At 36.7% G+C, this 72,089-nt stretch overlaps 2 protein-coding genes and 1 long non-coding RNA gene across 11 annotated transcripts; 2 read left to right on the top strand and 1 right to left on the bottom strand.

Annotated features, from left to right (window-relative positions):
* Positions 1 to 31,000: 31,000 nt before the first annotated feature.
* Positions 31,001 to 43,228, top strand: LOC148871413 (uncharacterized). Of its 9 annotated transcripts, none has more exons than XM_088974054.1 (12): positions 31,001 to 31,181; positions 31,333 to 31,449; positions 32,731 to 32,963; positions 33,125 to 33,222; positions 33,490 to 33,598; positions 33,727 to 33,766; positions 33,946 to 34,035; positions 34,143 to 34,242; positions 34,370 to 34,509; positions 40,164 to 40,266; positions 40,861 to 41,528; positions 42,520 to 42,921. In XM_088974054.1, exons 3-12 carry the CDS (start codon positions 32,807 to 32,809, stop codon positions 42,797 to 42,799), a joined length of 1,785 nt encoding a protein of 594 aa, XP_088830180.1. In that variant the 5' UTR covers positions 31,001 to 31,181; positions 31,333 to 31,449; positions 32,731 to 32,806; the 3' UTR covers positions 42,800 to 42,921. The 9 variants fall into 9 exon arrangements, with proteins under 9 accessions (XP_088830180.1, XP_088830179.1, XP_088830184.1 ...); XM_088974053.1 differs by lacking the exon at positions 31,001 to 31,181 and adding an exon at positions 31,187 to 31,205; XM_088974058.1 differs by lacking the exon at positions 31,001 to 31,181 and adding an exon at positions 42,961 to 43,228 and having other exon boundaries at positions 31,227 to 31,449; positions 42,520 to 42,559.
* A 4,205-nt stretch (positions 43,229 to 47,433) lies between these two features.
* On the bottom strand, positions 47,434 to 48,614 carry LOC148871412 (uncharacterized). The gene is made up of 2 exons (XR_016106797.1): positions 48,183 to 48,614; positions 47,434 to 47,938 (listed from the first exon to the last, which is right to left on the bottom strand). It is a non-coding gene; the product is annotated as an uncharacterized LOC148871412 (long non-coding RNA).
* A 5,701-nt stretch (positions 48,615 to 54,315) lies between these two features.
* On the top strand, positions 54,316 to 63,965 carry LOC148871411 (DNAJ heat shock N-terminal domain-containing protein). The gene is made up of 6 exons (XM_088973601.1): positions 54,316 to 54,796; positions 55,055 to 55,151; positions 55,246 to 55,335; positions 62,513 to 62,578; positions 63,048 to 63,116; positions 63,485 to 63,965. The coding sequence occupies exons 1-6, from the start codon at positions 54,447 to 54,449 to the stop codon at positions 63,620 to 63,622; spliced, it is 810 nt and encodes a 269-aa protein (XP_088829727.1). The 5' UTR covers positions 54,316 to 54,446; the 3' UTR covers positions 63,623 to 63,965.
* Positions 63,966 to 72,089: the final 8,124 nt, after the last annotated feature.

Genomic DNA, 72,089 nt, shown 5'->3' with positions numbered 1-72,089 from the left:
GGCACCAAGGACAAGTGTCGCAGCCTCTGTGGTTTGTGTTGACCTAGGAGGAGACGTTGGCTCTGAGCATGAATCATGAGATAGACATGGCAGCACACACATGCTCGGAGATGTTGATACTCATCGGGTTGATGCGCAGGGTGGCCAGTCTGTTCTTTTCGTTGCTTCACTTTACTTATTGAATTGTTTACATATTCTCTTTTCTTGCTTCTCTGATTTTGTGCTTATTGTTATGGTTCCGCGGTGCAGGTATGGAGATGGCGAGTGAAGAGGAGTTCATCTAGAGGATGAGGGAGAATCGACAGAGGAAAAAATGGGCTGCCACGCAGCCACAGGTCCGCCCAAAGGTAGTCCCTCCTCCAAGGTCTTCTGAGAGGGCGTCCCATCGCCAGAAAAGAGTTTGGCAATAGGTAAACGATGATGAGGATGTTGTCATGGTGGATCGTGAGGAAGTTCATCAGGCTACCTTTCCCTCACAAATTGAGGTGGGAAGCAGCAGCTCAGACATCCACCTGCCATGTTGGTTGGTCCATAGCTAGGATGGGCTAGAACCCCTGGGCTTCCCGAGCAACTGCTTCGTGGGATGATGATGGCATGCATCACTGAGGAGGCTGGGAATATTGGGTGTGGCACCTTAGAATGCTTGCTCATTCGAGCGGTGGCTCAGGTAAGCTCAAACTTATTCTCGTTGCTTTAAGTTTATTCATGCTAAGGGTGTCTCTTATGTTCACAGAACGCATGCTCGACAATTGCTTTGATCAACCAACTCCGACATTTGCGGGGGATTTACAAGGTGGAGAACTCCGAGTACCTACAGCAGAAGGCTTAGTTGGCCAAGCTTCGGGTTGCAGGGGAGTGGTTAACTGCGCTAGAGAGGGAGGTGGTCGAGCTGAAGGCACAATTGACTGAGCAAGTGAACGTGGTACATAGCCTAAGGCAAGAGATTACCAAGCTAAAGGTGGATAGGGAGCGTCTGAGGCAAGAGGCCGCCAAGGAAGCAGTGGATCTGTATAAGGCCTCAGTGGAGCTCCGGCGAGAGATGGACCAGTATGCCTCGGCTTCCTTTGAGACTGGACTCAACGTCTTTCGCAGGAGGGCTCTGCGTCACTGCCCAGAGCTAAGCGAGATTGCACAGACTTGGAAGGTGTACGACTTGGACATTGCACCTGGTTCGGACAATGTTGCTAATGAGGAGGTTGACGGGGATGAGGATGGTGAAGACTATGAGGATGCCATTGATCCCCCGCCGAGGATTGAGTAGCCATGGACTTCTCTACTTTTCTTGTTCTTGTAATGACTCGGTATGCCGAGCTCTAACCATTGTACTGAACGTTTAACTTAATGAATCCTTTTTTGTTCTAAACGTGTGTGCATACATGTATTTTTTTTGTTGGGTTTCTTGGCCTTGCCTTGGTCGAGGTTTAGGGTTGGTCGAGATCTTCAATCTCTGAGCTCTCATCTTTGGGATGCTCGGTTTCGGGTCTTAAGAGCTTTTGGGGCTCTTTGAGGGCTGGTCGTTCCTCGGCTAGCTCTGAGCGACAATCGGTGGGTGAGTGGAGTTTAATGACTGCCCTCAGGCCTTGATGGACAGGGGCATTCTTCTCCACCTTAGGTTCGGTCATCAACAACTGAGTCAAATTACTTGGTTGGTGATGCGCTGCCGAGCTATGCGTCATGGGCTCAGGCCATTCAAAGTTGAGTCAATGAGGTGTGCCGAGCTACAGATGCGTTGCGCGACCGTATAGTGCAGCTGTGTAGCGCGGCTCACGCGAAATGTGTGTAGTATCTTGTGCAATGTGTGTGTGTGTGTGGTGTGTAGAACAATCAGATGTGTGGTTTGGACAAATCATTTTGCATTAATCGTCAAATTGTTGATAACACATTCAAAGGTTCCCCATGTTCCAACTCATCAATATTGGTTGGCCATCAAGGTCTTCAAGTCTGTAGGTGTTTGGTCCAAGAAGCCTGGTGACTCTATGTGGCCCCTCTCAGTTTGGTCAGAGCTTGCCTTCCCCGGGTGCATGTACAATGACTTTGTGGAGGACGAGGTCACCTATTTTGAACCCATGTCTTTTGACTTTGGAGTTGTAGTACTTCGCCATCCACTGTTGTTGTGCCACCATTTTGACATGTGCTTGGTCCCAGGCTTCTTCCACCAAGTCTAACTCTATGGGGAGGTCCTCGTCATTCTGTTCTTCATCAAAAAGCTCAGTTCGGAGAGTTGGGGAGCTTAATTCCATGGGTACCATGGCCTCGAACTCATAGGTCAGGCTGAAGGGTGTCTCTTTAGTAGCCATCCGCGGAGTAGTCCTTTATGCCCAGAGTATGCTTGGCAGTTCCTTGACCTAGAGTAGCCGAGTTTTCAAGCCGTGCAATAAGGTTTGGTTAGTTACCTCGGTCTACCCATTGCTCTGGGTTGATGTACGGAGGTGGTTCGGTGGTCGATCCTTAGGTCAGTGTAGAGGGCTTCAAACTTTTGGTCAGTGAACTACGTCCCGTTGTCTGTGATGAGAACCCGCAAAATACTGAACCAACAGACAATGCCTTGCTAGAAAAAGTTTTGGGCATTATGCACGATAATGTGTGCTAGTGCCTTGGCTTTCACCCATTTGGTAGGGTTGTTCATAACAAGACCCAAACCGACCGATGGTTTGGTTTGGTTTCGGTTTTCATGTGTGAAAACTGAAACCGAACCGACTTAGATATTATATATATATATATGATATATTTTAGTTTTAATATATATTTCAGATATATATTTGAGGAAATATATATATATATATATATATATATATATATATATATCAACTTTATTTCATAAATATACATATTATATATAAAATTTTTGATATATAAAATATCAGTTTTAATCCATCAAATCATTTTTAATTTCCAAGCATCCAGCCTTTGCTTTCTTAGACTTGAATCCTTTATCGTTCACACCGAAAGAATCATTCACAAAACCGACCCAAACCGATTCAAACCGACCAGGTCGGTTTTACTTAGTACTAGGTCGGTTTCAGTTTCATTTCTAGGTAAACTGACCAGGTCGGGTCGATTGAAAAAATGCTAGTAAACCGACCCAACCTGACCCATGAACAGCCCTACAATTTGGTGAAGAAATATATTGCCACTAGGAGGAACTTCTTCTATGCAACCGCGGTGGGGAAAGGACTGAGGATGCCCATGCCCCACTATGCGAATGGCCATGGGCTAGTGATTGGCTTCAAGGGGACTACAGGCTGATGATGGAGGTTGGCATGTCACTAACAACTATCGCACTTCCAAACGAGCTAGGCTGCATCCTGCATCGTCGGCCAAAAATAACCTTGTTGAAGTGCCTTGTGAGCCAGGGTGCGCATGTCGGGGTGGTCTCTACAAATGCCTTCGTGGATCTCCTTGAGGATGTAGTTTGCTTCGGCTAGGGAGAGGCACTTCAATTATGGAAGAGTGTGTGAGCGGCAGTAGAGATGACCTTAGATAAGGCAGTACCAGACAACTCTATGTTGTAACCTCCTTGCTTCTGTCCGATCTTCTAGAAGTGTGCCCTCCTGAAGGATGAGGAGAGCCATTAGTGTGATGCTCGACTGAGCTAGTATGTCCAACCGTACTGTCATGTCGAGGTTGGGTTTTGGAGAGCCAACTAGCTTATACAGTGTGTCGGCTCGTATGTTTTCAGCTCGAGGAATCTGCTGGATGTTGAAGTGCTCAAGCTGGTGGATGAGCTCTTGCACCTTCTATAGATGGCTCGCTATGGTGGGAGTTCACATCGCAAAATGGTTGTGAATTTGGTTGACTACCAGTTGAGAGCTGTCAAAGGCTTCTATTCTCCAAGCTCCCAGGTCTAGGGCAAGGTGAAGTCTGGCGATCAAGGCCTCATACTCAACCTTGTCATTGGATGCTTTAAACTCAAATATAAGAGTGTGCTTTAACACAGTGTCATTTGGGCCGAGGAGGATGAGCCGGCCCCACTGCCTTGTCGATTCGATAAGCCGTCCACGTGCAGAGTCCATACTTGTGGTGGCAGGGTCGGATCCTCGGAAGTGAACGTACACTCAGCAATGAAGTCTGTCAGAGACTAGGCCTTGATCGCGGGGTGGGGTGCACACTCAATGTCGAACTCACTCAGCTCTATGCTTCAATTGATTAGGCGACCAGATGCTTCCGGCCTTTGGAGGAACTGCTTGATGGGCTGGTCAGTGAGCACTCGAATATTGTGGGCTTGGAAATATGGTCTTAGCTTCCTGGCCGAGGTGACCATGCCAAGGTCATTTTCTCTAAGTTGGAGTATCAGGTTTCTATGCCGCTGAGGACCTTACTATTGTAGTAGATCTGCCTCTATATCTGCTCTTCCTCCTTAGCCAGTAATGAGTTGACAACCTCATCTCTGGCTGAGAGGTAGAGTACTAGCTCATCCCTTGGGCTCGGTTTGGTGAGGAGAGGCGGAAAGCTCAAGTACTGCTTCAATTCTTAAAAGGACCACTCACATTCCTCAGTCCACTAGAAGTCCTTCAATCGCTTAAGGGCTTTGAAGAAGGGTAAGCACCGGTCTGCGGATTTGGACATAAACCTGTTGAGGGCGGCTACTCTACTGGTGAGTCGCTGCACTTCTTTGTGAGATCAGGGTGATTGCATGTCGAGGATGGCCTATATTTTTTCTGGGTTGGCTTCAATCCCCCTCATGTCACCATGAACCCAAGGAATTTACTAGAGTCGACCCCAAAAGCGCATTTGGTTGGGTTTAGCTTCATCTTATACTTCCTAAGGGTGCCGAAGACTTCTTTTAGGTCAGCAAGGTGGTGCTCGACTTTCTTGCTCTTTACAAGCATGTCATTGATGTACACTTCCACGTTTCGGCCAAGTTAATCCTTGAATACCTCATTCACCAGCCGTTGATAGGTAGCATTGGCATTCTTGAGGCCAAAGGGCATCACCTTGTAGCAGTATAGACCGCAGTTGGTGATGAAATTCGTTTTCTCCTAGTCATCAAGGTGCATTTGAATCTGGTTGTATCCCAAGAAGGCATCCATGAAGCTCAGGAGTTCGTGGCCTATTGTTGTGTTGACGAGCTGATCAATCCTCGGTAGAGGGAAGGTGTCTTTAGGGCAAGCTTTGTTCAGGTCAATGAAGTTGATGCAAATCCTCCACTTCCCATTGGCTTTCTTCATCATCACCATGTTGGATAGCCGGTTGGGATATTTGACTTCCCGAGTGAAGCTGACGTCGAGCAACTTCTACACTTTGTCTGCGATCACTTGTCACCATTCCATTGCGAAGCTCCTCTTCTTCTGCTTGATAGGTTGGTAGCGAGGGTCGGCGTTCAAGCGGTGCATGATGACTTTGGGGTCAATCCCCGGCATATCCATCGTCGACTAGGCGAATACATCGGCGTGATCCCTCAATAGTTGTACAAGCTCTTCTCAGGGGCAGTCATCTAGGAGAGAGCCAACCTGGACTATCTTCTCGGGGTCTTCTTCGTTGAGTGGCACCTGGATGAGGTCTTCAATAGGTTGGTTGTGCTATGTTCTTACCTCGTCCCGCAGATCATAGGCTTCGGCCATCAACATTTCGGTGGTTGGGCGTTATCCTTGATAAGAAAGAAAGTAATACTGCCGTGCAGTTCTTTGGTCCCCACGTGCCACACCTACGCCATATTCAGTGGGGAACTTCATGGCGAGGTGGAATGTGGAGACCGTAGCCTGCAGAGCATTAAGGATCGCCCTACCGAGGATAGCGTTGTAAGATAAGGGTCAGCGAACCACAATGAAGTCCACCATGCTTGTCGCAGTAATGTCACCATCTCCAATTAGGAGGGGAAAGGTTATCCTTCCAGTGGGCAAGAGGGACTCCCTAGAGAAGCCCAATAAGGGAATGTTGACAGGAGTGAGGCGCTCTTTGTCTATGCCGAGCTTCTCGAATGTGTCCTCAAAGAGCACATCAGCGAAGCTACCCATATCAACCATAATCCGCCGCATCTCAAAGTTGGCAATCTCGGCTGTGATTACCAAGGTGTCATCATACGGGATTTCAACTCCCTGGAGGTCATCATTGGTGAAGGTGATAGACTGACGACATTTCTTCTTGTGCCCCCATTGTCGATTTCACATAGCCTTGCATACTTCTTACACCCCGATCTATTCTCTCCTCCTACGGCGATTCCTCCTGATATGACGTGGATCACACCAGTAGGAGAGTCTCGGGGCGGTGGCCGAGCATTCTTCGTATGCTGTTCTTCTTTTGCTGGCTTCTTGATTTTTTTGACGAACTCACCGAGGTACCCGCGCCTGATCAAGTCTTCGATGTGATTGCATAGGTCAAAACAGTTCTCCGTGTCGTGGTCATGGTCTCTATGGAACTCACAATACTTGTTGTGGTTCCTCTTGTTGCCTTGTGTTTTCATCTTCTTAGGCCAACAAACGTAATTGCGGTCATGATTTGCATTAGGACTTCAAACCATAGTGCATTGAGTGGCATGAAGTTCCGATAGGTCGGTAGCAGTGTTTGTGGTCTATGATCGGGTAGGTGGTCCTACCTCTTGTGATCCCGATCTGATCTTTCTGATTTCTGCTCCTCGGTATCTCTCTTTTTCTTGTTGGGCCTTTCTTCTTCATCCCGCATTTGTGCCTATGCCTCTTTCACATTGATATATTTCTAGGCATGAGTCATTAGGTCAACCAATGTCTGCGGAGGTGCTTGGAGATGGAGAAGATGAATGGTGAGGCGCGGAGTCCATGCTGGATGGCTGTGACAGCCACGGATTATTTCAGGTTTTGAGCCTGCAGTGCTTTAGTGTTGAATGCCGCCAGGTAGTCTCTGAGAGATTTGTTCTTCCTTTGCCACACCTGCATGAGGCTAGCTAAGGTTTTCCATTGCTTCTGGCTTGCTGTAAATTATGCATGGAACTGGGCCTCTAGCTGGCTCCATGATGCAATGGAGCATGAGAGGAGTGAGGAGTATCAGGTTAGGGTTGGGCCCTTGAGTGTGGCTACGAGAGTCTTGCACATTAGGCCCTCAGAAGATTCGTGCAACATCAATTGAGCTTTCAAGGCCTCGACGTGGTTGGTAGGGTTAGTGTTCACATCATATTTGTCGAGCTAAAATGTCTGTCATCCTACAAGAGGCACCTCGTCCAAGATCTCTTGGATGAATAATGGTTCTCAGACAAGCAGAGCAGTGGGTTCCATGGGCTGATCTACGGCCGACGTCGTTCTCCTCTGAACTTGACTGCGCTCCAACTCTTCTAGGCGTTGTCGGAGTTCCCAAATTTTGGCATCCCTATGGTCCGGAGCCAAGGTGTGCTTTGCCCTTTATTTCTTAGGGCACGCAAGGCAGTCTTTCACGGAGCCGGATTCAGTGATGAAGACCACGTGAGGCAACGTCCGTCTATCGACCCTTTCTTTGGCGAGGATTTGCGTGGTTTGGTGCATCCTACTGTGGTTGTCCGACGCACTTTGGGGTCCTCGAGGTGAGATCATCCTTCGTACGTGCCAGGGCATGAGACAGGACGAATCTATTGGGTAGTGCCACAGATCCTAGGTTCTGCATAATCTCAAAGATCTTGTCGACCTTCTCTTGCATCACTTGAAATTGCACGGGATCGACTAGGGTTGGGTTTTGTTGAGTCTCTTGGTGTGGAGAATTGTGACAGCGAGATTCCCAAGATGGAGATCGGTCTGCTGATCGCTCAAAATGGTTTCTCAGCATCTTGATCATGTTCTTGATTGCATAGTGAGAGAGATTTCGGGAAGGCTTTTTGTGTGTTTCCCACAGATGGCGCCAATTTCATGCTGCTCAATCCGAGGTGGTGCACGAACTGAGGAGAGCAACTAGATAGTCCTTGCCAGTAGGGCGAAGCCAAGGTGGAAGGACAAAACCACACTTCAGGACCTATGATCAAGAGAGATGTCAGAGACCCGAGGAGATATCCCCGGGTAGGTACTCTGACGCTCAAGTCAGTAGGAGGTGGCAGGAGGTCGGGCCGAGCAATGAGTGTGCTGGGCCGAACAAGGGGAAAGTATGGGTGCTAGAAGTTTGATCCCTTTCCTCGAGCATGGAATACCATTTTGTAGCCAAAGATCTGTGTCCTGGTCGGATTGGGCTTCCGAGGTTGTCAGGTTGAGGTTAGCCACTGAGGTATTCAAGATAGAGTCCTATTTCCCAATGGAGTCGTCTTCCTCACTCATTTTTATCCGTAGTTATGCTCATCCGAGTGACGTGTAGCTGACGTGGCTGAAAGGATAAGATGGGGGCCGTAGTAATAGTGTAGCCTGGCCTAGGTCGCGCAATCAACACAAGGCACAAGGCTGGCTGAGCTATGCCGACGTGGCCAAGCTGACCAAGCGGTGGTTGGATGGCCACGTGTTTCTTATTACCAGTTCAGCCATGACCCGAACCAGAAGATTTCCTAGAAAGTCCAAACCTCAAATATGCTAAAATGACAAAGATGTAAAGTTACTATAAAAGGAAAGTTTTTAGGAAAAAAACCCAATTTTTTTAAAGGCCAAAATGATAGATTTTTGGGCTTGAAAACTACAAATGAATCCATTCGATTGATGTACATAGTGTTCGCTAAGAGATCACTTTAAATGTATTATATGTCGGAAATGGACGTCGTGATTTTAGTATTTCTTTTGGACTTTCTTTTCTTATTAAAACTTAGGCTCCGTTTGGATAGAGTACAAATACAAATATGTACACTATAAATACCATTGTTTTTAAAACCGGACCGGACTGGATGGTTGAACCAGAAAAACTGAGAATCTGTTAGGTGATCGGTTTCATTTTTCCCAAAACCGAATTTTTGCCAAAAAGACGTTGATTTGGTCAGCAAACCACTGACCTAGGCAGTTGAACCATTCGAACCATTCATCGGTTTTGACTGTTTTTTTTTTTTTTTTGTTAGAATGGGCCAACCATTCAGTTTGAATAGTCGGACCGTTCGACCGGGAAACCGAACCCTTGACCGGTTTGTTCTCTAAGTCAGTTTTAACAAAATGCAAGGTTTTGCACTCAACATATTTGTACTTGTACTCCTTCCAAGTTGAGCCTTAAGAAAAAGCGCGATTTGAGTATGTTTTGTTGTTGTTTCACTTGTTTAAATTTTATAATTACCAAAGTACCCTTCTATAGGTTTTATATTTCAAAATATAAAATGATATATTTTTACATTTAAAAATACTCAATTCGTTATTATCTACGCCTCATTATAATATGGGTGTAGGTTTCATCATTGCATTGAGAAGATTAAGCATTCAGAGAGATTCCATCCACCTCACGTCAACGTGGGTATTTTGGTAATTTAATGCATCACTTAACAACAACGGAGGTATTTATTGCAAATGAAAGTTCAGAGGATTTTTGTGGCAAATGAAAGTTCAGGGGTAATTATCACTGACCCCATAGTATGGGGGCCTTTGTAATTTACCATTTATTGCTGATTTGCCAATTTTAAAAACAATTAAAAATAAAAACATTCACATTCTTAAATCAAATAATTAAAAACTTAACCTACTTATCCAAAAATAAATAAATAACTCAACCTAAATGCTGCCTTATTGCTTGGGATAGCCAATCTTAAACAAAATAAAAGTTTCTCATACTGAATAGGATCATCAACTAATTTCAGTATTGAGATGAGAAATGATAATGTACAGTGAGAAGCTTCTGTGCAAAGCTCAAGTGAAAAAGAATTTGCCTGCATAGAGAGGTTTCACTAAGATTGATTTATAAACAAAGACATACAAGAAAAAAACATTTGTATGCCTATCCTTTTTCATCAAGGCTGCAATGCAAATGGAGTGTAAATCCTGATTCAAGGTAAATTTGCACTCTGGTTCACTTTTGCCTGTGTTTGGCAACATTACGTTTATGCTTTGACAAATGACAGATCAATGCATATTTACATTGATAATAAGATGTAAAAGTACATCAATGAAAAAGAAGTAAATTTACATTCAAGTGGGCTTTTAATAAAAAAAAAAAAAAAAAAAAAAAAAACATATGTTTTATTGGAATTCATGTTTGCATCCATTACAGATAAAAGTCTATTTGGTAAGAAGATAAATTTCAGTGCAAAACTAACCCAATTTTATAATTTATATGAACCATTTTACACTCTAATATTTGCATTGTTTCCAAACACAACCTAAAGGCTCAGTTTGTAAGGCATACAAATAAAAATATGTAGAGCTCAAAGCCTTGTGCTTTGTATTATTTTGTATGCATATTTGTACTCTTTATATATAAAAGGAGCCAAAAGGAATTCAGAACCATACAATCCACAAATTTCCCTCACTACCGACCATCCCCTTAAACAACCAATTTTTCTAGCAGGAGACTCACACTGATGTAAATTTGTATTGTTCTTTATTTTTTATGAATTAGAAATTTGAAATTAGATCTGATTCATTATTGAAGGATATGAGCTGACTTTCCAACTTGAACTAATAAATAATACCCACCCATATTTAAATCAGCTTACTTAGTGCAAGAAAAAAGTCAAATGTTAGGTTTGCATTTAATCCACCGATGAGGACCCAAATAGCTGGTACCAACATCGAAGTTGGGATCTTCTGCCAACAAAAGCACGTTCCAACCTTCTACCAATTTGATCTAACATCGCACATTTCTCCATGAGATTAGGATCCATCATAAAAGTGGAACCTTTCACATGTGAGATGTGCGGTGTGAGATTATGTTGGTAGGTTGTTGGAATGTATTTCGTTGATGATAGCATTTTTTATACAAGTGGAAATTAAAATGATTCTTTATGATTGTCCAACGTATGGACCTGCTACCCACACTCTAACCACAAGGCATTAAAGCTATAAATGGGAACATCTCCCATGAATGAGACATAAGTGAGTAGGAGTGTAGTTGGATACCCGATTTGAAGAATTTACACTGCATTGAACTTGGGGTTTCAGGTCAAGCCCAACCAATTAAGTTGCACCTCTATTCTTGAGTGTCTGGTTTTGATTTATTTGCTTTAGATTTCAGACGAGAGATGACCGCCGAAGGTTTCTTGAGTGTCTGCCTGTCTAGTTTCAATTTTAGTTGCTTCAGAGTTCAGACGAGAGACAACCGGCGAAGGTTTCTTGAGTGTCTGCCTGTCTGGCTTCAATGTTAGTTGCTTCAGAGTTCAGACAAGAGACGACCGTCGAAGGTTTCTTGAATGTCTGGTTCCGATCTTGGTTTTGATTCAAATCGGTAGGGTTTTTGGTATTGAATTATTGGGTTTTGGCTTTGGGACGATTGAAACCAATAATAATATGGACGATTTTATTTTGGATTGGCCCAACCCAATAACTATAATGTATTGTCCAAAACCGACTTGATAAGATTTGGATTGGTTTAAATCTAACCCAAAATCATCCAATTGACAGCCCTACATGTAGTAAAGCCATCAATTCAGCCTTTATGGAATTTGCCACACCAATTGCCAAAAAATAAAGAGCCAATAATCTTCCCTCTGAGTTTCTAATTGCCCCACCTATCTTGCCATACTCAGGTTACCCAAGGAGCTTCCATCAAAGTTCAACTTAACTTTATTTCCTTGTGGGGTTCATCTCTAGAGGACAGTGCTATCTCCTTCCAAGCCCTTGGAATGTCATTAACTATGAAGCTCTGAAAGCAATCCAAAGTTTTAATCCATATATTGCTACCTTTGTTTTTATAATCTCTATTATCTCCTCCACAGTTCTACTCTTGCCATTAAAATCTCTGTTATTCCTTTCCTCCCAAACCACCTAAATGGTCGCGGCCTTAGTAACTCTCCACATCAATCTCCCTCTTTCTTTGGTTGTCTTAGGAAATTTTGGTTGAAAATGTCTACAACCTCTTCGGGAGAGTCCCACCTACAGCCAAAGAGAGAACAAAAAATCTAATAAATACAAAGAACAAAGGAACAGGAGATTAATAATTATAGGGTTTCTCCACTTCTCCTATGAGGAGAGAGGCATGAAATAGGCCTCCTTTTATGCAACACACCACAAGTATTTACCTTTCAAATGAAAGATTGACAACAAAAAGCTTAACTTTTGGTGGGATAGGCATAGTCCACACTTCTTTCATTGGGAAGTCCACCCGTCATGAAGTCTATCAAGTGAGGAAACTCAGATTGTAGAGTCATCCAAGGTAGGATCCAAAAAAGTTTCCTCCAGGATGTTAAGAAGGTTAATCATAGAAAAGCACTCAGTCTCCCTTATACCTCTTCTATTCTAAAACCAAGGTCCTAGCTGATGACCGAGGGAGAAGAAGTTCCCACTCTGGACAAAAATTCACCTTTGAAGTTAGAGAGGGCAAAAAGATCAAGGAACTAGTCTTTTAAAGGAGTTTCCCCTAACCAAAGGGCTTCCTAGAACCAAATTTTGTCACTCCTTCCCAAATCATAGCAGATAGAACTAAAGAATGGAGGGTATGCCTCGTGAATTGCTTTCCAAAGGGAAGTTGAAGTTGAGTGAGGATAGAGTTTAGCATCCCAACCATTACCCTCCAAACCATGAATGCTTGCTATTACTTTGTGCCAGATGTCTCTTTCAAAGGGAAATCTCCATAACCATTTAGCTAATAAAGTAGTGTTTCTATTAGTAATGTTTCCTAACCCTAGGCCCCCTAGTTCCTTTAGTATGCAAACCAGTTGCCACTTAACCAAATGATCCTTATTTTTCTCACTTGATTCCCACAAAAAAAAAATCCTCTAATTGTCTCACAATCCTTGTCGGTACATGAAAAGTTGACAAGAAATAGATGGATAGATTTGCTCAAGTAGTTTTGATCAAGCTGGTTCTTCCTCCTAAATAGATAAAATTCCTTTTCCAAAGAGCTAGTTTCTTAGCAAACCTCTCTACTACTAGCTTCTAGAAACATTAGATGTCGGTTTCCCTCCAAAGGTAATCCTCGGTAGGTTACAAGCCAACTCCTCACCTCACACCCCAACACCTTTGCAAAACTTGAGACTTCCCCTTCTTCCAAGTTGATTCCAACAATTCCACTTTTATTCTTATTAATCTTTAACTTTGAAAAGCACACAAAGCTATCAATCAATAACTTCAAATTCCTCAACATTGTTAAATCAACATCCTCACAAAACAAAATTATATCATCAACAAATTGAAGGTGGGAAACAACAAATTGATTCCTACCAATCCTCCAAACCTAAGCAAACCTTGTGCATCTACAACCACAATCATACTACTCAACACCTTTGTTGTTAGGGTGAACAAAAAGGCAATAAGGGGTCTCCTTGTCTTATTTCTATCTTAGCCAGAAAGAAATATTTTGCTACCCCATTTATAATAATTGAATAGTGGACTAAGCTAACACAACCCTTTATCCAAGACCTCCACCTAACTCCAAAACCTAGTTTCTTTTTTATGTCTTGGGATTTGGGCTCGAGATGGGGCCTCAAGGATGGTGAAGTTTCATTTACCATAGACCTTACCCAGTCCAAGGGTTTGATTCATCCATACCAAACCAAAATGTGTGGAGTCCTAATTCCAATGGTTTTTCTTTTTCTCAACAGGTTCCTTTTTCCATGTGCTTTATAGATCCCCTTCTCCCCTTAATTTTCTGGCTAGTGTTATTTGGAAAGGGTCTGTCCAATCCAAATGTGAGTGGTTAAACTATTTCTAACATGCTAATATCCTATCCTTTTACATCCAATATTTGGGAGTTGGTGTTCTCTATGTTTGGTAGTAGGTGGGACCATTCAAACAATATGGATAGATTGTTTGAGAAGGCATTGTTTTCACCCTCAAAGAGAAGCAAAAACAATTTATAGAAATGTTCAAGGGTAGCAGTTTTTTGGATGATTTAGGAAGAGAGAAATTCTAGGTTATTAACTAACTAGGAGGTACCTCATTCAAAAGAGGCCTTAATGGAGATTTTTTTACGAGTAATAGTAAAATTTTATTAATTTAGAATTGTAATTTAATACAACATCCCATGGAGAGGCACGAGTTGCAAATCTTCCTAGAAGCTTACAAGTAAACTAGGAATAAATTACAAAAATCACAACTGAGATCAAAATAGTTCTTCCCTATTTACCCCTTGCTTGGCTAACACATCAGCCAAAGCATTTGCCTTAATGCAGATTGTTGCAATCTGAGTGGTTCAATGGGTTAAAATCTGTACTTCATAGTAGAATACAACTACCCTTGCTCATTTAAGCATGGTTTGTCTAGCACCTAACCTAGCTTCTTCCACATGGATTATTGATTCCAAAGCATCCAATCACATGGATTATTTAGGATCTCACGACGAGGATGAAAATTGGTGGAGAGTGTGAATCTATTGAATAATATTATCTCAATGGTGGTGGATCAAAAGTAGCACTCTAGTCCTCTCTTACCCCCAGCTATAATGGCATTGTCAGATTGGTCAACCTTTACTTCAAACGCTTAAGTTGCATGTTCCATTAGTGCAACATGTCTCTATGTTGGATTGCGAGTCACATCAAATTGCTAAACTTCATCATGTGTCATTTAGTCATAGAGTTGATTGTCAAGTATCAAATCCTTTTTCTTTAATTCATTCAAACATTTGGGATCCTAGTAGAGTTGAATGCATAGTTGTCAAGGCATCACCTAGGCGACTAGGCACTTTTGGCTGGGTGCCTCACCAAAACGCCTTGACTTATAGCAACTACGCACCCTTCTAAGCAACTAGGTGCTTGCCTAGGTGACAAAAATGACAAGCGGATGCCTTATATAATATCATTTATATTGATGTATCTTATTAATATATGTGTTAATCATGGTTTTCAAAATCGGACCGGAATGGATGGTCGGACTAGAAAAACTAGGAATTGGTCAGGTGACAGGTTTCGGTTTTTCCCAAAACCATTGATTTTGGTCAGCAAACCGCTGACCCAAGCGGTTAACCATTCTAATCGTTCAAACGGTTTTGACCATTTTTTGTTTTTTTATTTTTTTAATTCTTTTGTCATAATGGGCTGACCGTTCAGGTTGCTTGGTAACCGAACCCCTGACCGGTTCAGTCACCGAGTCATTTTTAAAAACCATGGTGTTAATACATGTTATTCTTTGTTATGTATGCCATTTATACTTTCTTTCAATGTTTCATTGTTGAAATTTAAAAGATCAAAGGGCTTTGAAGAGAGAAAAAAAAAAGGAAAAAAGGAAAAAAGAAAGAATAGAAGTATAAAGAGGCTTTTTTTTCTATTCTCTTTACCTCTCTCTCTCTAATTAAATAAAACAGAAATTCCATCCTTGTTTTTTCTATTTTACTTTCCATCTTGAATATTTATCATATGAAGTTAATAACCTTCTTTAGCTGCTAATTGATATGAAATTACTCTATTAAATAGTTATTATAGTAGTATTATTTTTTAAAATAGTAAAATTAATATATGTAAAAGATTTGTGTCTTTTAGATGTGATGATTTGCCACATTTTTAGAGGAAATTTAATGTTCTTAATAAGATAAATGCTATTTTTTCAATTAATAGACATGCTGAATAGTATGTAAAACTTGGGAACTAGCCAAAAGTTGGTTATTTATATTATAAAATTCTGATTGCCTAGGCGTCGCTTAGGCAATTAGGCGACTAGGTGCCCTAGTGTCACCCAAAATCGCCTAAACACTTTGAAAACTATGACTGAATCTTATAATGGTTTCAAGTACTTTCTAATTTTCATCGATGACTATTCTCGAATGATATGATTTTATCTTATGAAAGAAAGATCAGGATTGTTCTCTATTTTTCAAAATTTTCATGCTGAAATTCACACTCAATTTGGATTTCCACTAAAAATTCTTCATTTTGATAATGGCAAAGAATATTTCTAACTTTTTTATACAATATTTAAACCAACAAGGCATAATCCATCAAACTTCTTGCACTTATACCCCTCAACAAAATGGGGTAGCTAAATGGAAGAATCATCATTTACTCAATTACTTGATACAACTCATCTCTCTCCTTACCTATATGAATGTTCCAAAAAAGTAATGGAGTGATGCAATGTTAACAACCAGTTTTCTCATTAATCGGATGATGCCCATGTTTACTCTCAATGGTTTCTTTCATTTTTTCATTCTTTTTACTAACTTGTCTCCATTTCCTTTAACTCCTTATATTTTGGTTGTACTTATTTGATTCAAAATCTTGCTCCTCAACTTGACAAGTTAGATACACAGGCCGCTAAGTGTATCTTTCTTGCTTATTCTAGGACTTAGAAAGGGTATAAATGCTACACATACTCTCAACTGTTCATTTGTCTATTTGGGCGTTACTTTTTTGAGTATGTTCCATTCTTTTCTAGTATAAATCCTTCATCTCCTTCGTCTTCTTTATTCCCTCTCCCGGTACTTGTTGACATTGGAGTTGGAAAACCACCAATCAGGAAAATGTATATACAACAATATGTGCCAACTCTCCCACCATCTTTGCCATTGCTAAGATCCAATCAATGCTCTCACTTCACCTATTGCACCTACACCACCTACATCTTTCACCTCTCAACCTTCAAATCCAAATCTTCCAATAGCATTTTGGAAAGGTAAACGCCACTATACTACTCATCCTCTTTCAAATTTTTTCTCAAATTCTCTTTTATCTTCCTCTCATCAATAGTTTGTTTCATACTATCTTTTGTCCTATCTCTAAGATTATCCAAGAAGTCATTGCCTCTCCAGTGTAGCAAAAAGCAATGGAGGGGGAACCTTTTGCTCTTGAACATAATAAGACATAGGAACGTACCACTCTTCCACTTGGAAAGCATGTTATGGGTTGTTAGTAGGTTTATATTGTAAATTTTTTACAATATGGTAGTGTAAAATGAATCAAAGCACATTTGGTTGCAAAGGAGTATGCATAGATGTATGGGGTAGACTAGGAGATTTTCTCTCTTGTTGCTAAGATTGGTTTTAGTGTGTGCCAATTTCTCTTGTTGCTATGTATGACTAGCAACAATTTTATCTTGATATTAAGAATGTTTTTCTCCATGGTGTCCTACTTGTATAGAGCAACCACTAGGGTTTATTGCTCAAGGGGAGCATGGTAAGATGTTTATGTTGAGGTGTTAAAAGAATTTTGGGATGAAACAGTGTATTGTTCATCATTCAATCTTTAGTTATGATTTTTTTTTTTGATACCCCTGCTACCCCTTGTTCATCATTCTATCCTAAATTACAATTATAAGGTAGCCCAAAACAAGTCACCCCTTGCTACCCCTTGTTCAGCCACAAAATCAGCCATGGCATTTTCCATTCTACTGACCCAATAGATTGTTTTTGGGTTTGACAAACAGCCCACTACCACCTTGGAGTCCCCTTCAACTATCAAGTTCTCCACTCCAAGTTGACTAGAAACTTGTATTTGATGTGTGGCTCATTGTGACACTAGCAAGTGCATTAGCCGTTCAAGTAATAAAGTAGTGAGTGAAGTATCGTTCTCACGAGGATTTATGAAACAATTACCAATACTAAATTGGGCACTTCTTATCTGATTAACAAATAAATCAAAACTTTAGTGAAAGCTAAAAATCTTAAACTAAAATCTATTTAAATCATTGGCACAATTGCCTTCAAACCAGGTTAGAAGAGTAAGCAATAAATGACAATCTCAGAATTCAGCAATCTATCAATTTGGATTATTCGAATAAATCATGATTGAGCCTTTGTTTGGTGAAACCCCAAGGTCATGAACAGCCTCTCTCAAGCGCATGTTCATCCTATGCATGAGTGACGGTTCTTCTATCTCTAGCAAGAATCTAATCCTCATGCATGCATTTCTTCAAACACTTCTAAGGCATCAATTCAAATCTGAATTGATCACCAACTGAATTGTGCAAATTATCACTAACACTGCATTTAATTCAGCTCTTGAATAGTAGATCTGAATTCCTAGAGTGTCTCTCAAGCACTCTAGGAATTTCAAGCTTTAAATCCATTCGGCCAATCTGAAATTTGCTGATTTGAATTCTCTTTTAAGCAATTCAAATCTTGCAATCTCAGATCTGAGAATTTATATCAGAGTTTTGAAGGTTAATTGGCCGAATTAATCTACAATTTAACCCCTATTCAAGAAACTTCAAGTACAATTCATAACCATTCGAATGAATCAAAAAGAATTTGATTGCTGAACGGAAATTTTACAAGTTGAAATACATCAAGAAAGAATGGAAGAAGGAGAAAGATGAAAGAAAATATAATAAAGAAACTGAATTCAAATTAAATGAGAATGAAACTATAATTGAGTTATTACAAAATATCTTTGAATCACAAACCCCCATTTTCGAACTCACCTTCTTCTCCTTGCTTGCTTGACTTGAACTTCCTTCAGCCCTTCTTCTTCTTCTTCCTTGCACCTAACCTTCTTCTCTTCTCATCTCTCAAGGTAGCTGAACCTCTAAGAGTGGGAGAGCCTTCCTCTCAAGCAATTGAACACCTCCCCCCCCCCCCCTCCTAGAGGCCTCCTTATATAGTTTTTCAAGGGGGATCTTGCCCCTTCTTGAAGCCTCTAGAATGGGGTGTATTACACCCCTTTCTTGAACTTTCTAGAACTCTCTTGAAAGCCTCCTAAGAACTACTATTTGGGCTGCACTTAGGCTCTCTCTTAGCATATGATAACTATACTTTGATCTACTCTTTTGGGCTGAGAATGAGTCTTCTTTGCTGGGCTGAATTCTACTCTTAGCTAGTCTTTCTTTTCTTGGATTTTCTCAAAGAATCCACTTGCTCTTCTTGGGCCGAAGTGCTCTCTCTTGCTTCCACAACTGGGCTGGAGTGAAATTGATCTTTTTGAACATTCTTTTCTTGCTTTTTTCCTTCCTATTCTTGGACTAATTATCCTTGAAACTTATTCTTAGCATTAAGCTAAATTAAGGCAAAAATTAATAAAACCGGCATAAAAATCCATGCTAAAGACCTAAAAAATTATAGATAAATTGTAGGTTCATCAGTATTCCTTGTACCACAACTAGTTCTCAGCCCTTGTAGAGTCACCAATTCCCATTGGTCATGAGAATAAAGAGATGATATTGTTGTATATCCTTATTTCTCAAAATTCCTCTTACACCAGAGGGTCCTGGATTGCCTTGACTGCTTCTTTCCAAATTTAGTTTTACCACTCCTTCCGGGGGAGGTTTTTCATTCTGCTTGTATATATGATGATGTCATCGACATATACCAAGAGAAAGATGACATTAGATCCCAAGTGTTTGATGAACAAAGATGAATCTGAGGTAGAGCTAGAAAAACCAAGAGAATGAAGAGGAGTGCTAAGTTTCTGAAACTAGGCATGTGGCACATGTTTTAGACCACAAAGCACCTTCTTCAAATGGCATACATGCGAAGGATGTTGATCATCAACAAAACCAGGGGGATGCACCATGTATACAGTCTCAGAGAGATCACTGTGCAAGAAAGTGTTTTGTACATTCAATTGGCGAAAAGCCCATCCCTTTGAGATAGCAATGCTAAGAACCACACGAATGGTAATGGGATTCACAACTAGATTGAAGGTCTCAATGAAGTCAATGCCCTCCTATTACAAAAAGCCCTTGGCAACTAAGCGTGCTTTGTAGCGCTCAATGGTACCATTGGCACAATGCTTTACATGAAACACCCATTTGCATCCCAAAACATTGGGGTTCACAGGACGAGGAACCAGTTCCCAAGTGTTGTTGTGAAGAAGAGGATGGAACTCCTCAGACATGGCAGCCCGCCACTTAGGATCAAAGTTGGCTTGGGTGAAGGTTGTAGGATCAATAGCAGTGGACAAGAAGGGATGTTTAACAGCAGTGTAAGCAGTAGAGGACACCATTTCAAGACATTTGATACTTGGTTTGGAGATACCATCTTTCAACCGAGTGTGCATGGGATGGGTGTTAAGTGGTAGAGGAGGAGATAATGGGGCAACAAGGGGTGGTGGGGAAGGAGAGGCTTCAGAGGTGGTTGCCAGGTTGGTGGAGAGCCAAGTTGTATAGGGTTGGTGGAGGTAGATGAGACATAGGTGGTAGCTAGGAGTGAGGAAAATGGGAAATTGGTTTCATCAAAGCGAATGTCCCGTAATATATACCATCGTTGTGTGGGAATGTGAAGACAAAGATAACCCTTGTGTGCATTGTTGTAGCCCATGAAGATGCATGCATGGCAGAGAATGAAATTGAAGTTTGTGAGTTGAGTAAGGGCGAGTGTGAAGAAACCAAGAGCATCCAAATACCCGAAGCTATAAATAGTCGGACACTTTATGGAACAACAATTCAAGAGGAGTTTTATTAGAGATAACTAGCAGGGACCCGTACGATGCACAGGAAAATCTGAAAGATTTAATAATTTTATTTTGCATTTAATGTTGATTTATAAAAAATATTTGTTTTTAATTGAATATGAACAAATATTTTAATAAATCTAGTTTTATTAATAATTTGTAGTAATTTTAATAATTTTTATTCTTTTTATTATTTTTAAATGAAATTTTGATTAACTTTAAATAAATAAAATAATTACAAAAGCTAACATTTTTATTAATTCTACTAATAATTAACAATTATATAGGAATGACAACAGGGTGGGTTCGGGGCAGGGCACCCCATCCCTTTTCCTGCCCCATAGTCAAGGCACTCTACCCCATCCCCGCCTCGTCCCTAGTGTCACACAGGTTTAGGGCAAGGTAACCACTCCTCAATGTTGGGCAAGTTCAGGGGCAAGGCACCCCACTCTTCATCAAGGATGGAGAACCTCAAATTTCCCTGCCCCGTCCCCAGTATTGGGCAGGTTCAAGTAGAGGTGTAAATTGGGTCATGTTGGATCGACCTGACACAACTCACATATAGCCCGCACAAAGTGCGAGTTGTGTCGTGCTGGCCCACGAGGCATCCCGGGTCGTGCCTCCCTCCTCTAGGATAATTTGGGGGGTCAGTTCGGCACGACCAATGGCCCAAGCCCGCACAGGCCCATGTCGTGCCTTGGGTCGGGCCTTGGGCCAGGCCGTGCCGCACACCAAGCCAAGCTCAAGGTAAGGCACCCACTCCCCATTCAAGGTTTTTAAAATTGGACCAAATAGGGAACCATTCTTGGGTCGAATGGTCCAACTGTTCGGTCCGAATGGATGACTCGCTTTGACAACAAAACAGGCCAAAGACTGTTGTCCAGGTTGACAGTTCAACTGCCCAAGTCAACGATTCACTAACCAAATAAACGGTTTTTGGACAAAAAGTGATTTTGAGGTGAAACGGTGTCTGGTTCCCAATTTTTTTTATCTAACCATCTGGTTTGATCCAGTTTTGAAAACAGTGTCCCCATCAACCCAATATTTAATTTGATGATAGAAATGATTAAAATGATATATTGAGTATCAACCACATGATAAATTTCTACAAGTACACTAATTGTCTTTAATATTCAAAAATGTAATTTTATGAAAATTTTGGAAAATTTATTGTACTTGTGTAATTTTGAAAATTTATGTAAATTTTTATTAAATAATTTATTTTCTTTTTAAATGGTTTACTTACAAAATTATACTAATTTATCTTATAATTTATAATATGAACTAACTAATAATTTCTTTTTTTCCAATATAATACTAATTTATCGTAATAATTTGTGTAATTATTTGTTCAAATTATAGTTTTCCATTTCCCATAGGCATTTATCTTTAATAATTTTCAATAATTTAAAATGAAAATTACATAATTTTTAATGGTATTTTAAAATCTATCAAATGTAATAAAATTTCCTAAAATTTCCAAAATATTCTAATAATTTTCAATAATTATTTAATGCATTTTAAATAAACTTTCAAATACTTTATATATTTTAATTTCAAAAATGTTATTTTATGAAAAAGTAGTTTTATGAAAATTAAAAAAAAAAAACTTATTACATTTGTGTAACTATGGAGATTTATTAATTTTTTTTTAAATTGTTATTAAATATTTTTTTTTATTAGGTAGTTTACTAACAAAATTACACTAATTTGTATTTTATTTTTCAATATAATTTAATTAATAATTTCATTTTCTAACATTATAATATTTTGTTCCCCCATTTGTATTTGGTTATTAATTATAATAATATCAATAACTAAAATTTTATACTTTTTGATAATTGTTAAATATAATTCTCAATTTTATAGAAATTTGTTAAAGAGTTTTCAATTTATATAAAATGTTGTTAATGAGTTAATTAATAACAATATTTATTATTTTTTGATAATTTCTTAATCATATTTATTAACTTTTGGTAATAACACTATTTAATACCCATTGAATATGGATAACTGTATTTAACTATTTATTATTTAATATGAATATTTTAAATGAGGGAGAGTGGATATAGATTAGGGGGATGCATTTTAGAAATTAATTAGGGAGTGGAGCAACATGATACTTTCTTATTGGTTTAAATGAGATACCTTAGGAGAGAGATTATAGGAATATTTTTATGTAGGTGGGTGGCATGGCTTAATGGGAGTGGTGGGAAGGGGAGAGGAGAGAAAGTGAAAGAGAATGCAAGGGTAGGGATAATGGAGCAAGGAGAGGCATGGTGGCGGGGCCCGTGCTTTGTTAAGCGAAAGTTAAATAATAGAAATACATAAGAGTATATAATTGTTTTATATTTTAACTTTTTAATAAACAATCCGATCAAACTCAACCCGAGTTGGTCAGTTTTCTAGTATTTCATATCGCCTTTGGTTTAATAAATATATTAGTATTTTATATTTTAAATTTAATTTTATAATATGGGAAAGTAGGAAAATTCCCATATTTGTTAGTCTAAAATATTTTATATCATAGATTTAATTTTTGTAATTTATTTTTTAATGATATCATTGTAATTTATGAAATTTAAAGTTAATTTCTAAGTTTAAATATTTTGAACAAGCAAACTAAACTGAAAATAGACCCAAACCGATACAACCCGAGTTGGTGGGTTTTGCTAATGGTCAATCGGTTTCGAATGGCAAACAGTGGACTTGACCAGATCGATTTGGTTGGCGAAATAGCCTACAACTGAACTGAACCAATCATTAAACACTCCTAATTTTAACTAAATTTATAGTCTAATCTCTAATAAATAACAATAGTTTAATCTCCAATAATTATTGAAAATTTATAGCAAATGTACACAATCATTGAAAATAAGTTTATAATAAAAATATAATAGATATATAGAAAAAATACAATAATTACAAAAAATACTAAAAATATACTAAATTAGTTAATAAGTAGTGTAATCTTAAATAATAGTTTAATCTCTAATAAGTATTAATATATAAATTATAAAAAATATACAATTACTAAAAATAAATTTATAACAAAAATACAATAAATATGATAAATTAAATTTCAAAAGTTAAATAATAGTTGTTTAATCTCAAATAAGTATTGATAATTTTCTAATAAATAACAAAAATAAAAATACATTTATAAATCATTATCAAAAGCATATTTATAAAAAAGTAAATAATTATTGAAAATAAAATAAATATTAATTATAGTATCTATAAATGTATAATGAATATACAGTATTATTGTAAAATTATTACTAATAAATATAATTTTGTTGATAGTTATTTTCTATAATTATTAATTGATATAAGTGAAAATTGTTATTTACAATATTAATTAGTTATTGAAATAATATTTGTATTTAAAATTTTAAAATATTAATTAATTATTTATTTAATAATCCATAAAATTATAATTATACTATTATTACATAATTCGTTATTAATTTTGTAAAATATTAAATTATTATTAATATGAATATTATGAATTCTATTATAATGAGTTTTCTACTTTAAGAATTTATTTTAAATTTATTACATAATTTCGTTATTTTAACTATTTAAAATTTTGTCATGTTAAATGTTTTGTTATTTAAATATTTAAATAATATATAAAATATTTAAAATTTTTCATTATTTTAATTTTATTATGTAGTATTAAATATTTTGTTATATTATTTAGCTATTTTTAATGTTTTTATCTATTGAAAGATTTAAATAATATTTTATATTTTAATGTTTAATTTTTATTATTTGAATAACATTTAAATTGAATTATTCGTAAACTTCTAATTTATATTGTTACTACATAATTTCATGATGAATTTTGTAAAAAATATTAAATTATTAAAATGGGGGAGAAGATAAATAGGAATTAGAGATAGTTTAGAGAGAATCTCTCTACTAAATTAGAGATAATTTAAGAGATAAATAGGAATTAGAGACAATTTAGGAGGAAGTGGGGGAAGTGATACCACTTGGCTAAACATTAGACAAGCAAATTCCTCTTTCTTTATGATTGTTAGAAATAATTAATCATATGTGATTTCTTTATTGGTTTAATAGGTAATTACGTGAAATTAAAAAATTAAAAAATCAGAAAACTAGGAAATAGAGTTTGAAAGAAGGAGAGGTATGGTGAGATGAACGGACCAATTTTAATATATATTGGGCAAATACGATTCCAGAGATGGAGTGAAACATGTTCTCCAACTTGAGCAAATCTTGAAGTAGACAATAGCTGAACTGGGAGGCGTTATAGGCCACGATCACTCTCTCCTCGAAGAAGAACCTGCCTTGTATACTGATGAATTCGGCTTCAGTCTAAGCACATTTTGTTTACGCACTGTTCGCGCATTCGGAGGACGCGCCGCGTGTCCTTCAAATCGTGTGAGGTCTGAAGCGTGCGAATGGGCTTAAACCCCGTTAATGGTGTCTGGCTGTCTGTCGTCAGTGGTGTCGCGCATTCGGGCTCCTCTGCTCTCCTCTCCTCTCGCAGATTCACGCTCTCTCCTCTCCTCCCGGCGGTGACTGCAAAATCATCACCGCCGGCAACAAACAATCATCACCGGCGGCGAATGACATTAATTGGAACAATAAAACAAGACAAAACTCAAATTGTGCTGGAAACACTTTAAATCAATCTTCAAACAACCAAACATGTTCTTATTCACAGGAGAATCTCAAGGTACATTCTTCGTTTTCTCTTTCAGACATTGGAGCTTCTTGCAGAAGTAGCTGTTTTAGAAGACGAGGTTGTTCGGCTTGAAGAACAGGTTGTGAATTTCAGACAAGGTCTCTATCAGGAAGCTGTCTACATCTCGTCCTCGAAGAGGAACACAGAGAGTCCGAAAGATTTATGCGAGCCATACCCATGTAGAAACCCGAAAACAGAACAAGTCAAGGCTTCATCACAAGCTGATACCAATTTGGCGACATCCACCGCAAGGATTCTACCTTCTATTCCTGGCCTCTGAGCCTATTTCCGATCGAACAGCGCATTGTTCTATTCGGCCCTCAAATGGGAAACAGCCCTCGAAGAAAGCTCATCCCTCATCGACCTTTTCAGAAGATGCGCGGGGTGAAGAGAATCAGTCCTGCATTAATTTGACAAAGAACAACAAGCAATCCCCAAAAGATAGAGACACAAAAATCAGAACCCCAGTGAAGAAGCCCCCCATTGAGAATAGATCAGTAGAGAAGCGTTTGGATCCTCTGAAGCTATAGGTATGTATTTGCCATTTCCAGTGCAGAAACACTTTCCAGATGTCTTCTAGTGCCACAGTAAATTTGAGCATGAGTTTCTAAATGTCTAGCTAGAATGTGGAGCCATAGAACAAGACACAGAATAACAGAGCGCATCAGTTGTTCTTGAAGAAACAGCACCAGAAGGAGAAAGCGTGATGATTGTTTGTCGCCGGCGGTGATGATTTTGCAGTCGCCGCCGGGCGGAGAGGAGAGAGAGTGAGTCTGCGACAGGAGAGGAGAGGAGAGAAATGGAGAGGAGCCGAATGCGCGACACCACTAACGAGGTTTAAGCCCATTCGCATGCTTCAGCACCTCACACGATTCGGAGGACACGCGCGCGCGAACGGTGCGCGGACAAAACGTGCATGGACTGAAGCCGATCTCTGTACTGATCCTTCACAAGAAATCATGTCGGATGAAATTCAAAAATCACATTATTATGTTTGGTAAAACAAGAGACAGACAGCAAATTCTTAGTAATCGCAGGTACATGAAGAATATCTTTGAGCAATATTAGTGGTAGAGAAGAAGAGGAAGATTTAATAAAAGTATGATCAGTGTTTGTAATGTTTAGACTTGTACCATCTCTAATGTGAACGTTATACTCACTGTGAACTTGAAGTTTGCTGAGGTCGTGACTTTCAGCAATGGCGGCAAGTTTGTTTGGCAATCCCTTTATTTCCTGCAGAAAGGCTGACATGGCTCTGTCACCTTTCTTGAGTACAGCAAGATCATCCCTTATGCTAACAGCCCGAGCAGTAGATTTGGGAGAGTAGATTCGTTCAAGAGTAGTCCAGACCAGTTTGCTAGTGGTAGAACCGACAACCTGTGCCAAAATAGGCTCTGTGAGTGATGCCAATAACCAGCTTAGCAACAAATGATCCTGTAGGTGCTAGGAACAAGCTACAATCGGCAGTCTTGGCAGTTATCCGCAGGCAGTTTTGACAGCTATTGGCAGTGCAGGGCTGTTGGGAGTTTAACAAGATGCCAGGTCAATCTGGCTGAGTCACCAGTCCAGCTAGCTAATATGTTTCCATTTTTAGTAAGTTGTTACCATACAGTTGTACTTATAACTACCTTCTGTTACTTCTGTTACTGCTTTTTGTTACTCATGTAAAGAACAGTATACAAGCCTCGCTAGGGGCAGAATAAAGACAGCAGATTTGTTACTTTCTCTCCACTCTTCCTCAAATTCTTCTCCATCTTCTTCTCTATTTCTTCCCATCCTCTACTCTTCTTCTCATTTTCATTCTCAATTCTTCTGTTATTTAAAGATTTTGGAATTGATACACAAGTGTGTATCAAGTGGTATTAGAGCTTGATTAGAGGTGTAAATCGGGCCAGGCAGCCTGCGGCCCGACACGATGGTCTGTGTCATGCTAGGCTAGGGGTTCGAGGTCCATGGGCCAGCATGGCACGGCTTAGTGCCATGTGGCCCGCGGGGCCTATAGCAAGCCGAGTGTGGCTCGTCCAAAAACTAGTCGTCCCCCCCCCCATGGCTAGTTTAAGCTTTTTTGGGGGGGTTTTACATAAATACCCCCTAACAACTATAAACAGCCATATTAGAGGGTATTTATGTATTTTACTTGTGTGAGGAGAAAAAATGACATAAATGCCCCCCGACAACTATATAACAACTAGTTTAGGGGGCTTTTGGGTAAAGTTATAAGTAACTTTACAATGACCAAAATACCCCTCCCAGCAACTAAATAACAACTAGTTTTTAGGGTATTTTGGGCAATTGAATTATAATCAATTCCTATAAATAGCCCTATCATCCACCATTCTCATCACACCAATTCAACAATTGTCTTAATCTCTTTTCTCTCTCTCTCTCGTACTCGTACACTCTCAATTCTCTGCAATTTGTGTAATAATGATTGGCTGATTGTCTGACTCTCCATTATCCAATTCTTAAGTCTCAACTTTATTGAAGTTTCAACTTTCAAGAAAAAGGCTTTCTCAACTAGCTCAAGTATCTCGATTTGGGAGGTTTAGAAGTTGAAAGGCTTCAACCATTGAAATCAAGTTGGGATTTTGAACTGACAACCCAGGTAAGTCCAATTAAATTAATTTTTATCTTTTTATAATTAAAAAAAAATAGTCGGCTCTTCTAAAAACCGATTCCCTAACATGTACACCACTAATGATATTCAATCGCCTCATGATAATGTTAGCACTAATGCGATTGATATTGATGGAAGTGGAACTTTCACCCCTAGTACTGATACTAGGGGAAAAAGGAGGGCCTCTAAATTGAGTAGCCCGGTTTGGAAAGTTTTCAAAGTAGAGGATATTGAGAGGAAGGAAAAAATGGTAGTTTGCAAAAAATGTAGAAAAGACTTTAGTTATTGTAGCAAAGGTAGTACGAGCCATTTGAGCAAACATTTGCTCACACATGAGAAGGAAGAAGATGAAGGGAGAGAAACAACACAAACACAAATTGGGAGGGGGAGTAGTTTTAGTACATTTAAATATTCACATGAAAAAAATGAGACAAGAATTAGCTAAGTATATCGTACGTGCAGTACAACCATTTATATTAGTTGAAGATCCAAAACTTGAAAAATGGTTGCACAATTCGGTAAGCCCACAATATAAAAAAGTTTATAAGAATACTATTAGATCGGATGCTTTAAAAATTTATTATTCATATAAACAAATTTTAATTTCTGTGTTATCAAATCTTAATTCTAAAGTTACAATTACTTCTGATGTTTGGACATTTAAATTTAATATAAGTTATATTTGTGTTACCTACCATTTCATTGATGAAAATTGGCTTTTAAATAAAAGAATTTTACGTTTTACTAGGCTTGAATGGCCACATATTGGGCCAAATATTGCTATAAGTATTTTAAATATTTTGCATGCTTATGGAATATAAAATAAATTATTTTCTATTAGTTTTGATAATGCCAGCAATAATGATTTTGCAATAAATATTTTAAAATCTCAATTAAGACCATGTTTAAATGGTAAATTATTTCATATCAAATGTGCATGTCACATCTTAAACTTATGTATTCAGGATGCCTTGAATATTATTTCTACTCATATTTCTAAAATTAGAATTTGTATTATACATATTAAAAGTTCAGGGGCAAGAAAACAAGAATTTAAATATTTATGTCAAAATAATGGTTTAAAATATAAACATTTTATATTAGATGCAAAACATAGGTGGAATTCTACTTATGCTATGTTAGAAAGTTGTATTTCTCATAATCAAATTCTTACTGATTTTATAATTCAAAAATGCCTAATGATATGATATTTAAGGAAGACAGATTTTTTAAAACATTTTTATGATGCAACTAATGAATTATCATGAACTTATTATCCAACTAGTTGTAATTTACCTTATCAATTAACGGTAATTAGTGATTATTTTGCAAAATATAGAAATAATCCATAATTTCAATGTATTGTTGAAATAATGGAAAATAAATTTAAAAAATATTGGGAGAACATTTCTCCCCTTTATTGTTTAGCTACAATATTAGACCCTAGGATTAGGAAAGATGGTTTAGATATTTTACTTGAATCATATTGTGAAAATATGAATATTGAAATAGGAAATAAAAAAGAAGAAATTAATAATCTGTTATTTGAAATGTACAGTTTATATGAATCTAAAATTGTAGGAAATATTCCTACGACTTGTACATCATCTTCTACTTCTGATCTTGAGCTCAGTATTAGAAGAGAAAAACTTTTTTATTTAATAAGTAGAAGGCAGAAATCTGCTACTTGTACAATAAGTTCATTTGCTGAACTTAATTTTTATTTACAATGAATTTTTTCTAATTTAGGTGAGGGTACAAATAATTTTGATATTTTAGCCTGGTGGAGTGAACATTCAAAAAACTATCCAATTCTCGTTGCCATGGCATGTGATCTACTAACCCCTCCGGTGTCTACAGTTCCATCGAAGTCTTGTTTTAGTACAAGTACCAGGGTATCGGATAACAAGAGAAGCTGCATGAACGATGAAAGCATAGAAATGTGCATTTACTTCAAGGATTGGCTAGATGCAAAAGATAGATTACAAACAAAGGAGGGCACGATACTACACCTGATATTTCACCTAAAGCATATGATGAAAGTCATGATTCATGAAGTTGACTAGTTGTATGGAATTTTTTATTTATTCAAATTATTGTAAAATTTTTTAATTTTATTTAATTTACTTGATATATTTTTTAATTTTTTAACAATGCAATTTTGTATTTTCAATTTGTAACTATATTGTATTTTTTTTATTTTATTAATTTATTCCATTTTCATATTTCATTTATCCAAGTATCCAATGATCCAACCATTGTATTTGTAATTTGTATCATTCAAATTTAAATGAAATAAAATTCTTATTTTTCTTCCAATTTGTTATTCCATCATTCTTATTTCAAATTGGTTAAGTATTTTTTTTTCATTTATGTGTTAAATAACTTAGACTTCTCATTTCTTAATTTTTCAAATAGTTCTCAAAGTTCAAAGGAAAGTTAAATATTTTAGTTTTACACTTTTACTTAGAAAATAAATAAAAATTAAAAAAAAAAGAAAAAAAAAAACAGTCTAGCTCAGTTCGGCCTGTAGCCTGGCCCGACCAAGGCCCGCAGCACAGCACGGCATGGTACGGGCCCACATGGGCCTAGGCCGTGGGCTATGTCAAGCCGACCCCCAAAATTTTCACCGGGTAGGGCGGCATGGCCCATGGACAATGCCACAACCCCGTGTTTTGGTCTTTTCCCATTTGGTTGGAAAAAGATCTAGCCACTGAAAGCCACAACCTCAGAAGACGTGAAAACCAATTTCAAGCTATTTTTGAAAAGCTCTAAATTTTTACCTTTTGTCTTAACTCCTCTTCGTGCAGAAATACACATGAATAAACGCACCTTAACCAAATGGTCTTCAAACTGTTAATGCAAAAATTCACATCGTCTTTTAAGTATAGATCTTTCAAAAAAGACTTACCAAACAGCCCCGATAATTTAATACCAGTTGCGATCTGAATTCAATTTGTATCTTATATAAATGATCCAATTCAATTCCACTATAAACAAATCAAATTTGGATCTACCTACATTCAATTCAATTGGATCCATTTACAGCCGTAGAAGAAAGTGAGGGAAGGATTTAGGTAATTTCCCTCCCTAATTAATATATCAGTTTCGGTTTTGGTAATTTTGACAATAAAATAATTATTTAAAAACACAATAAAGCAGTTATCTGCCCGTTTGTGAGTGAAAGCCCAGAAGCTCAACATGCTTTCATTTAGCCTAGAAATCGACTTTTCTATAAAGTTAGTTTTGGTAGTTTCTTAAAGGCCGCTCAGTGAAAGCCTCTCAATCCTCCCAAACGTGCTCGGACTTCGGAAAACACTGGGAGGAGAAAACTCTGGGCAGATCAACGTTCAACAGCTTCGGCTGTGCTGTCTACAGAGTTGTCACCACGTGAAACGTTAGTCAGTACTCTGTACATTCGTGCCTTTAACGTGTCGTATCAGGTAGCTAGAGACCAGAGAAAGTCCTATGAACAGCAGAGGCTGTCGAACGTATAGACAGCCAATTATTTACCGGGCGAGTTCATTTGTTCTGCGACCGTGAGTCACAGCCTCACAGAGCTGCTTTGACCCAAGAGTCAAAAGTTTTAAGCTCCCTCGAGCTAGACTGTAAGTTGTAAAGTAGTTTTCTAGGTGAGCCACCGGATTAGACTTGAGTCTGCAATTATTCCAATTGCAATAAAGTTATAAAGGATCTCTTCTCTCGTAGTTTCCAGTTATACATATTCTTTTTTCCGATCCGTATACAACTGTTTTGCAGCTGGGTTTTGGGAATTTTTTATGCTGGGTCCCAACTTTCATTGTAATCGTGCCTGAAATTCGTTACAGCCGAGACTATTGCATGTTCCGTCTCCGTCTCGGCGTGCCTCTGTACCAGGTGAATTATAATCTCTTCTTTTGATGAATTCTGTGAGATCTGTATCTGGGTTGTGAAGAACTGGATCGCTACGATATTGCTTTCATATGTGGAGAGTTGAAACGGGAGATTTTGAGAGAGCTTTTTTTGAGTTGCGTGTTGGAGATTTTTGCATCTAGGTGGCGGTGGATTTTAACTTTCTATATTGTCTTTTGTTTAAAATGCTAAAAGATTAAATGGGTAATCTCGAGGGAACTCAACCGTGGTATGTTTCTGGACTCAGAAACGAGTCTTGTTTGGTGCTTCCTGATACATGATCAGATTATCAAAAGGGTCTCCTAAGGACTTCCCTAGGAGGAGAAATCATCATCTGTTCGATGTGCTTTAGTATTTTCTGTGATAGCTGCATCTTATAGAAAAGAATTTTGAGATTTTACCCTCCTTTCTTTATATTGTAGTTTTATATTTTAAAAGCACTCAAGATGGGGCTTTCTGATTTTGAATTTCGGTGCTTTATGTGAAATCTTCCGCTGGGTGTTGATGAATTTTGAGACATTATGGGTATATATATACTAAGAGGTAAGTTATGGTCAATTGTACAGGGGATGGCAATTTGTGACACTTTAAGTTTAAAGAATTTTCTTGTTATATATTTTGAGAATGCCAACTACCAAGGAATTAGTTCTTAATGGATTTTTTATGGGGTGTTTACACTAGTTTCTGTGAAATGTTCAGGGATCAGTGGAGAGAAAGCTTTGCTTAGAAAGCTTGTTTTGGAGTGTTGATGTATTTTGAATTTTGACTGCACAAAAGACACTTCTGGAGCGTGCAGCTTTTGTAGCTAATCTATGATGGGCATTATGTGGGTTTATACTTCAATTATGGCTCACTATCACTACATATATAAACATGCATGGGATATGTCATGAGGTTGTTTCTGTCAGAGTCACTCCTCCCATTTGATGAAATGGGTGGCATTCTTCCTTTGACTTTTGGAGACAACTTTGAATATATCTTTATGATGTTTGGAAGCCTGTTTTCTGGTCTTATAGTTCTAGTACTAAATTTTCTAGCCTCACATATCTATGATGGTGTATCAGTTAAATTGTTCATCGGGTTTGTAGTTAGCATTTGTTAAAAATGAATATTTTTAGTTTCAACCTCTGTTCTGTTCCTGTTGTATGTGCAAATGTGTGTCTTGAAGTCTCTGGTTTTTCTATGTCTATTTCATTGTTTTCTGTTTATCGTTTACATTCATGAAAATCTTTTTTGTTAACATAATGGTTTTCACCTCAAATTCAGGAGATATTCACACTGGCTCTAAGAAGGTGCATATTTGCTGTCTGACTTTTTAAGAAGACAAGGAACTCCTTTTGGCATGTCTAGAGATGAAAAAATGAAGACAAAAAGAAAGATCTCAGCGTACCGAGAACAACTGGATAATGCTCTGTCATCATCCAATCTTGCAAATCGGGAATATGTTAAGAATGTCATTAGGAATAAACTCCTATGCTCATCATATTCTGAGAACCAGGGTTGGTTATTGTCGTCCTGTTGAACTTTGTTTTTCCTTATTTTGACAAAGGATATACATTGAGGGGTTCTAGTTTAAATATGAGATACTACTTGCAATTCATAATATAGTCCAAATCCAAATGTGTAAGCGCATGGTAATTGTCTGTAACTGTGTTTTCAGGAAACACTGAAAATGTTGTGGAAAGGAGAACCATTGAAGTGTCAAATTTTCTTGACATGGTCAAGAGTGCCAGTGAACCACCACATGCTGATTGGAAGGTATATATGCTATTGAGTCTGAAATGTTCTTTATATTTCAGTTTACTATCATATCCATTTGTATTCTTTTATAGTTGATTGGTGGACCCATAAAAAAGTGATAGGTCCAATGGTTAAACCCATGTACCATTGACCATGTTGATTGACTATTGATATATTAAGTCCTTACATATGTTTATGATGAAATGTTAACACCCCCTCCCCCCAAAATAAACAAAAAAATAATAATTAAATAATAAAATAATAAACAGTGGTTTGGGTTGACAGATGAAGGAGGATAGTGAACAGTTCCGTGTTATGTATCGAGAAGGTCCTCAAGGCACTCCATTCCATACACTTCTTGTTGAAGGCTACATGGATGCACCTGTTGATGTCTGTAAGTTGATATTGATTAAGAAGAGCTTGAGTTATATTCTGCATTTAGTTAATTAATTACATAGGTCTATTTGCTTTCTTATTTGGTTACCTGAGAAAATTTTTAAGATTGGTATTAGTGTCTTGCAGGTTTATGTGTTGGATGGGAGTCAGATCTATATGATAGATGGTGAGGATTCTTTCCATCCCTCTCAATGCTTTCTTTTCACTGTGTTCTCTTTTTCCTTCCATTGACCAATAGCTATTTCACTACTTTCACTAATTAATTAATATTCCTGTTTCTGCTCAAGTATTAAAAGGCACTCTCAGATATGTTGGTGTTTGATCTTCTTTTTGTATTTGCTTTAGGTGGCCTCAGTACACCATTCCAACTTTCAAAATTATAACAACTAAATGTTTGCAAAAGGTCCGAATTGGTGAGCAAATATCTTTAGTGAGGTTCGTCCTACAGTTGTTTATTATTTACTTGGTGATATATTCCTCTTTAGTGTTTGACATTTCATTAGTTTGGGATGTTGAACTTTTGTTAACTGTTTGGAAGAAAGGGTGAAGGTTTCTTGGCCACTATCAGATAGAGAGGCAATTGTGCACTTCTTCGAGTTGGAGTTCTTTGAAGATGATCTCATCATTGTGCTTCTAAACTCGGTAGTGACAAAAGAATTTTATTGGATATTTTTTATTCACTATAGATTCTGTTTATTCTTTACCGGAGTTCAGTATTTCCAAATAAAAACTTAGGCAGGAGCATTCTGTTTTGAAAATTTTCTTTCAGATCTCTGATTTGGAAAGTATAAATAGAAGCACTCATGGCTTCACCAATGAAGGAATACCCAAACCAGAGGATATAGTAAGGATAGATTTGGTGGGGGGCTTTGCATTGAAAAAGCTTACCTCAGAAACAAGCTATTTTCGGTGAGTTAATTTACCTGTTTGTGAAATCATAAAACCACATCTAATGGATGGTATTGCATCTGGTATCATTTTATTTTAATTTCAAAAGATTGCAAAGGAAGTTTTATTGTGTAGAGGATAGATTTAATTTATTCATTCAAGTTACAGAAGCCTTATCCTTAAATGTCTTTTGTTAAGTTTATCATTGTATGGATTTGATGGGGTTCCAATTGGGTTCCCTTGTAATTTTTTTGAAACTTAATCATATATACTTCACCTTTTTCTCTCAAAAAAATATGAGGAGTAAAAATGACTCTAGAAACTCCAAGACAGCTCTGATCAACCTGAGTCACTTCTAGCATCTTCACAAATATGATATGATCAACCTATGTGCAGAAACATCTCTTTAACACTATCTACAATGAACTACATCCATAAACTTCAGACTAATTTTTTTCCTATTTTTCTTAAAAATTATTAAAATATGGTGTACTTTCATAAAATTCATGTATCATCACCATAAGTCTTCTTCTATGAGGCGGTTAGATCCTCTTCCCTTCTCAGGAGTGGTAACTGTTATGGCATCTTACTCACCTGTAAGGCATGGTAATATCAGATCTATAACTCAATGAAGCTAAAAGGTAATATGATTGGAAATGTTCAATAGTTTATGCCCAATAACTTTCATTGGTACGAAGTAGTAAACCTACTAGGGCTTTCCAAGGGAGAATGAAGAGAAGAGATGGTGTGAGAAAGAATGAAGAAGAGAAAGATTGGGGAGAAAAAGTGAGACCCATGTCTTGCAAACACATTTTATTGAGGAATATCTAATAGAATAGTGAAATTATAAGGCTGTCTGTGCTAGAATTACGTGTCAGAAGGACTACAATAATAATATAAAAGACATGGTTGTTAACAGCCACCTATTGTGGATGTGACAGAGTTGTGTCAATATTGGTGTTCACACATGTCTAGCATGTTTGAGGCACTCATTTTGAAGTATCCATGTAACATAGTTGCACAAGTGATGCATGCTTCTTTGAGGTATTTTGGCATTGAGCCCTTCATTTATGGTTGCATAATTATTGTACACCCTTAGGTTGATAAAAAATTAGAGAGAAAAATAAAGTTGAGGGAAAGTTCTCAAGAACTTTCTGTTTCTCTTATTTTCTATGAAACCAAACACAGACATAGCTTATCTCGTTTTATTTTAATATATCTTACTCTTTGTCAATATAAAAAAATCATAGGTCTTCTATAGATCAAGAAAGTGGTAATAATTGAAGACAATGGGTATATGCATATTAGGACTTACCTGCACAAAAGGTCCATACCATATTGACATGTTGGTAATATTATGTCTTTCATGGTCAAGTTTCAAAAAATGCATAGTCCCTTGACAGAATAAAAACGAGAACTTATGATAAATTAAAATTTCCTCTTGCTGGTAATTTAGGAGGAGATGTGAAAATGTTAGTTGTAAATCTCTGGTGCACCACAGTTCAAAATGTGCATTGTCCATCAAGTTAACATGGAGTTCCATTCGGTTTTACATTAGTTTTATTTGGGTGCTTAAATGTTCAAAATTTGCATGTTAATCAAGTTAATGTTGAGTTCCATTCAGTTTTACGTTATTCTAGTTTTATTTTGGGTGCTATTTTAGGCACATCCCTTTTTTGATAAATTGCATGAATTCTTAGTGAAAAGGCAAAGATTACCCTATTTATAACTTATATAAATGATGCATAGAATTACTTTTGTCTTCTGAAACAAGTATTCTTTTATCACTAATTGGGGGTGTTCCTAGTTGATTACAATTACAGTTTTCCCAGTTTTTTTATAGTAAAGAAAAATTATATCATAAAAAGGGAGAACAATGCGAAGAAAGCAAAATAACAGAAAGATAGAGAATTATGCATCTCAACTCTCAAGCAAAATGGCCCCATAGATATGTACAAAATCTGCCCAAGCATGTTTTTAAAGGATAGTAAGGTATGGTATTGTATTAAAGAAATAACAAAGTCATGTACAAAAGTTACTATACTCGGGGATTTACAAAAGCTGCCCTTGCTTCACTATATCCCCAACTCCTTTTCAATTGAGAGATATAAGGCTTGTTTGATAGCCAATGACTATATTCAAACCTATGGCATAGACTATTAAGAGACATTTGCTCCAATGGCTAAAATGAATTCTATCCAAGTAATTATGTCTCTAGTCGCCCACTACTCTGGGCCTCTATATCAGATGGATATGAAGAATGCCTTTCTTAATGGAAACCTACAAGAAGAAGTTTATATGGAATTGCCTCCAAGGGTGAACCTCCGTAATAGTGAAGGGAAAGTTTGTTGTCTAAAGAAGGCTTTGTATGTACTCAAATAATCTCTTAGAACATGGTTTGACAGATTTAAAAGGGTTATTTTGAAGATTGGTTTTTTGCAATCACAAGTTGATCATACTCTATTCATAAGAAGAGTAAATGGACGTGTGACTATGTTGATTGTGTATCTTGATGAAATTGTTGTTACTAGGGATGATATTTCTGGAATCACTCAATTGAAATCCTTCCTTGCTTCTAAATTTGAAATTAAGGATCTTGGTGATCTCAAATATTTTCATGGGATTGAACTTGTAAGATCAAAGAAATGGATTTTCATTTCTCAAAGAAAATATAATTCGGACTTACTCCACGAGGTTGGAAAATTGGGGTGCAACGTGCAAGCTTGCTAAGACCCCAATTGATCCTAATCAGAAGTCGTGTGCTATTGATGGAAATGTTCTCCCAAACAAAGGGGTTTATCAAAGATTGGTCGGTCAGCTCTTGTACCTCTGTTTGACTAGACCTAGCATTTCATATTCAATTGGTGTGGTAAGCCAATATATATCACATTCAGGTTGTCAATAGAATTCTTGCATATTTGAACGGATGCCCTAACAAATGGATGTTGTACTCTGACCATGGACATTTGAAGGTTGAGGCTTATACAAATGCAGACTAGGTAAGATCTATTGATGACAAGGAGATCTACCTCTGGATACTGTACTTTAGTAGGAGGTAATGTGGTTTAATGGAGAAGAAAGAAACAATCTGTTGTTTATCGTTCTAGTGCAGAGGCAAAATACAAGGCAATGGCTCATGGAGTGTCTGAGTTGATTTGGTTAAAGTTCTTATTGATAGAGATGGAAATTTAGACAAATACTCTAACGAAACTCTACTGTAAAACCAAGCAACTATAAACATTGCTTATAACATTGTGCAACATGACTATACAAAGCATATTGAAGTAGACCAGCATTTCATAAGATAGAAGGTAGCCAGTGGAGAGACTTGTCTACCCTTTGTGAGATGAGAACACCAACTTGTTGATTGTCTCACCAAGGCAGTTCACAGGACAAAGTTTGACAGTAATTTAGGCAAGCTGGTCATGATAGATATCTATGCTTAGTTTGAGGGGGAGTATTGAGAGTATATTGTATTATTAGGAGCATTTTAGTCTTCGCCTTATTTTGTATTTGGGCACCCAAATAAGGGCACTATTTTAATTTATTCTCGTATAACAAATATTATGTTTTGTAGGTGTGAACAGTAACTAACACACCATATTAAACTTCTAATCTAACAGCTTTTTGGATAGTAGATGTTTTACAACTAATGGTTTTTAGAACAATTCACATGGATTAGATCAACCCTGAACCATGTTTTTTCAAGTTTTTAACTACTATTTTCGACCTTATCTAGCATGTTATGTTACAAGTCTTCCTAATCAAATGAAGTAAGGAAGACCACTAATTCACATATACTTCTTCCACTTGAGTAGGGGTGAATTTGAGCCGAGCCGAGCCGAGCCGAATAGTACGAGGCTCGAGCTCGGCTCGAGTCAAAAATTCATAAGCTCGAGCTTGATTTTGAGAAAAAAATATTTTATAAAAATAAAAAGTATATACAAAATATTTTTTAATTGATATTTAAATAATTAAGAATTATAATAATTAATAATTATAATATTTTATTATATATATTATTATATATTAAATATCAAATATATATATATATATATTCGACCCAGCTCGCAAGCCTCACGAGCCGAGCTCTAGTAGGCTCGAGCTCGGCTCGTTTCATAATTGAGCCAGTGAATTGGGCTTGAGCTCGAGCTCGACCGAGCTCGAGCAGCTCGTGAAAAGCTCAGCTCGTTGCTACCCCTACACTTCGGGAATCCTATGGGTATCTGAACCATCATCTAGATTATTGGTTATATCTTCACTTCCCCATCATATATCCACATGCCCTATACCCATCTTATACTGAGTTTTCCCCCAATCATAGGACTCATCTACAGTTTTATGGTTTAATTGAAAATTTCCTTCCAAATAAAGGCTTATTTTGGTAACATCGCTACAAGTTCCAAACTGAAAATTGCCCCATGAATAGAGAAGGTACTGAGGCAATTTGTGGTGCTCCTGATCCTCAAAATTCCATTTCCATATGGATGATTCCTAGGTTGGGGCAACATGGGTTGTTTCGAGTTTGAGAGTAGCCACTTTGTGCAAAATTTCCAAATGTTAGGTCTTATCTAGTTTATTTCTCCAAAGACCCCAGATAGCTTGGACCAACATTGGGTAACCTTTAAAAATGATTCCTGGGTTGTCTCTTAGAATTTAGACTCCTCTAAGCAACTCTGCAAGCAGTCCATGTCTACATATACACAGGCAAATACAGACAAAGAAAGAGGTACAAAGACATAAATATCTATATTTCAATACAGCATACTTAGGCATCTTTTATAGAGATAACAAATGGACAAAGCAATATCTATGAAATAGGTTGTTAAATATCTGTCACCCCATTTCTGTTTCATAAACCATGTTCCAGAGAATTTTAAGTTATAACAGATGACACCCTTTAAAGCTATCAAAATCACCCAATGTGTCGTAAACCACTCTGCATTGTCAAAACAAACTAATGTATCATTTTGGACATGTTTTAGGGATAATTTTAAGTTGTTACAGAAAACACCCTTTAAGGTTATCAGAAGAACTCAGGATGTCATAAACCATTCCACCTTGTCAAGCTGATATATCATTTTGAACATGTGCTCCTTTGAATCACCAAAACCAACATTGTAGGTCTCTGTCTAAGTAAAATGTACAATTCTTTTTTCTTTTTGAGGTAAATCTTGAAGATACAAAGAATAATGGTTCTCAGCTAATCTGTATTATGTTCATTAATTAAGCTATCTTGGTAAAAACTTGGGAAATTGAAACTTAGATGATTAGTTAGTTGAACACAAGTGAATGGTTAGTTGACCTCTCTTTCCACCATCTATATCAAACTTACTATAATGTAAGTGATAATATTTTCCATGGTTATGTAAATTTCTGGACAAAAATAGTGCTAACTAAAAAGGCAGACAATTAAACATAAACCTGGAAAACAATTTAGGTACAGCAGACATGGCCTACAGATTGGAAGAGAGTCATAATTGAAGGACTATTGTTGTGTTTGATTCAAGAACCGTGATGATATTGAGATAATCATGGACAAATAATGTCAAGAGACAACTTATTTACCATATATACATATCAATATGTATCACCATAGTATACATATATTTTTTAGTTGTTGTATTGGTTCTTATTGAACATGCCTTTCATCTGGATGTTTTCTAATTTTGCAGGACATTAGCAACCATGGATATCAAGTTGGACTTTGCTCCGCCATCATTTATTAATTTTGTATCAAGGCAGCTAATAGGAAGTGCTTGCAAACTCTACAAGAAGGTTGCATTTTCATTTATGTGATAAAATTTCTTTGAATGGTCAATCCACAAGACCTTGGCATATTCTTTTCATTTATGAAATACACAAAGAAGAACCATGTTCCATGATTATTGTTTCATGTTGTTCATACTGTTGAATAGAGAACATTCCTATGCCAACCTCCATAAGAATACCATCTTCGATCCGTGTCAAACTAGGGGTGCAATTTAGGCGGGCTTAGGTTGAGTTTTTGTCAAAATTTGAATGGGTTGGCCTGAAGCCCGAGCCCAAAACAGTGCAAAATGCTAACTCGAGCCAACCTGAGTTGCACCTTCAACAATCTTATCTGATTGATTATCACACTACAAAACAAGGAAACAAAACAAAGGATGCAGGGTCCATTTTGGGCTAGAAAAGCTTATAACCACTTACTGATTGAGTCATTAAGACTGCTTTCAGACATTCCAATCAAACAGGTGGGGCCAATGGATTGGATATTCCAGGTGGAACCATTGTACTCTGGTTTCTGGTTAATAATTTAGTTAAGTTAGATCATTATGTGGTCATTTGACTGCCATTTTTGTAATAATACTTTCCAAATTGTTGATGTTCCAGGTAGCTTCTTATGCAAAAGTTGATGAGAAATTTTCCAAAGCCTTGGAGGATCCACTCTATATTTGGGTGCGTCAAGGTCTATATTCTGAGAATAAATTGCAGAAGGCTCCGGAAATAGAAGCCATGAAGAATGAGAAACCTCTATGTCTCATCCCTGAAGAACATAGCAACAGTACTTCCCAGGCTCATGAACAAGTTTTAGACCGGATGTCTCTTAATGATGATCATACAATGGAAACTCCACAAAATGATAAATTAGTTATAGACGAGACATCTATGGATGAGATCACTGAAGAGATTGAGCAAGACAGACAAGTAGTGGATAATAGCAGAGGCAAAGATTCTTCTCCAACAAATCTGATTCCAGAAAAATGCCTTGTCAACAAGAAAAATAAGGGTTTTATAAGTGCAGAGGTGGAACAAGCTCTTGGTATATTAGATCAAGCAATTTCTATGGTTCAGAGTGGTGGATTTAGCAACCAAAATCGCTCCAGTTCTGGCTCCCCAACCCAAGAATTTCTAGATTTGGAAGAGGATCAAGTGGCAGATGTAATTTCTTCACAACATGGAGTCAACTCAAGTGTAGTTTCTGTTGAGGCACCAAAAATGGATAACACGAATAAGTGCATAGAGGAAATGACTGCCAGTTCTGATGTCCAGAATTTCAGGTAGTAGTTCTGTACCAAGTGTTTATAAGAGTTACTCCATTGCTAATTGACAATTAGACATTGTTGCAAAAACTAATCAAGTGAGAAAATAAGCTCTTATTAATCCATATTTTGTGGAAAAACATCAGTTGCTCCAATTGTATCCAAATACAAATTCTAGGAAAAAGAATATCACATATAGATTTTTGGTATCTGTAATTCTATATTTCTATCTATGATGCTATATATGGGTACCTAGTTACCTACATGGACAAGGACATGAAAAACAGAGATATGACTTTCCATTTCCTAAAATCATGAAACTCTCCATGTGCTAAGCGTCATTTTTCAACATTTGTGTCTTGCCAAATTTAATGCTCTAGAGTACATCTAGATGCATCCATCCACTGTAATATTGGGTGCATATCATGTCCAATGCTGGTAGGCAGGCATGTGCAGGTATCAAGGGAATGACTACCAAGTTTTTGTCTTGTAATTGGCAGTTTGCATAATGATGCTGTCGCATTTTTTTAATCACTTTTTTTATGTTCAATTTCTTCATCCTTGTTTTTTGTGGATTGGGTGCAGCAAATGTCCTCTGCCTGACCAATGGCATGGAAGTGCACTTGTTATAAATTAAGAGGGATTTTACACCAATCAAAAAAAAAAGAGGGGTGCCATGTTATTTCATCTTTATCAATGGGGATCATTAGGCCATATGCAACTTTAATTAGATGGCATAGCTACCTGATTTTAATTGCATTAGTTTTGCTTAATATTTTCTGGTGAACACCCAGAGTTCAATAGACTTCAATGGTTGGCATCATTTAACTGGGTTGTTTCTTTCTTCTTCCTCTGCATTACCTTCCATGTGCCTTGCTGAACTTGTGGAATTTTACTGCTGATTTGTTGTTTGAATTTCTTCAAGCATATACTAAATTTCATTTAATATGATAAGTACACAAAATATTGATTATATGTTCTCTTGTTTGTCTACTCTTCCAATTTGCAGGCCTGCAGGACCAGATTCTCCCAAAGTAAATCATAATCGGGTAGCTCCATTATCTCCAGAGAAAAGTTTCTCAGTTTTAGTAAATAATCAACAAGTTGCTTTGAATTCCTCTCATGATGGGAAAACAGAGCCACCATTGTTCGATCATATAAATAAAGATTTTAAAGAAGGTAGTGCCAAGGTAAATGGCATCCACAAAAGTAATTTTAATGGTGAAACAGAGAAAATAAAGCATCAAAAGGTCTGTTGTTTACCCTTCATTTTAAGGCATAGTGGGTAGTTTGGCAGTACACTTGTAACAATTTATAATCACCCTTAATATTAAATTTCAGTTTCTCTTCTACCCAGTGTTGTAAATACAATTTCTCCTGAATAAAGGAAGGTTATAATTCTATCCTTTCATACGATTACAATTTTCTCATAAGATTAAATGGTTTTCAGGTAAAGATGCAACAAATTGATGGTTGGGCTGCTTTGCCACTACAAAATATTTTTTTTTCATTTATTTTCTCAGAATTTTTTTGGTGAACATTCTCGGACTGTTTAGTGTAATTGATTTAACATGTATTTCTTTTATGTTCTTACTGTACTTAATGTAAATATACATATTGACAAACAAATACTTCAGGTACAGAGTCAGGTATTATTCTTCTGCTGTAATGTAGAACCATGTGGTTTTTTTGTATGTTTGATTCACAGGCAGTGATCATTTTGGACTACCACTTTTATATCTAGCATTTATCAGGTATTATTTTCTATTGCAATCTTTCTATACATAGAAACCGGGATTTGTTTCTCAGGCATTAAGGTTGAGAATTCCAGACCCGCATATGTGAATATGCATGTGCACATTCAATCAGCAGTTCAACAGGAACTTGCGTGAGATTTATACTCTTGGGGACAGACATCCTTTGATCTGAGATGCTTGCTGTCCTTGGGGGATTCTAATCACCAATTTGATTTTTATACAGTGGTTAAAGTTGAGTTCATACTGTGGGCATTGTCGGTTGTTGATGTAAATACTTGTAGATTTACTATATGTAGAGGACCTGTGTCTAGTGCAGGTTGAACCTGAATTGTGGGCATTCCCGAACCAAAATCCATGCAATACTGTTTGATAGTTCTTACAGAAGTCTTTCAAATCTGCTATTTCATGATGGATTATATGCTAACATGTTGTCTCCAAGCATTTACTTAACCAATGCTTTACTAAATGCTCATTTTTCCACCAAAGCATTCTCTGCCGCTGAGCTGCCAATTGCATTTCCCTCTGCTACCCAGATGGATCAAGGCTTTCCAGAAGATATTAACTCCAATGGTATCTCTCAATTTACCAACTTTTAGGAGGTCAGGTTCCAGATTCCCATAATTTAGAAACCCCAGCTCGGCAGCTCCTTTCTGCATCTGCCTTGATTTTGTGCACTGGCATGCTTCACTTTTATCCCGAATTAAGTTGAACTGACCTCCTCGACAACAAAGTTCTTGGGCCTGATGTGTTTTCTGTGGAGTTTTTCAGACATTAATGGCTGATTGTAGGACCTTCAGTTATTGCGCTTGTTCCAGATACTTATGCCATTGGCCGTGTGCATTTTCACCTGAAGTTTGGAAGAGAACTTGTATTGCTTTATTTGGTGGCACCGTTGTACTGAATGTTTTCATGGCAAGTGATATTCAATAACAAAACAGTCCTAATTTTCCTGGTGTCTTATGTTAGAAAGAAAATCTTGATTGCTGAGAAATATATGTGTTGGAGATTTGTACCTAGGGCTCAGTTAAGCTCAGTTTGAAAAAGTACAAATACATACAAAACAATACAAAATATAAGGTTTTGCATTGTATTTGTACTCCTTCAAACTGAGCCTAGTGGACCAAATCTCTGGAAATGACTTGCAAAAAATCAAAGGAAAACAAATGATTTCATTATGAAACGATATTCAATAGGGCAATGCTTAATTCTTCTGGAATTTGGTTTAACATGGAAAATAAAAACTTATTAAGAAATACATGGGTATCACCAGGTCTGAATTCAGATTCCAGAGGACCAACACTCTTGAGGAAAATGACTTGTGGAAAATCAGAAAGAAATGCCATTTCCCTACTACTACTAAATTGTAAAATGTTTGTTTTCCATGTCATTTTACACGTTGCTGGAAATTTGTTTTTCTAGAAATATCCTTTTCACCTCATTCTTAAAACACCGGTATGAGGTCTCACCGGTGTCTTCTGCATCTCTTAAGCATTCTCTACTCTTAGATTCAAACTTGGAAGTATCGATGTGGCCACTTTTGAGTTTTGAACCACACTGGGAGTGATGACGTGGGCACTTTTAAAGGGAATATCCTTCCTAGAAGTTCACATTGGCGCCTCACATGCACATCTCGGCATGCATTGGGAATATCTTCCATAGTTATCAATAGATGTTTTCAATACACAGTTGGGATATTCTGTGGGGCGTGAATGCTCTCTCCCGACCTAGAGAGAATCAGGATTTTCTCTTTAAAGAAGGCACCCCACAATACATTCCACCATATATTGGGAACATCTTTCCACGAATTACAACACACAAGTATGGGAAATGTTTCAGATGTGCAGCTGGAACGTCTTGTGAGGTTGGTGTGAGGCATGGACTCCGCAGGAGATAACTTTGTCTGGGCTCAATTCTTTAATCTTAAAAAAAAAATAAGAAAAAAGAAAAAAAATCCAAGTGTATTGCCCCTTTGAATTGCACAATACACAATTTTCTATCATGAATATCAATACTTCGTACCTTGCATTTACATTTAAGATATAACAAAATTTTATTTTGTATTGATTTAAAAATTAATGTATCAATTTCCTGAAACAATAGTGGACTTCCCAGTATCCAATTGTTATTAATGGAGCCGAGCATATTGGCCTTTAAAAAGCATACTAATTAGGATTTGTGCGATGCACAAGTTTTATTAAGAAAAATTGATGGAGGAGATTTATGACATTTTCAATCAAACGATGTTCATCTAAGTCAAATTCAAGCTCTTTTTTTTTGCGGGGGGAGGAATGTCTAGTTTATTCAATGATTAAATCACAATTCAAGATGCACTTTAATGAGTAGCTAATTTCCTATACTCTAGATAAATCTGTATTATTTATTTGTATCTCAATGCTAAATTTTTTTTATTAATTTTTTAAATTTTATGATTAGTAACTATTTTTGTATTATTTTAAGTAAAAATATTTTTGATTTGCAACTATTTCTTAATAAAGTTGGTTAGAGGCCTTGGTATTTAAAAAAAATTAATGCATAACATCAACAATGCTAACAGAAGTAAAGCATTTGCACCTTTCCTCAAAACAATATGAGAGGTTTTTGTTAACTTTAAAACATATATAAGGGAGGTTTTGAACACCTTTCGAACATTATGAGAGGATGACATGCGTCCAAAAGCGCATGTGCATTCCTCATTCGTGCAGGGATGATAAACGGGCGTTTAACATGAATGCCATTAACCATCTCTCGTTCAAAGTAATTTTGTGAAAAATCTTTTGCTCTCTTCTTTCTCGCGTCTCTCTATTCTCCACCCAAACCTTTTGTTCTGCTATTCTCTCCAACTGGCGAAGGCAAAAGGCATCATCGCTGAAGGCAAGCCTCTTCCTGCGACCGGCGACAGAGGTTTAGTGCTTTTCTCCCTGCGGTGGTTCATCTACAACTAAAACCCCAAAAGGCAAAAGGCATCAACGGCTTCATCTGCAACTTTGTGCTTCTACGGCTTCATCTGCGGTGGTTTTAAGGCATCAATGGCATGTGAAATACATAGACTCCAAAAACTACCAAGTTCCACAAGGCAAAGCTGCAGTTGAGCTTGTTTCGGGAGCTTCAGCTGGGATACAAACAGCAACAGTGCTCAATAAGGGTACGACCTATAACTTGGAATTTGTACTTGGAGATGCAAACGACTCTTGTGTGGGAGATTTCATTGTGAGGGCGCAAGCAGGATCTACGTCAATGAACTTCACGATGCAGACCAACGGAACTGGCTTGGCCCAAAGCTTCCTCATCAAGGCAGATTCAGCTCTAACAAACATCAGCTTCGTTAGCCTAACCACGAGTCAGACGAGAGATTTTGTGTTTTGTGGTCATGTGATCGACAACGTGATACTCCGTGCTTCATTTGGGCTCAAACCACAAATGCAGAGTTGGGTGTTGTTTTTATGTTTGGTTTTCCTCGTAGATGTTGTATAGATTACTGAGAAGTAGAGCCAAATCTGAATCTGTTTTTCCACTTATTATTATATATTATTGTTATTTTGATATTGAGAACTTGGGTAAAGCATAGCTGGTCTGATTCCTTCGCCTGTAGAGATTGATTGGATCTCATAGGTCCAAAAACTTTTTATAAATTGCACTCCTTCAAAGGTTCTGATGGATTGATTGAAAGAGAATGATTGGTTTAGCAGTTGGCTGGTGGACATTATTCAATAGTTCTAGCCCTGGGTTTTGGACAAAACAAGCGTCTGGATAATGCGTTAATGTGGATCAACGAGATCCCAACTGAAGGAGTGGAATCGCAGGGTATTAGATATAAATGGGTAGTTCTATACATTGAGACCCTGTTTGGGTACCAGTAAGGAAAATCGTAATGTTCTTCAGTTTCAAACAAATCTTAAATCTGAACTAATTTCATCGCACGCTTCTGTTACCAATCATCAGAGGATCCATCTTCGATAGTGAATTTATGGTATAGTAGTAAAAATCATTTCGTTTCATGTAGCGCCTTAACTCTAAACAACGTTTGTTTTGAATTACTGAAAATATTGAGACACTCTAAGGTCTAAACAACGTGTGCTGAAAGCCTGAAACAGGGTGATTATCTTTCATTTCAGAATTTTAGGGACCATGAAATTTATTAGTGAAAAAATGAGGGGAAAAAAGAACGATGATTCAATTATCTGCTCTCTCATTAAGTCATGATTCATGAGCGCACATTACTCATAAGTTAGATAATTCAGACAAGTTCTAGAATTTCAGTCCATCATAGTGCAAATTTTCCATTTTCTTGTCATATGAACCCATATCCTCTCTGCACTTGCTCACCCCTTCCATCAACTTGCTTTTGCTTCGCTTTATCGTGTAGCTCATTGATATCTGCACACACGACCAGATCAGACCATCTCAGAGACAGATTTTCAGTATGTTGCTGCCTGGACATCCACGTCTTTCAGTTACTTTCATGATCAGGGGTATAAAAATTTGCATCAATATCGAAATGATGGTGTAACAATGAATATGATGGCATTGGAGCTCGTCCTCTGTCATTATACTATTATAGCACGCAGAATTCAGATCGCTGTTCACAATACTTGATTGGCTTTAACTTTCCCAAAGGAAGTTGGTAACATGCTTGGCATGTGGCTGTCAACAAGAGCCAAAGTTCCTATTTGGCTGATAGATGGCAAATTAAGCAATAAGCACTAAGTAATAATAAAACCACAATCAAATTAAGCAATTCAACAAACCCAGAAATGATTTTACATAAGAGAAGAAAAAATAGTTAACCCAGAAATGATTTTACATAAGAGAACAAATTAACCCAGAAATAATTTTAAATAAGAGAAGAAAAAAAATATCCCAAAAATGATTTTACATAACCAGAAATCATTTTATTATTTTCTGTTCTAAAATATACCAAAGTAAAATGTAGCCGTTGCAGATGAAGTTGTTGATGCCTTAAAACCACCGCAGCTGAGAGCCGTTGCAGGTGAAGCCGTAGAAGCACAAAGTTACAGATGAACCACCGTAGGGAGAAAAGCACTAAACCTCTGTTGCCGGAATAAGCTTGCCTTCGCCAGTGATGCCTTTGCCTTTTGGGGTTTCAGTTGCAGATGAACCACCACAGGGAGAGAAACACTAAATCTCTACCGCCGGTCGCCAGAAGAAGCTTGCTTTCGCTGATGATGCCTTTTGCCTTCGACGGCTGGAGAGGATAGCAAAACGAAAGGTTTGGGTGGAGAATAGTGAGACACGCATAAAGAAGAGAACAAAAGGCTTTTCACCAAAATACTTGGAATGAGGGATGGCTAATGGCGTTCGTGTTAAACGCCAGTTTACCACCCCCGCACAAATGAGGAATGCATACGTGTTTATGAATGCATGTCATCCTCTCATAATGTTCAAACGATGTTCGAATCGATCACACTTTGACTGAACCTGAAGCCTGTCCATTCAAACAAATTTTACAGCCTTGTATCGGAAATATTTCTCTACTCGTGTTTTATTTCATGGGAAGATATTCCTGATGCAAAATTGCAAGAGGTTGTTAGGAGGGAGTGAGCACTAACTTGCCCCTGACTGAAGCCGATCTCTTCGTAGGATTGTTAAAAAACGAAGGAGGTTTTTATAGCTTTTCCTATGTTTAAATAGAATTTAAGTTGATTTTAAATTACTTAAACTATATTTAAGATTAACAATTTTTTTATTAATTTTTCTTTTTATTAATATTTATCGAATTTAATTAATTATATTAAATTTTTATTTTTCAATGGAATTTAAGTTCATTAGTAAAAGTTAATGATAAAACTAATAATTTTTAGATAGTTTTGTATTAGTTTTATATTAATTTTAAATGGATATTAGTTTTATATTATTACTTTTTATTAATTTATTTTTTTATTATATTAATAAAAATGTTTTTGTCAACAATAATAATTAATAATTGTTTTATCTTATTTAAGTAATTTAATAAATTATTTTTACTATGGTTAATTAATTTTTATTATTTCAAATGGAATATAAGTGGATTTAGTTTTTATGATATTTTGTTCAATGTTTTCAACTTGCATTGACTTAAAGGATTAAACCATTTGAACCATCACTTAACCTTATTTTTAATTTTGGGTTTCCTAAAACCTATTATTTTGTCAAAAAACTGTTGATTTGGTCAAAACCCATTCAACCTAGGTGGTTGGATCATTGACCCTTTTGATATAGTCTTTGGGTCATGGGTTACAACATACAATGTATTGAAAAAACTTGTAGAGAATTTAACTTTGTGCTCAATTGCCTAATTGGAGTGATCTTTTTTTATTTTATTTTGGATAACTTTTCACGATCTTTACAACCCCACTAAAAAAAAAGCTCATTTGTGGTCTCAAATTTTAATTTTCAGCTCTTTTATTTAAATAACTAAAAACTAAAATAAAAGTACAAATTGAACATAAAACAATATACATACAGATGGATGATGTGTTGTCCAACCCAAATAGTTGACCATTGACTTGTGGCCTAGAGGCAAAAATTATTCAGCCTCTAAGTCAATTTTTAAAACACTAGTTTTATTTGTTGAGTGAATTAAATAATATTTATTCTAAAATATAAATTACTTAATTAATTATCTTTTAAATTGAAATAGAACTATAGATTATTTAACCTAAAAATATGTCATTGAATATCTCCATTTCAATATAATTATTTTTATTGATAATTATAACTTAATTTGAATATATCTAATGTATATAAAATTATAGTTAAAATGAAATAGATATAGGCATAGGTAAAGTTAAATCAATTTTAGGCAATTTAATGGAGTAATGAAGAGTGAAGAGAAATAATGGCATAATTAATGACAAGATATAATTAAAGGAGTTAACGAGAAAGAGGAGAGGGAGTTAATGATAAATCATAAATCTTATTGACCACTTGAGTTATTTTGTTCAATTTTAAAATGAAAAAAAAAATAAAAATAAAAAACAGAAAAAAATAAGTGTTTCTCAAAAATAACCAAAAAGGAGGGAAGTGCACAACTTAACACATTCCATTTTAATATATATAGATATACATTTGTGGTGTTACAAACTGATGGAATGGAATTAGGTGTACCTAACAAATTTGAGTCATTAATAATCAAATTTGAATCGGATTATCGATCATCAACAAATCGAACTAAAAGTACTAATATTATTATAAAATATATAAATAAAATAAACCAAAAAATAAGTTTAATATTGTATGTCATGGATAAGATGATTGGAAAATGACATTTTGCCTTTTGGGTAGAGGTGTAAATTGGGCCGTGCTGCCTGTGGCTTGGTATGATTTTGAGCTGGGCCTAACCTGACCTAATGATCCATAGGCCATGCCACAGCACGGCACAATTGTATGGGTCGTGCCAAGCTTGGGGTTTCAGGATGGCGGGCCAGGTCAGTAGAGTCTGCACTGTCATGCCATGTTGCCTGTGGTCCATGGGTTGAAACGGCTCAGCCTGCGACATGACCCATATCTACTTATCTACCATCTACATGTTAGGTCTTTCTTCTTTGAATTTTCAAAATTCTACCATCTACATGTTAGGTCTTTCTTCTGTCCCTTTGCCTTCTTTCATTAGTCAATCCACCCATCTCCCTCTCTATCTAACTTGTTGATATGATATGATACGCCCCGTATGGTTTAAAGTATCGATACGTCGTATCGTATCTTTTGAAAATGATACAATCCTAAATGCATATTTCCAGTGTTTCAGAACCCCAACTTTTTTAATTAAAAAAAAAACATGTTTTTAGTTTCCCAAAAAACCAAACTTTGAAAAAAAAACTGAAAAAAAGAGTTTCGGGCATTTCTAAGTACCGATATGATACTGCTGAAACGTGTATCGTATGATACTTTGAACCTTAATTTGATATACTCTAGAGGGTAGAATTTAAAGTTGAAAGAACTTGTTGGACTATAGTTTATTCGTCAGTGAAAGTGAAACAAAGACATCGGAATTCCTGCCGATGTTTGGTGGTTCTGAAGCATTATCAAAAGACGTGAATCTTTTGTTTCCTTCTCCCTTTAAGAATTTGGAGGAACTACAGTCAAAGAGCAGAGAAGCCATGGATTCAGACTCCACCTTCATCATCATCAGTAGCACATAACTAACAAGAGCTAGGTGCTGGTATACCAAGTTCATTGTTTGCGTTTTTTATTGGTTTTGGCTGCATTTAGCATTCCTTATTTTAAGGATTTATCTCATTTTTGCAGTTAAAAATTCAGTATTCACGGGGACATTTTAACTACAAAAAAGAGATAAATCCTTAAAATATGGAATGCCAAATGTAATCTTAGCACCAACTTAAGAATCCTACTCGTTTAGAGCTTTTCTATAAGAACTCTGCTCTTCAACTGAGAATCCTATCCATTCAGACCGTGAAGGCAGCAAGGTTGGGGAACATCTTATGCACAATTGATTACCTCAATCAGCCTTTCTTTCAATTCATCGACATTCGGATAAATCGGATATCATAATAGGTCAAATTCAGATATTATATTCTGTTGTCTTCTTAATTGACATTCAGATAAATCGAATATCATTATGACCTCACTGGATTTGAAAAATATTTGAATTTGATTGATTATTTAACTATTATAATTTATATATAGAATAATTAAATTATATAAGTAATTTATATATTTTATATACTTATTAATTATTTAAAATAATTAATCATAAAATATTCTAATATTTAATTGAATTAGAATTCAAATATTAATTTTCAATATCTATTAAATATTAAATTGATTTGAATATCTAATTTTTTAATCGTATTCGAATTCGGATATTGCCTAATTCAATTCGACTTTCGATCGTTTACACCCCTACATAGACTTAGGGTAGTTTGAGGTTTTTGAAACATGCAATAACAATCACATGAGAATCTTTTCAACCAGGAAATGTGGGGGGATTTGAGAGTTTAGGATAGGTCTTTGTTATAAATGAAAATTTTCAGATATCTAATATTTGAAAAATGTACAAACTGTTTATGTTTAGGTCTAAACACAAACTTTACTCAGATAAAATGTCTAAAATGGCAAGACATGATCCATCATGTCACAATAGACACGTTCAAGAGCCTAGCCAAAGTCCTAAATGGTCAAACTTTTGGAAATGTCCTTGTTGCCCCTTCTTTTAAACCCAATTAGGTTCGGGTTCATTGAAGAAGAAATAAAGGAGGAAAGATGAAGAGGAGGGAAACCCAAAAGAGCTCCCTGTAAGGTTTAAATGGTCATTGAATTTATTAGTAGATGAAACTCATTTATTTTGCAAAAAGACGTATACCAAAAGAGCTCCCTGTAAGGTTTAAATGATACCAGTTGATTTTGGTTATACATTTTTCCGATATCATGTCTTTCTACCTTTCTATTATCATGCTCAAACACAAAATATCAGTAAAATTGGTTTGAACTTTATATGTTTAATAGGGATTATCCTAGCTGAAGATTTTACGCTACATTGAACTTATGTCGTTGATTCGAGTCCATTCAAAATTTAATAACTAAACCTCGACCCAAGCCTATCCAAGTTGAAGCCTAAATTTTTTACTAAAATAGTCATAGGTTCAAAGTCTCCCAAAAGTAGAGGTGCAAAATGGACCATGTTGGTTGGCATGGCACAGTTTGCGTGCGGCCCGTAGGCCATCCCGGGCCATCCTCCCTCCCTTGGGATATTTTGGGGGTCAGCCCAATATGGCCCATAGCTCGAACCCACACGGGCCCATGTCGGGCCACGGGCCGGGCTGGTCTGTCAGTCAAACCTTGGGCCAGGCTGGGCTATGGGCCGGGCCAAAGTTATTTACTTAAAAATTTGAAAATAAAAAACTTAAATTTTTAATTTTATATGAATTTTGATGTATACAATTGCTTATATATATACAATAATTAAATAAAATAGTATAATAAAATTGAAAACAAATATATATATATATAGTAAAATTCCTAATTAGTACCTTGTACTTTGGCTCGAGTGACAAAATGTGACAATCCAATACCTATTGTTAACCAGTCCGTTAATCAGCTGTTAAGTGACATTTGAAAAGTCAAAAATGTCCTAAGAATGCCATCTAATTCTCTTTATCAATCATCTAAACATTGACAATAAAATGAACAGTCCCAAATTCTAGATTCTTCTGAACAACCACCAACTTTTTTGAATAGAAGAGGCTAGGATTTGGGACTATTTAGTTTTTTGTCAATGTTTAGATGGTTGATAAAGAGAATTAGATGGCATTCAATGGGCATTTTTGACTTTTCAAATATCACTACTTGGTGATAGGTACTGGGTTGTCACATTTTGAAAGTTCGACTACTGGATTGTCGCATATGTAGAAGTGGGAAGCTTCCATTATCGATCTATTCCTAAAAATGTAGAAAATTAGGGGTGAGCACTATTCGGTTAAAACAAAAAAAAACGGAACTAAAAATTTTGGTTTTGGTTTGTTTGGTTCAATTTGTTCAGTTTTTGGTTAATTTGGTTTGATTAATTTGGCTTTTGAATATCTCGGTTTCGATTTTTAGAATTACAAATTTGGTTAATCAAATAAACCAAAATAACCAAAAGTCGAATTGAAAATTTTAGTTTTGGTTATTTCGGTTTTTCTAAAATTTGGTTTCGGTTTTTGTTTTTTAAGTTTAGTTTTTAAAATTTCAATTTATTTGGTTTGTTTTTTAATCGAATAAACCAAATGTTCACCCCAACATAAAATGCAAAAGCAGTTATCCACAACCACTTCTACCTACATTTTCAATCAATCTCAGTTAATCATTAATTATTATGATAATGATTATAATAATTAAGAAATTTTAATTATAATAATTATTATGATAATAAATTCATTAATTAAATACTTAATAATAACAACAATAATTAATTAACTAAATATTACAATATAAATAATCTTTAAAAAAATAATAATAATAATAAATTAGACTTTTTTATTTAAATAAAATAAAAATTATCAAAAAATACGAACCCCGTACTTAGTATGGGGTCATTCTCTATAGAAAGAATAATACAATCATACACGAGTAACCTGAGGGCTTCGTAGTTAACATTGCCAATGAGTAATGTCGAACCGCGACTATGTTCCGGTGTTCTTAGAAATCAAGCTTCTCGACATCGAACACCTTCAAAACCCTAAAAATGTCGAACAGAAAGTTATGGACTTCGGCTCTCTGCATACTGCACAGAAGATTGTATTCAAGTCCTCGTTTCTCAGCTGGTTTTCATCTCAATCTCGAATCTACTAGTGTTTTCTCATGCTCTCCTTATCATGCTGGCAAATCTATTGTTTCTGGAAGCTGCAAGGGTGGTTTCATGGCAAATTTTAAGTTTTCCGTCAGGGGTTTCTGCTCGGAGCCAGTGGTCGGAAGTGTGGGTAAATGCTGGAACTGTGGCACTCTGGCCATGTCGAAGCCATTTCTAGCTTGTGAGTCATGTAAAAGCGTTCAACCAGTTGATCCATCCATCGATTATTTTCAGATATTTGGGTTGTAAGTATCCAAAAAAGAATTGCCGGTTTAGCTCTGTTGATTTGCTTGATTCTTTGAACATTGTGAATCATGTCATCAAGGGAATCTAGGATTTAGTTGCAATATCTGCACATATACTTCTAATTTTTTGGATATATCTATCAATATCTCAATGATCATTATACCAAATCACCATTTTTTCATGAATTGGGTAACAAAATATAGAATTATAAAAAGGAAACCGTGTTTTGAATAACTCATACTTTTAAATTTGAACAGGGAGAAAGAGTATGATGTAAAGGTAGACAATCTTGAGAGCAAGTACAAAGATTGGCAAAAGAAATTGCATCCTGATTTAGTTCACTCAAAATCTGAGGTTTATTTGGACGAGTTCCAAATTTCTTCTTTTTCAAATTGTGGTCTCTCTTGTTTTTTATTTCCTATTTTTTATTTTATTTATTTTCTCATAGAAAGAGAGAGAATATGCTGCTGAGCAGTCTGCTCGGGTAATTGATGCCTATTACACTCTTAGCAAGCCACTGTCAAGGGCAATATACATGGTAAGGCTTGTTATTGTCAGTCTCTATCCTTTGTTATTTGTTAATGACCCCCATCAAGAAAATACAGATTGTAGACTTGGAGAAACCTTAGAGGTTCTTGTTGTGATGTCAGTTTTTATATGTTATGCTTTAATTATGGGAAAGACAGTATTGCAACAGTTTTATTTTCTTTTGTTACTAGTCTGAGGTAGTAGATTGTTGCTATTGTGGAGAGGTACCAGCTCGTGCCCCTCCTTTGGGAAGGCTGTATTGTAATATCGTATTGATTTTATTGAATAAAATTCAATCATTTATAAAAAAAAAAGAGGTAAGGTAATAAATTCATTAAAAGGAAAATAAAATACCCTGTACAACTAGATGCTATAACAGGGGAACATACAATGAATTAAGCCACTATCCTTCAGCATTAATAAACAGATTTACAAAATCAAAGTAGGAACTATGGTTTGAACTGTTTAAGTTGATCTGAGCTGAATACCATGAGAATAATTTGCCCACAACTTTATGCCATACATCCTCCACTTGACTACTTTTGTTGTGAAAAATTCTTGAGTTCCTTTCCTGCCATATCAACCACCACACAATTCCTGGAATCATTTGCCAAACAGCCTTCCTTCTTTTGCTCAAACCTTGAATGTATCACCCCTTACAGAAGCTTTCCACTGAGTTCGAACAACATCCCTTAAGGGCAAACCAGTTGTAGACCTTCACCCAAATCTTATAAGAGAACTCAGTGTAATAACAAATGGTCGATGGATTCATCCACCCTGTTACATAGGATACACACTGGCAAGTCAATTTCTACACCCCTCTTCATTAGATTGTCTTTAGTCTGAAGCTTCTTGAGGAAAGCCAGCCAGATGAAGAATGCAATTTTTGAAGGAATGACTTTGCACCAGATTATTTTCATAGGGAAATCTTGATCTTCCTCCTTAGTGAACCTGTTATAAAATGAACTGACTGAAAACTGTTTGCTCTTCCCATCCTGCCACACTCTTCTATCATCACTGGTATAGTCAATACTGGTACCATGAAGCTTCTGCAGCAGCCGAGTGTAATGGTCAATCTTCCAATCATTTAAAGATCTCCTGAGAAGAATGTTCCACACACAGTTGCCGTTGGAGATCTGCATATACTCCACCACTTTTGCTTCCTTGTCCAATGCTAATGCAAATAACTCAAGGAATTCATCTTTCAGAATGCTACCTTCACACCAGCAGTCCTTCCAAAACCTGACTTTGGTTCCTTCCCCCACCTCAACGCTGACTTCCTTACTGAAAGAACTGTAAATTCTCTCAATCCCTTTCCAAACTGAACATTCTTAAGTTTGACTTGCTTCACCTGGATCCCAACCCCCACTTCTTAGATTATATTTTGCTTTTATGACTCTTATCCATGTTCTTGTTGGCCAAATCTCCAAAGGCCAAAACCACTTACCAAGGAGGGCAATGTTCAGATCTTTCAATCTTCTAATCCCTAATCTGCCATTTTTCTTATGCTCGCATACCTTTCCCCAATTTACAAGATGAACCTTCTTATCCTCCTGCCATCCCTTCCATAAGAAATCCCTCATTTTCTTTTCAATGGAGACTGCCGTCCTGGATGGAATTGGGTACATGGATGAAAGGTAATCCGGAATAGAAGACATCACACTCTTAATTATTGTGAGTTTACCCCCTTTTGATAAGTATTTGGACTTCCAAGATGCCAATTTCTTATCCACCCTCTCTATTATAGGCTCCCAAATAGATTTTGCATTGCATTTTGCTTCTAGAGGCATGCCCAAATATTTTATGGGTAATTTTCCCACCTTGCAACCATTAACTATCTGCCCATCTTTGCAAATCCCTCACCTCTCCAAGAGCCGCCACATCACTTTTATGGATATTTAAGTGAAGTCTAGAGGCTTCTTCGAACCATCATAAGGTTTCCATGGAGTACTGCAATTGCTCGCTAGAGGCATCACAGAAAAAAACAGAGTCATCAGCAAACTGAAGTAGAGGAGCCTCTAACCTTTCCTCCCCTACTGTAAAACCCTCCAGAAAACCACCCTTAACTGCTCTCAAAACGACAGAACCAACTGACCCATTGCTTCCATCACACACAAAAACAACAAAAGGGATAGAGGTTCCCCTTGTCTCAAACCCCTTGAACTCTTAAACTGACCACATGCCACTCCATGGACTAAAATTGAGAATGAAGGAGTAAGTTATGCATACTTTCATCCAGTTTCTCCATTTGGATTTAAAACAGTCTCCTCAACATGTAATCCAGAAATTCCCAATTTACCAGGTCATATGCTTTTTCCAAATCCATCTTACACAACAAGCCAGCTCTCCCACTTCCTAACCAAGAGTCTATGATTTCATTTTCCACCAAGACCCCATCTATCAATTGTCTTCCTTCAATAAATGCCCCTTGGAAATCAGAAATTATCATGCTCATTACTGGTTTCAGTCTTCTAGCTAAAACTTTGTACAAAATTTTGTAAATACTCCCAATGAGGCTAATTGGCCAAAAGTCTTTCAAGCATTCTGCTCCTTTTTTCTTGGGTACAAAGTGATAAATTAGAATTTAAACTTCTTTTCCCAAGCTGCAGAAGAGTGAAATTCTGTGAAAACTTTCATAACATCCTCCTTTAGAAAACCCCAGCATCTGTTGAAAATTTTCATTGTAAAATCATCAGGCCCAGGAGATTTATCTCCTTCGATCTCATTTATAGCCTCCCACACCTCTTGTTCAGTGAAATTTCTTTCCAAAATTCTATCTTGATCATCTGATATACCTCTGAACTCCAAACCATCCAGCTTTGGCCTGCTTTTCCAGTTCTCCTTATACAGATTGTAGAAGAACTGCTTTGCAGCCATTTTAATGCCTGTATCCACTTCTACTGCTTCCCCATCCACCACCAGGTTTTTAATTGTGTTCTCACGCAGTCTAGAATTTGCCATTTTATGGAAAACCAGATATTTTTATCCCCCTCCTTCAGCCAAAGACATTTAGATGCAAGGTTCTAAATATTGATACACCCAATAGCCGGTAGGGGCATATCGGGCAGTATCGATTCTGTTTTTTTTTTTAACTTTTTTTTTTTCAAATCTGGTTCAGGGGGCCAGTTTAAGGTTCCTCCACCCCCTGAACCGGTCAAAACCCTGATACACCCTCTGTAGGGGCGTATCAGGGTGCTCCTGATACTATATATATCGGCCGACACCGACCGATACGTAACGATTTTTTTAACCTTGTTTAGATGTGTTGACTACAACAAATTGGAAATATCCAATATATCTGGTATTCGTGAGTACAAAAGATTTTATGTAAGTAGCATATGGAAAGGTTAACCCATTTTGATGCCATGATTATGACATTTGGGGAGACAGGGACATGGTCAATCAGTGATTTAAAAGGTGCACCTAGGCACACAGGCGAGGCGCATTTTAGGGTATGTGCCTCGCCCAGGTCCTAGGCGCATCCCTTTCAAAAGGCGCACCTGGTGCGCCTAGTCATGCGCTTGATCAGTGATTTAAAAGGCACACCTAGGCGCACTGGCGAGGCGCATTTTAGGGTAGGCGCCTCTCCCAAGTTAGGTGCAGCCCTTTCAAAAGGCACACGACTGGTGCGCCTAGGCATGCGCCTTGCACCTCAGCCCAAGCATGTGCCTTTTAAAATTCTGCGCTTTTTGCTTTTTTTTACCCTAACAACTGGGTAGGGGGCTTCGCCCCCGAACCCCGGTGCCATGCCCCTCAAGGCAAGCCCAAACAAGTACATGTTAGGGTCTTAAATTCTTAGTTCGCTTGCTCACAAAAGCTTCGAGAACCCCCTTTTTGGTAATGTTGTTCATTCATTCATCCTACTAAAATATCTTCTTAAAAAGAAATTAAAGTTATAAAATCATTGTTTTTTGTGTGGGAACTAAGAATTTAAGACCCTAACATGGACTTATTTGGCTTGCCTCGAGGGGCGTGGTGCAAAGGCGACACATAGAATCAAGAATGCAATATGTTTTGCATCACATTAGCTACTTGAAGTAATGCAATTGAGGAAAAAAAGAGATTGTGGGTTTTACATGCTCGAAAATGCTTTATATGTTTGCTTTTATTTTTAAATTTTCATTTTAATACGCTTTACATGTTATGTTTATGTATTTTAATTTTAGATAATATGTTTTTTAAAACATTTATTTTAAAATTTAAGTTTATATTTTTATTAACATTATGTTTAATATTTTTTGCATTTTTTATAATTTTTTTTACTTTTTTTTAGATTATTTTTTTGTAATTTTGCACCTTGCTTCAAAAAGGCGCGCACCTTGCCTTGCGCCTCAAGCACAAATTGGCCCTTGCACTTTCAAAACACTATGGTCAATAAATTACTTAAAGAATTTTACTATAGGACCATTATGACTAGTAAAGTTGGGAAATTGAACTATAACGGGATAAACTAGTGAAGTGTATCTTGAAATCTTAATGGGGCATTTTTGTGTCATCTTATGGATATGGGTGGAGTTGAAATAATTCAGGGACATCTGTTTGTATATGGCATAAAGTTATTCAACATCAATTAAGAAGATGGATTGAGAGTAGACTTGACCCATAATATAATAGAAGTTTCCATTTAGACAATAAGTTTGATCCTTTTGTAGATTCAAAATTTCAAATAAGCTTGACTATTTTCAGTGATTTTTTTGGTAGTAAAATGAAATTTCATTACCAAGGGTATATAAGTCATGAATAAGTTGCTGACATTTTTGGAAATGTTGAGGGATCTCAATTGATTTTTCAAGTAGGATCAAGTTAGTGTTTCAAAATTGGTTTGGAACACCATTCTAGCAGCTGTACTTTGGGCCATGGTTTTCAAAACCGGACCGAACTGGATGGTCGGACCGGAAAAACCGGGAACACCTGGCCGGTTCCATTTTCCCCCAGAACCGTTGATTTTGGTCAGAAAACCGCTGACCCAGCCGGTTAACCGTTCGAACGGTTTTGACCGTTTTTCAATTTTTTTAATTTTTTTGTCAGAACGGGCCGACCATTTGGGTCTAATGGTCGGACCGTTCGAACCAGTAACCAGACCCCTGACCGGTTCGGTCACTGTTTCGGTTTTAAAAACCATGCTTTGGGCTATTTGGACTGAGAGAAATAACAGAATTTTCCATGGTAAAACTAAAAGTCCAGATGAAATTGTGCAGAAAGCTGTGGGCAACTTATTGTCTTGGGTGTCGGTGACGGAGGAATTTAAACATCAGAATTTGTGCCTGTTGTTTTGTTCTCAGTCTTGGATGAGATTGTAATCTGAGGTCGTCCTAGGCAGCCTTTAATGGCCTGGGCTCTATTGTAATGTTTCTTTGAATGAATAAATTACCTTACCTTTTACAAATATATATATATATACATACCTTAGGTGCACTTTTGGTTAACAAGCAAGGCTCATTTTGTGGGGTGTGCATTGACTGAATGCTGAATCCAAGTGCACCTCTCTTGGCTTGTGGGGTGTGCATTGCCTAAATTTTTTGAAGGGTAAAAGACTTGAACCTCCCCTGAAGTTTAAGATAAATTACTTATACCTTCCCTGAGATTTTTGAAAGGATTTAAACCTCCCTTGTCATAAAAAGATACCATTACATTTAACGGAATCAATGAAAAGACTTCAATGCCCTTCATTATTCTTTAAATTAAAAAAAAATCGAAGAACCAGGATGGATGGCTCTACTGATAAATGAGGTAGTTGTGACTACAAAGTGATAAATAAGAAATCTTCTAAACCCACAACATCACAAAATCAACAGAACAACAATTGGACCCTTCATTTTATATTAATTGTTTTGTTTTAGGCTCCTCTACTTTGTTATCATCGTTGATGGGTTTGAATTTGATGGCTATTGAGCAGAGAGATTGGTGAAGTTAAGGTTTGAGTGCTTTAACAAATGGGTTGAGGTGTCAGAGTTCAAGTGCAGGTGCAGAAGTCTGCATAGAGCACAGGTTCTGAGACTAGAATGGGATATGGGTTAAGATGCACAGCATATACTTTATTTCAAGGTTATGGGTTGAGATACAATTTCCAAGGCTAACCCTATGATCAAGTCAAACTAGATTAACATGTTCTGGGACTAGAACAGAAGGCTTCAGTCCACTCGTTTCATCTTTATTTGCAAATGATACTTTATTCTCTCTTTAAATTGAAACCAGAAGGATTCAATAATGATTTGATATTCCTTTTCTTAGTGGAAGTAGAAATTGAATAACATGGTTTTGTTAATTGAGAAATAATTTTTTACTAAAATAAGGGTCCAGGAATTATTAAGGTGGAAATTCATGGAACAATTTGGTGTTAGTTTGTTGCAGAACACTGGTCATCTTCATTGTTAACTTTCGGTCATTTCTGGTATGACGTTTTATGGAACAATGGAGGGGTATTGTTTGGTGCTTGGATGTCACATTCTGTTCGGTAGTATGGGAGGTTGGGGTTCTTCTATTGTAGTAGTGTTATTCCTCCTCTTCGTTTTTTCAATGCAAATGCAATCATACTTAATCTGTGAAGTTATCTTCTTTTTCCATCCAATTCTGAGATTTATATAGAGAAAATGATGGGGCTTGGGAGATAAAAACAGGGGATTCACCAGGATTTTTGATGAAATAAAATGCATACCATCTCCGGTGGCAAGAAAATGGTTCCTAAACACAGGAGGAATACACTCTTACAATTTCCAGTGTTTCTGAATCATGGACAAAGGGCAAATTTGGGATTTTAAAAACATTTCAGGCACAAGTTATATAATATACAAACGATCTTGATGGGTTTTTATGGGGGGGAGGTCTTTGTTCAATGACATCATCCAACAGGGGAGGTCTCAGTCCATTTTGAAAAAAGAAGGGTGGTCTTAGTATTTAGTATAAAATCAGGGGAAGTTCAAGTCTTTTACCCTTTCTTGAAATAGTTTCTTTTATTTTTTCCCAAAACTGGCACCTCACTTCCTTCAGGCATGCATCACACCTTGTGCCTTGGGCTCTAGGAACTCCTTGCACTTCAGTTGCAGTTCTCATTTTTTAAACACTGCAATTTAATTACTTGCTGAACTTGTCTTCTAAATTTCTGTTTGTCTTTGTATTTTATCCTCACCTAGTCTCTATTCTCATGAATGGAAAATGATAATGCTTACATTCCTTTTGGCTTTTGACAGTTGAAACTTGAAGGTGTACATGTGGATGAAGAAAAAACCATTTCAGAACCAGATTTTCTAGCAGAGGTAATTTGAATGATGCTGACCTTCCTTTTTTGTCTGAATTGGTTGACTTGGTTCCTTTGATGCTATTGGCTTGTTCCCTCTCAACTTGGTTGTTACATGTATGGCTAACAAATGAAATGCATGCCACCATCAAGAGAGACCACATATGCAAACAGAAAACTTAAAATCAAATCCTTGAGCTCAACAATTTTAGTGAACCAAAAGCAATAGCCATTTAATGATGCATCCTGGGTTATCTGAATTTTACACTACAAGCTGTTGGAATAACACAAAAAAGTCCCATTAAGGGAAAAAAAAAAAACTTTAAAATTTGAATGCTATTTGAAGAATAGTGGAACGATTACAGATATTTTGATGTGTTTCGTATATGTAATTGTACCAAGGTGGGTTGGGGCTCAGTATAAAAAAAAAAAAATTATTTTTCGGTTTTGATAACTTCCATTGCTGAGTTTTAACAAATTTGTTTCAGATTATGGAAGTCAGAGAAGCTGTTGAAGAGGCAGAAGACTCTCAGGCATTAAACCAAATCCAGCATCAGGTGAAATTGGCTGAATTTTCCAAAATAAACAGCTCATTATCAATTTCTGTGATCATGCAAGTGGTTGGAGTAGATACTGGCCCCACTGAAGACTGAACCACATGGTGATTGTGGCTATATGATTGGTTAAATATGGTGGATGGTCTAAAAGAGGCCATTGAGGCCAGATGTTAAAATCACCCATCCAAATTAACCGATTGAAAAATCCATTATGAAGATCCTTTTCAAAATAATAATAAAGGCACCATATTCAATTGATATAAAAAAGGCCTCTTTTTCCCATTCCACAATTATGTATTAATTTAATTTAAATGGGATATATGCAGCTTGTATTTACCATCTTTTTTCCCCTTTTCCATCTTATCCAGATGCAAGGGAAACTAGAAAGGTGGTCCAAATCCTTTGCAAATGCATTCAAGAACCAAGAATACGAGGCTGCCATAACTTCAATTCAGAGGATGACTTACTACGAGCGTGTGAAGGAAGAGATTCTAAAGAAGATGTGATAGGTAATCCACTCAGTAATATGTTGGCTAAAGGCCTAAAGCAGTGACTAAAAGGCCATTGGATACCCAATGTTGGTCCCAGCAATCTAGGGTCTAGGGTCTTGGGAGGGGTAGATTGAATGTGGTACTAACCTTCGGCATTGTTTTGTAAAAGTGGCCACTCTCAGACTCAAACCTCACACTTGCTGGTCTGAGATTTTACCATTACACCGAGTAATGCCTCAAAATTAATGACTAGATCATGTTATTCTTTTGCCCCTTTTTTCTTTGTTAACAATGTTAAATTGTCTTTTCAACATGTATTTAAGATATATTAATGCAAATAGTCATTTATTTCTTTAAAGTATTACTTTTTTAGTATTTGGTGATACGCCCAAATCCCCCATAGGGGCCATTTGAATAGCACGGCACAACGCTAACAACCCCCTCCCCAAAGTTGGCAGCAGAGGGAATCGAATACTCGTCTCTACTGAAAGCCTGGAACAAACCAGCTAACGTAACAACTGAACAACTCATTAGGCTGCATTTGGAAGGGATTTAAAATTTACATCGGTTCGGTTTTATAGGCGTTTGGAAGGAGCGTGTAATTATGATTGACGTAAAACTCCACTTTGGTTCAGTTTTGTGTGCATTTGGACAGAGGAGTTTTACATCGTGAATCGATGTAAAATTTCATCAAACATAAAGTTTTACATCAATAATTGATGTAAATACAACATCGATTTTATCGATGTAAAACTTTATACTTTTTTTATCAAGATTTTCAAAATGTAACAGTTACTTATTATGCGGTTTAATGTAAAACGTCATCAGTGTATTTTTATATTGATAATGTTTTACACCGGATCCAAACGAAGCCTTAATTGGCTAAATAATTACTGAGACAATATTCTGGATATAACCTCAATCTTTTGGGCTCTCTTTTATTCAAAATCTATTTGTGCATAACTTTCTTGATAAGTAAAGAAATGATTTATTAATTCATCAAACCAGAAAATTATACAATGAGTCTTCCCAAAGGGAGGTGTGAGATGCAGCCTTAGTTACAAATCAGATAACAATTGAGCCCAAAAATAATCACCCATCTCATTGGCCAACCTCCTTTGCCAAAGAATCCTCAGCAATTGATCGTTTAAATCTTCTCACAACCTTCCTATTAACCATCCAACTACCATCTTGGAATTCCCCTCAATTGTCAATCTGTCCTCATTCAGCTGTCTCGCGGACTGCTCACACTGCAATGCCGCTTCAAAATGGGCATAGATAGAGTCCCCTATTCCTACTAGGCCCGAGTATAAAACAATTATATGCCCTCCCACATCCTTGAAAATACCCCTATTCCTGACAATCCTGGGTTTCCAAGGCTGTTTCCATGAAAGTTTAGTTTTATTTGGATCCAAGGTTCAGAAACAGACTATGTCATAACAATGGCCATTATTAGAGATTGCCTAAATTCCTAACCACCCTTAGGATTGCCAAAGCTGAAGTTATGCCAATATCTAATCAAGGGGGATCTGCTGCTCCTCTGGTCACCGTGGCTGAGTACTAACTTCTAGCACCCACATGAGAGAAGGAAAGGAATGAAGGGTGTATGGGTGAAGCCAGCCACTACTCTGGTTGTCAAGTTGGGGAAGAAATGAACGGTTCTTCTCTTTTTCTTTTTCTTTTTCTCTTTTTCTTAATTTCAAAAAATATTTTATAAAATTATAACAGGAGAAACTTTCGTTTAGTTTAGATTTACTGTACATTGGAACCGGGGTTCCACAAGGTCAAAACTCTTTCCATACCATATCTTTGCCGCATCATAGATTTTGGCCACAATTTGCATTTACCTATTTACCCAATAAAATAACTTGCATTTATCTATGAAACTTATAAATCTTTAGTTCTTACAACCAATCAAAGTCCTACATTGCCTAGTTATGAAAACTAGAGTTTTCAATTCATCTATAAATAGTGAGTTAGCCATGGACTTGTAGATGCATATACATAGATCAACTATATACTGTTGGTGGACCGGGCTCGGGTTGAGCTTGAGCTGTTAGGCCCAAGCTTGGCCCACAAATTTCCAGGCTTAATGCGAGCCTGGGCCCAGAGATTTGTGGGTTGGGTCGAGCTAGGCCACAAATGATATTTCACCCCTTTACACAAAAAGAAATATAACCTTTTGGATTGCTTCACAAGTTTCATGGAAGTGACATGTCTATGTGCCCATTTTGGGGTGGGCCGTGGGCACTCCTCTAAATAGGAGTCACGGAGAAGCGGGTTCAAACTTGTAGAACTATAGGCTTTTCATGGTTTGGCCAATGGGCCTCACATTCACACTGCTCTTCCCACCTTTGCGTAATACGTAACATGTAATAGTAAAAGGGTTGGGGAGCTTTCATGTTGTGATTTTAGACTTTGAAAGGTAGGAGGTAGGACCCACCTAGAAGGCCTATATAAATGTTTTGTGAGAAATTAGGGCTGCATTTGGAAACAATGCAAACATGTAGAATGTAAAACGGTTCATATAAATTGCAAAATTAGGTTAGTTTTGCATTGACAAATTTACCTTCTTACCAAAATTAGGTTAGATATAATGGATGCAAACATGAATTCCAATGAAGTATATGCTTTTTTATCGAAAGCACATTTGAATGCAAATTTGCTTCTTTCTTTTTTATTGATGTACTTTTACATCTTATTATCAATGTAAATATGCATTGGTCTGTCATTTGTCAATGCATAAAAGTAATGTTGCCAAACACAGGCAAAAGTGAACCAGAGTGCAAATTTACCCTGAACTGGGATTTACACTCCATCTGCATCGTTTCCAAACGCAGCCTAGGGAGCAAAATTTAATCTCATCTTACAAGTATTTAGGCTGAATTTGGAAGGAGTACAAATGCAAATATGTAGAGTGCAAAACCTTATATTTTGTATTGTTTTGTATGTATTTACGCTATACATATTTGCATTTGTACAAGCGTCTTTAAATGGCTTCTTTGTAAAGTAGTTGAACCAACAGTTATATGCGCGTTCAGGATGGCTTTCAAGCTGCAGCTTTTGACTTTGCAAGGGTGGGCAACTTGGACAGCCTATAAGCAATTTTCGGTGAAAATTTAGAAAGCTCAAATATGTTGTGTTTCAGCCAAAGAAAAATGGCTTTTCAATGAAGCTTCTTTTAGTAACTTATTCAAAGTGGTTTAATGAAAATAGCCCAAAATCAAAGCTTTAGCCCCTCCAAAATGGGCCTTATACATTTGTTTGGGTCCTTTGGGAGGGCTGAAGCTTTTATTGAGCTGCTTTCAAAAAACCACAATAAGAAGCTTCAATAGAAAGCCATATTTCTAGATGTAAGATAACTATTTGGGCTTTTCTAGGTTTTCACCAAACATTGCTTATAAGTTGTCTAGATGAGGCCCATTTCAAAAAGTCAAAAGCCACTATATGAAAGCCCTCCTAAATAGGTATGGAGTTAGACTAAGTGATAAAATCTGTGGCCTGATCTGAAATCTAGCCTGATATTCTCAATGTTGAAGCTATACTAAGTGATAGAATGAGAGAATGTTTGAGATGGTTTCGTCACATGCATAAAAGACCACTTACTACACCAATTAGGAATAGTGATTTATTACAAGTTGAAAGGGCTAGAAGAGCTAGGGGTAAGCCAAAAAGGACTTGAGTAAAAGTAATAAGAAACAATTTAAGCTCCCATAAAGAGCTTTACATAGACCCTCCTACTATGGGGTTAGTGAAAAATACCCCTATACTTTCACTTACGACAAAGACCCCTTAACCATTAGGTCAAATGGTGGAAGGTGCTAAATTACCAAAGTGCTTTCTTTATAATTCAAGGAGTGTGAAATGAAATTTTCAAAAAGGCAAAAATGGACAAGGCAATTCCCCTTTTGCTATTCCTCACCCATAGTTTGATTTTCTTCTAAACCTTAACCTACACAAAAATACCATCAGAGAACCATTTCACAAGAACCCTAAATTGTTCTTCGCCAGAGGTTATTGCCAGTGTCTCACTAGCAAAGAGTTGTCCAATGCACTATGAAGAAGGCATTCTATTTTATTGTTGTCACTGAAGGGAGAAGAAACCCAGGTGTCCAAGTCTAACCGTTAAATCAGAAGCAAGAAGAGGCATTTTCAATTATTCATTGATTTAACTAACTAGGGGTATGTTTCCTCAATTACTAACATAAATTGCTAATTGTTTAGGCTATGTTTGGTTTAAAAGAAAAAGTAGGGAAAGGAAGGGGAAGGTAGGCCTATAGGGAAACCTTTACAAACCTTGTATGAGTTTCCCTACCTTTCCTTTCCTTTCCCTATTTTTTCCTTCAAACCAAATACAGCCTTAGGCTTATGCAAGAGGAACCTTTTTTAAGACATCAACCTCTAGACAAAGGTAATGTTTTGCTAGTCACCTTTTATATTGTTGATATTTATATTTGTAGTATACCAAGAACCACAATTTGTAGAATATTGTCTCTACTACTAAAGTGTTTTATCTATCTAGCATTTGTTTATTGCCAAAGGTCAATGCTTAAAGAACTAGTGTTTTTTTATTGTATTTTATTGGTATTTTTAATAGCTGATAAACTATATAAATGTATTGTTTATTGAATTCCATTAATCCATATGATTAAAAAATTCTCATCAATTCCCCCACCATGTGAAAGATGCAACTTTATTGTTTATTGCTTTGCTTTGTTGCAATCAACTGGTGGGAGGGAACATTATACATATTTCCCATTATGTCTTTTTGTTTAGGTCACCATGTGTAGAAAGGATGATGGGAGGGGGTTTCAGAAAAGACCAAGAAAAAGGAAGGGGAAGTTGGAGAATACAAAGAAAAAGGGGGTTGACTAAGAAAAGGAAAAAGAAAAATAAGGGATCTTGATAAGACAAAGGGGGTTGACTAAAAAACAAGACAAAGCAAAGGGTTCTCTTACAATTCAATAAAGATATTATTCACACGTCAACACATATACTTAGAAGAAGGGGGGCTTCAGCCCCTTCTACAAACACATGAACACACATGTAGTTGAGTGAAATTGTATATGACATTAATAGCTCACTTCATCTGTTTAAATAAAATTGTAGGTAACCATAGCAGATGCTTTCTTTTTTGTTAGTTTAGTGTAAAACTAGTGTAAAAATTTTGTCAATTTAGTGTAAAACTATAGTGTTGTGCATTGATGTTAATTACCTTTAATTAATAGCATACTTGATAAATGAGGAGAAAGAATTTTTCTACACTTGAATTGCTTAGTTTAATTTAATCATGTTTGTGCCAACATAGATTTACCTTTTAATAATATAGTACCATAATAAAGTCTGGAGTTATGTGTAAATTTCTAATTTTGCCCATTTATCTCCAAGGTCCAGGGCATAACTAGAAATTGGTCTAGATTCAGTATTTCTAATAAACATCTACTTGTTGTACTTGGTGTCTAATCCTAACAGCTGAGACAAGCTGCTCTAACTCCTTGGTAGCACACCAGTGTCATTCTATCAACCTTGTCAGGATGAACTCCTCAAGTCTATCCAATGGCTAAGAACATTCTAAACTAGCACAATTCTCTTAAGTGTCCAGTTTTAAGGGATAATACATAGAAACATATCAATATTAACATGAAACAACAACGTACTTAATACATTTACAAATAAATGTTTATGTGCATTATTGTAATTTGAGCTAAAGGCATACATTATCTAACAGATCCCACTTGCACTTAGGTCCAATCAAGAATAAGCATTAGTCTCATATTATCCATGTGTTTTTCAAACACTTTTTGTATCAGTGGCTTAGATAATGGGTCTGCCACATTTTCCACTAATGCTACCTTCTAAGTCTGGATGTCTCATTTACCAACAATCTCTCGTAGAATCAGTATTGTCACACAATAGTGGAATGGGTGATGTGGTACGACTCCAAATTCTTGGATAAATTTTTTCATCCAAGGTACTTTTTTAGCAGCATCACTTGCGACAATGTGCTTGGCCTCGGTTGTAGACTAATTTTCTAACTCACTATGCAGGATCCCAAATATGTCCAGATATAGACTTTCTATCATCTAGATTAGATTGGAAATTGGTATTTGTATACCACAATTTGTAATGAACTACCACCAAAAACAAGGCAATAGTCTTTGGTTCTTCTTAGGTATTTAATATGTTCTTCACGACAATCCAGTGCCCTTGTCCTACGTTAGATTGGTATTTACTCACAACACTTATGGCCTCAGTAATGTCTAGCCAATTTTACGACATAGCATACATGATGCTCCCTACAATTGAGGCATATGAAACCTCTCTCATGTCCTCTATCTCCTCAGGGATCTTAGGTGACATTCCTTTGGAGAGAGTGACTCCATGCCTAAAAAGAACAAATCCCTTCTTAGAGTTTTCCATATTGTATCTTTTGATAATCTTGCTAACGTAAGTAGATTAGGACAATCCAATTAGCTTTTTCAATCAATCTCTATAGAGTTGGACTTCCAATATGTAAAAAGTTTCTCTAATATCTTTCATGGAGAATTGCTGTAAAAGTCATATCTTCACTATGGTTAACATTCTTTCATGGAGAATGTAACCTTATCTCCCACTATCTTTCTACAAACACAGGTGTCATCTGGATTTTACTCGAAATCAAACTATTTAACTGTTGAATCAAATTGGATGTTCTAGCTTTTGGAGACTTGTTTTAATCCATATATGGATCTATTCATCTTACTACACATCATGTGTTCCTGACCCTTGGCAACAAAGTCTTTCAACTGTTGCATATAGATATCTTTAGTAAAATCTCTATTTAAAATGCAGTTTTGACATCCATTTGCAAAATTTCATAGTCGTAGTGTGCAACTATAGCTAATGGATTTGAGCATAGCCATGGGCGAAAAGGTCTCCTCATAATCAATTCATTTTTTAATGTAACATTTTGCTATAAACCAATCTTTGTAGGTTTCAACCTTTCCATCAGGGCCTTTCCTCTTGTAGATTCATTTGCAACCAATTGCTTTCACCTCAAGGGGTGGGTCTACAATAGTGCAGGCTCTATTGGTTTTCATCGAGTTCATCTCGACTTTCATGGCATCTACCCACTTCAAGGAGTCTATGTCCATTATAGCTTTCATATAAGTCATGGGATCTTCCTCGCTGCCCATAACTTTTATTAAGTAACTTTCTTGATCATAACCAAAATGTACAGGAGATTTAGATACCAGGGTAGATCTTCTAGGCTGGATATTGCCATTTGGAATTTGTGGACTAACTCCCACTACCCTTGAGCCCTCCTCATCAAAAATGACTTTCTAGTGATGATTGTTCAAGATGTAGTCCTCTTTTAAGAAGTGGATATTTCAACTAATAAAAACTCTTTGTTCTCGCGGGTCATAGAAAAGATACCTAATAGAGTCCTTGGGGTAACCTACAAATTAAGTAACAACTTGTTTTGGATCCAATTTGTTTGCACTTGTCTTTTTGACGTGTGCTGAACAATCTCATATTTTCAAGTGTCTTACACTTGGTTTTTTATCAATCTATAGCTCAAATGGAGTCTTAGGAACTAACTTGGTTGGAACCCGATTTAGTACATATATCGTAGTCTCCAATGCGTGCCCCTAAAAGGATATGGGAAACTTTGAGTGGGCGAAGAGTAACTAGACCATATCCAATAAAGTCCAGTTTCTTCTCTTTAATACATCGTTTAATTGTGTTATAGTAAGAAGGGTCAATTGTGATATAATCTCATTGTTCTTTAAATAGTCTTTGAATTCGTTAGAGAAATATTTCATCTCCTTGATCTGATCGAAGGATTTTGGTTTGTCTTCCCAACTATTTCTTGACCTTATGTCTAAATTCCTTGAATTTTTTCAAAGGATTTGGACCTATGTCTCATTAGGTACACATAACCATATCAAGAATAGTCATGAGTAAAAGTTATAAAGTAAAAGTATTGATTCCATGTCCTAACATTCATGGAACCACATACAGTAGTATGTATAAGGTCAAGTGTGCACGTAATTTTTTCAGGCTTACCTGTAAATGGCCTTTTTTGCCATTTTGCCTTAAAAGGCAATGTTCATAAGTTGGTAGATATTCTTTTGTGAGAAAATTTAGAGGACCATCCTTTACCAATCTTGTAATGCATTCTTTATTTATATGGCCAAGTCGATAATGTCACATGCATGTGGGATTAATCATTTCTCGTGTTCTTTTCTTGGAGATACATTTCATCATTGTTTCAATTATATTTATTTTTAGAGAAGGGTAAAGAACATAAAGACCATTCTCAAGTTCTCCATGAATAAGGAATTTGTTATTCAATTTAACTGTAATCTTATCATTAAATAAAATACAATAACCATCCTTATAAAGCTTAGAAACTAAAATCAAATTTCTTCTAAGTAATGAAACATAAAGACAATCTTTTAAAGTAATAGTCCATTCTCTAAAAACTAAATTTATTCTT

This window comes from Nelumbo lutea, chromosome 2 (assembly GCF_056320005.1).
Source record: "Nelumbo lutea isolate HS-2025 chromosome 2, American lotus-T2T, whole genome shotgun sequence".
Taxonomy (NCBI): domain Eukaryota; kingdom Viridiplantae; phylum Streptophyta; class Magnoliopsida; order Proteales; family Nelumbonaceae; genus Nelumbo; species Nelumbo lutea.
Note: the sequence above shows the minus strand (reverse complement) of the source record. Positions and strands in the feature narration are given on the sequence as shown.

What these genes read in the sequence shown, in the direction of transcription:
- LOC148871413 (XM_088974054.1), top strand. Translation starts at nt 32,807, where the DNA reads ATGTCTAGAGATGAAAAAATGAAGACAAAAAGAAAGATCTCAGCGTAC. An exon ending in GGATGCACCTGTTGATGTCT is followed by an intron (nt 33,599 to 33,726) that starts GTAAGTTGATAT and finishes AGTGTCTTGCAG; the next exon opens with GTTTATGTGTTGGATGGGAG. An exon ending in TCAGATCTATATGATAGATG is followed by an intron (nt 33,767 to 33,945) that starts GTGAGGATTCTT and finishes TATTTGCTTTAG; the next exon opens with GTGGCCTCAGTACACCATTC.
- LOC148871411 (XM_088973601.1), top strand. Translation starts at nt 54,447, where the DNA reads ATGTCGAACAGAAAGTTATGGACTTCGGCTCTCTGCATACTGCACAGA. An exon ending in TAGTTCACTCAAAATCTGAG is followed by an intron (nt 55,152 to 55,245) that starts GTTTATTTGGAC and finishes ATTTTCTCATAG; the next exon opens with AAAGAGAGAGAATATGCTGC. An exon ending in TAAACCAAATCCAGCATCAG is followed by an intron (nt 63,117 to 63,484) that starts GTGAAATTGGCT and finishes CATCTTATCCAG; the next exon opens with ATGCAAGGGAAACTAGAAAG.